Raw genomic sequence first — 70,904 nt, 5'->3', positions numbered from 1 at the left:
TACAAAGCAATCTTGATGTACCCACTCACTTTCTTTTTTCCAGCCAGTGTGACAGATACCCTATATCTCCAACCTGTTGAAAGAAATACAATCATTCGAATAACTCCTCTTGTTGAAAAGAATGACCCCGTGGACGCAGCCTTGTTCCAAGCTCTATGTCCCCCACGGATGAGAGGTAAGGGTGAATGTGAGTAATGATTTCCTTAAGCAAGGTTTGGGGTCCTGGGATTCAGATTCTAAGTGGGGGTGAGGGACTCCAGAGGAAGTAAATCTTATACTTCAGCACAATCTCTTGTCGATACAGCAACGTATGTGCCCTGATGGATGCAGGGCAGCCGGTTACTGCACCTGTGTACCCTGGGTACACATCACTGGCCATCCCCAGAAAGGCCACAGGGAGAGGGATATGCTTGTGGCTATAATGTTTGGATAAATCACCTACTGTTCTTTTAGTTTATTGCTATTTTCACATGCAACGGACATATTCTCAATAGAAAAACAACCCAGATAAATTAAAAAAAGAAACAACCTTCATCAGCACCCCATCTACCTGCCCTGCATCCCAGGTCCTTCCCTGATGTCACCACTTTGGTCTCTATACTTAATCAAGTCCAGTGGTTCCCAATCAGGGGGAGATTTTGCCTCCCTGGGGACATTTGGCAATGTCTGGAGGCTTCTTTGGTTATCACACTGGGGGTGAGGTGGGGTGGGTGTGGAGAGCTACTGGCATCTAATGGGTAGAGACCAAGGATCTGTTAAACAAACTGCAATGCACAGGACAGACGCCTACAACGAATTATCCAGCCCCAAATGTCAGTAGTATGAGGTTGAGATAGGCTGATCTAGGGCTTTCTCTTTCTCTTTCTCTCACACATCTATGTATATAGAAGAATATAGGCTTCTTTTCCCTTCTTTAAGTAGTATGTGCTGTTATTCTCTATCCGTTCCACCCATCCCCACCCCAGAATGATTCCCTTTCTCAGTCCTGCCCTGTGTTCCAGAATGTTTGCCTCCCACCCCAGGATCCTTGCTGCTGGCTTTTAGCTGGGTTTAGCCAATACGAGGTGTATGCAGGAGGTCAGAAGGCCAGAGGAGAGAGGTGCAGGTGTCATCTCCCTGGCCCCCACCTTGCTCCAGAACCATGAGTCTGGCAGAAACTCCCTCCTTCCCTGTATTCTGAGAGCTGCACAGCCACCAGATTCCGGGGGCCTCAGCATCCCTTGCCTTTTTTTTTTTTTTTCTTGTTACAAAGAAAAATATTTTATTATAAAATTTTGGAAAATATGAATATGGGTAAGTAAAAATTTAACATGAAAATCTTGCTTGTTCCTTTAACCCTGCCCACACCTCTAACAGGAGGCCCTTCAGTAAAATCTCTCCATTTGAGCCACTTGGATGAGTTCTGTCTCCTGTTGGGACCCTGACTGATACATGACATGTTGCAGGCTGTTTTGTCGCTTGCCTTTTCACTAAATATGCCTTAGAGATCTCTCCTCAGCACATAGAGCTATCGCCTTCTTTTTAGCGGTTCTGTACAGTATTTGGTGGCTTACCAATTGGCGGGTATCCAGGTTTCTCTCTCCAATCTTCTGGTATTAAAAACAGTGCTGCAGTGAACATCCTTGAGCACTTTCTCACGCAAGTATTTTCCTAAGGTACACTCTGAGAAGTGGAATGACTGGGTTAAAGGAATATACATATAAGACTTTATAGAGAGTGACAAACCGTGATCTTTCATGATAAATATTGTGAAGATCACATGAAATACTGTAAGTGAAGTGCTATATACATTTTTTTTAAATATAAAAATCCCTTGAAAAATAATTGCTCTTCTATTTGGCTACCGTGTGATATTAATTTTAACAAAAGGATCTTGATCAATTCGCTATCTTGTACTTTTTTAATGAGAAGCTGGGCAAAACAACAATAGGAATGCAGCGTGCTTGTGTGTGTGCAGGGGGACTGGTAGAAGAGGTATTTAGCTGAAGACTTTTTGATTTACAGTGACTTTGCCCCGCCTTGCCCTCTTCTGTTAATGGATCCATCCTTCCTGCCACTGGGGTGGGAGGACATGTGACCCAGCCTGGGCCAATCACTGTACTTTATTCCATTGATCAGGATTTTTGGTTAAAGGGGTGAACTTGAGATCCAAGACAAATGCCATTCTACTGCCTTTCCATTATAGCTTAAACTGGTTGGAGGTGAGTTTCTGTCAATTGCTACCAAGGGTCCTAATAAGGCTGATACTCTGAAATTATTTGCAAGAATTTTTAAATGAGTAAAATGGAAACTTACGAGTAAAGTTACCACTGCTTCCTGTGTTCAGGAAAAAGGTTTGTCCCACAGCACTGGTTTTCCCCTGAAACTGGTCAGCATAGTGCCCCATTTTGGGGCATCCTTCAGCAGGACAAGGGAAACAGCCACTCTAGTGAAAGAAAACAGTCTGTCTGTGAGTCGTAGGCCTTTGACTCACCCATTTTCCTTTCCATCCTCCTATCTATCCATCCATACATACATCCATCCCTCATCCATCTTCTCATCTACCTATTCTTCCTTCCATTCATGTATCCATTCTACCCCTTCTCCCCCATCCACTGATCCATGCATGCATGCATCCTTGCACACATTGGGAATTTTCCAGAATGAAAAGTTGGGGATCTAGGGAAGGCCCAGCACAGTTCAAGTCTGCTGTCCCCCTCCTGCCCATCCTATTCCTGGGAGGAAGGCTCTGTAAGCCTCAGCATTTCTAGTGCCTCCTTTCATTAGCCACAGAGTTACATCTCTGCTCTGTTCCAAGCCAAAGGGACAACACCACCATCACCACCAACTTCCCTGGGCCCCTGGTGTGACCTACCTCCTGAAACTCATTGTAGGACGCACAAGGGTAGTCTAGGAAGCCATCGGGGCTGAGGATACTGCTTGAGTAATACTTGTAGCTTCTTAGGTGATTGCAAGCCACAAAGTCTTAGGTTCCTGAGAAGGCAAAGGCCAAGGGCGCTAACAAGATGCGTTAAACTTTTGAAGCCCGAACCATTCTGACCCAGCGAGGAATCATCTCTGCATTTCACAGGTGGGTGTTGGTGCCCCTGAACACCTTGGTCACAATTCACAATTTCTGTCATTGACCTTGACATACTTTGGGGCAAGTAGAAAAGCTGGGGGCTTGTTTAGTAGTGGTGGTTGGCTGGAGTCGTTTTCCTCTCCCCGGCACTGTCCATTTTCTGGGGTGGTCCCCCTCAGGGCTAGGCAAGTGTTAGGGAGTGAGAAGGTCTAACAAGCACCTCTGTCTAATCCTCGGGGGCCAGGCATGTAACGTAAATGAATAACGAAGGCTTGGGGGAGTGGGGGGCGTTGGTTAGAGATATATCATACTTCACCTTTTGTGTGAACCGAGCTTTTCTGTCTATGGTCTCAGGCTGAGAAATTCTTCCTTCTTACTCCTCCAGGCATAAGGTAAAAGCAATGGAGAGCAAGGTCACCATGGCCTCTGGCTACTCTTTCACTGCATTTTATTTACAGTCTTTCTCTTTAAACCAAAGTCCTCTTGTTTGGGAAATTGTTTTTTCCTGTCTCCAGCTACTAGGTACAAACTTCCCGTGGAGTGGAGTGATCCACAGTGACCCTGGCATACCTGGGGACCACTGCTGGGGGGTCTGCTGGGCTTCATCCGCCACCCGTGGGGAAAGGAATGTTGCCCTTTGTGCTTGGGGGATTAGCTCTCCATAGCCCCCCAGTCCCACGCACCCCACACCACACTCATTACCAGACAATAGGACCTGTTTCGAAGTTAACTGTCTCTTTCATCCAAAATTGCTGCCCAGGGATTCCATGTTAGAGAAGCAAGCGGATGTAATTGTTCCTCAGCGGCCAGGGTGACTCGGCACGCACACAACAGAAGCACGTTCCAGCGACCGGTCACCTCTCTAATTAAACCTGGGCTCCTTCCTATTATGTGTGCCCTGCTCATCCCATCTGAGAGGGGGCAGCCCTCACTGTGACTCTGGTGTTCTTTCAGAAATCAGATCAGCCAAGCAGCCCTCCCTCGAGTTACCTGGTGCTGAGCAGAGAGGAGGTGGAAAGCTCCACCGACTGTCGGTGGATGTTGGCTATTGTTTTATCGACTCTGCTCTTTCACATGAAGCACATGCAAGATTAAAATGCCACGGAAGTCCGCTCAGCTCAAGGTAACAAGCTGCACACAGAGCTTGCTTTGCGCCAGGCCCTGCGCAGGGTCCTGAGGAGCCCGGGTCGCCCAGGCCACAGCCCCTGGCCGCGGGGAACTCCCCACTCAGAAAAAATAAAGACTAAAATGAGACGATCACAGACTCAAAGCCTCCACTTTTAGGGAGGAGAGTGACGCCTGTTCTCAGGGGAGGGGCAACAGGAATAGCCCCGGGCCAGAACAAGGGATGGCTAATGGAGATGGTACTTTAGGTCACCTAACATTAGGGGTACTGAGCCTGCTCTCTCAGATAAATGGAGACACGTACAAGGCTCGTCCCCCAGACCTCCAGGCCTCCGCCTCCATGCACGTGCCCCTCAAACCCACAGGGCACGTCCGTCCTCCCCCTTCCCCCCATCGTCTTCTTACCAGCTCAGTCCCTTTCCATCCCTAGCACCTGACAATAGCAAATGGCAAGAAAGTCAAAACCCTCCAAATCTTTGCTTATGCCCTGCAGATCTTCAAGGAGCCTGCACTGAAGGAAGGATGGGGGCCAAAGGCAAAGCTGGGTCCTAACTGATGTGCCAGTGCAGCCCATGTCTCAGCATCCTGCTAAGGGGGAGAAGGCGCAGGCTGGGCATGGGGTCGGACTTTGCAGCCAGAAATTGGGCTTAAATATAAGGTGGCCTTGGGCAAGTTTTATCACTTTTCTGACCCCATTTCCTCGTCTGTAAAATGGGGCTGATCAGAGTAACTATCTCGTGCCACTGCTGTGAAAATGCCCAGCACAGACCACACCACCTGCCTTCTCCCCAGGTGGAGCGGCTGCTGTCTTGCTTCCCTCATTTACATACCTTCCCATATTCCATTTATATCAATGATGGTTGACAGGGTATTTTTCTGACATCCAGGCATTTCCTTTCCTCCATTTGGGTAGAAATCCAGGTGGCCCACCTTTTGGCTCATTCCAAAACCTGAAACATTGGCAGCAGAGACGAGTGGGAGGGAAGTGGTCCCAGAGTCAGGTGGTGGCCACGAAGAGCGTTCAGCTCCTTCCAATGGGAGGAAGAGCCTTCTTGGCAACTTCTCCCCACAGTGCAGCCACCCTGTCTCTGGCTCTGCGGAAGTTCTCAGATGAGCACTTGGCAAGACAAGAAAGGAGGAGAGGGCTTCCCTGGTGGCACAGTGGTTGAGAGTCAGCCTGCCGACGCAGGGGACACGGGTTCGTGCCCCGGTCCAGGAAGATCCCACATGCCGCGGAGCGGCTGGGCCTGTGAGCCATGGCCGCTGAGCCTGCGCGTCTGGAGCCTGTGCTCCGCAACGGGAGAGGCCGCGTACCACAAAAAAAAAAAGAAAGGAGGAGGCCCTGAACAACAACGATACCATCATCGGTGTCCTGTTACCATTATGCACCAGAAGACACATGTCAGGGCAGGGCTGGTGCACTTTTTATTACTTTATTCATTTTAAAATTTTGGTTTCTACATTATAGTGTTAACTGAGACCACATAAACTTTGTTGTTATATTGAGAACCACAGCATAATGGCTAGGTGGTTTGGATTTTGAAGCACATAGACCTGTGATCACATCCTGGTTCTTCTTACACATCTGTGATCTTGACAATTACTTGATCAATTACTTGACCTTGTCGAGCCTCAGTTTCCTCAGCTATGAAGTGGTAAGAACAATACCCACTTTTCAGGGTTGTTACAACGATTGATGAGCTAATGTATGCAAAATGTTCAATGCAGCACATGGTAAACACTCCATAAGTGATAGGATCATCAAAACCATACCTTTTATTGGCACATTTCATGAGTGGTTATACAAGAAAATGTTGAAAAAAGAATGTTAATTTTAGAAGAATTCAGTTAAGGGCTATATTTAATCTCCAACAAAACAAACTGTAAGCAAAGCTTTGACAAAAGAAGAAAAAACTATGCAAAGATTACCTTTGCATTTTGCAAGTACAGGTCAAACATCAATAATAAATCCCACTCTGGATACTGACAGGCTAGGGAAGGATGCAGGGTTTGGAGACTGAGTGAGCCTTCCACAGGTTATAGAAGTCTTTCGTCCTACCTGGGGCCTCAGGCTGATATCACTGGCACTGAACTGACTGTTTGTTTGTGGCTGACACCCGTTTTGACTGGTTGGTGCCCAAACACCCATTTTGACTGGTTGGTTAACCATTTTGAATACCACCCCGTGGTATGTGTGTGCAGGTGGGGGAGGGTGGCAGGGGGCACATGCCTGGACCTGCTCTCATCAGTTACAGCCCTGGTCCCTGAGAGGTGGGGTGAGGAACTTACCCAGGAAAGGGATTATGGGAGCAGAATCCGTGTGAATCACATCCACAAACATGGCATCGGATGGGTCCAGCCGAACCTCCTCTGGCGTGCCCTGGAAGCATGGCTGTGCCGTGTCCAGCCCTAAGAAGGGGGAGGTGGACAGGGAGGCCGCACTCTAAGACCACCCAGGATCTAAACCCTGTACACACAAAATCCATGCGGATTCCTGGGCGAAGGACCCCACGCCCCAGCAGTCATAGTTTGGAGAATTGAGTCTGTAGGTCCTGGTCTGCTTGGGAGAGAGGCTGGGACAGAAAGGCTGCCAGTGGGGTCGTTGCCTGTCACAGGACATCCAGAAATCCCCACTGCCTGGCGTCATGGAAGATCGGGATGGTGCCCTTGCTCCCCTTGTCCCCCTTTTCCTTTCTTCCCTCACACACGTTCTGTTTGGCCACTGCCCTCCAAGACTGAGCTCCTGGGCCCGGCCCAGCTCCTCCACAGTCTCCGAGCCCTGCACGGCCCATTCCCCTGCGTCTGCGGTCATGGCCCCCGGCCTGCTGCTCGCTCCCTCGCACTCTCCCCGAATCTCTCTCCCCTCCAAGACCCCCTCAAACACAACCTCTTCATGGAAAGTGTAGCCTCTCCTTTCTTGGGTCATTCCCTCCTCATTGCATAGGATTCTTTTGCATTCGTTAATTCTGCTTTGGCTTTTATTTGTCTACTTAGCTGTCTGCCTCCTGCACTAGACTGTGGATTTCCTGAGGCAGGGGCTGTGCCCAGTTCATCTTCAAAGACAAGCAGGAGGTGGAAGGAGCAGGGCACTCAGGACTCAGTGACCTACATCTAGTGCTGGCTGCTCAAGGCCAGGAGCCTGTCCTCCTTGCACCTGGAAAGTGGGGATAACAACAGTAACTCCCCTGGCAGGGTTACTGTGAAAATCCCATGGAAAGATCTAAGAGAAAGGACATTGCAAACTGAAAAATACCCTTTATCCTTCACCCGAAGCCTAGCCTGGTGCCCAGAGCAACAGACGCATTCATTAAATGCTGACTTGAAGAGTTTGCCTAAGTTACATACTGATGTGGTGCACCAAATGGTTGTCTGTGTCTACGTCTGTGTATTCATTCTGCCTAGTGTTCCTTCCTTCCTCCATTCATTCTTTACTGAGCACCTCCTATGGCAGGTCCCAGCTAGTCACTTTCATTTTCTGCCTGTCCTGGCACAGTGAAGACATTCAATAAATATTTGTGGAACTGATGAATTGATTTTTTTCAAAAATCAGCTCACTTTTTTAAAAACTTTGCCATACTCTAGCAGTAATAACCCTGAAGTCATGAGTTTAATGTGTTATATTTTTCATTTTTTACAAATGTATTTTTGCTTACAATCGTGTATTTTCGAGTACACATGAAAATATATGAACGATTATTTTTTAAGTCCCCTGCACCAACTAAAACCAGTTCCAGGAGGACCGGAAGGGGCGCCCTTGGCCATGGGAAGTGCGCGGGTCTCTCCTTCTACCGCCTGCTTCCCTGGCTGGGCCGGCGCCCGCCCCCAACCCCGGCCCAGCGCCCCTACCTGTGATCCTGCCCACGCGGCCCCCCAGCCTCCTGCCTGCCTCAGCGGCCGTGTGCGCGCCCAGGCTGTGGCCGATGAGGTGCACGTTCTCGGGGCCATAGCCCAGCTGGGTCTGCGGAGGGAAGGAGCGTCAGGTCCCAGAGCACCGGGTGGGGACGCGCCGGCTCCCGGGGAGCGGGGATCGGGGCAGGACCGAGGCTGGAAACTCGGGAGGAACGACCCCCGGCTCCAGGCCGCCGCCTAGGACAGCGCGACCCGGCCCCTGGCTGGCCACAGTCTGCAGGTCCCGGGGTCCGGCTGGCGCGCGGGGTAACGGTGCTGACCAGCGGCCAGCACGTCACCTGCAGGCTGCCTCGGCCGGGACTGGCAGTGCTCTGCCGGCTCCCACACGCAGCCCACCGCAGACCTCCTTCCCCTCGTCCCCTGCAGGGGCTGGGCCAGTGCAGAACGTGGTAATGGGCCCGGCTCTGGGGTTCTCCTGATTCGACCTTCCTGGAGGCTGTAAGGGACCTTCCCTGAGAGCGAAGACTCATCTGGGCTGAGAACTTCAGGGCAGCCCAGCCTGCTCTACAATTCCCAGAACAGCCTGCAAGGAAGGCTTATTTCAAAAGGGGAAACTGAGGCTTGAAGAGGTTAGTCTGCCTCAGGCCCCACAGCTAGGGATCTTCAGGACAACCCCGGAGGGAGGAAGTTTGCAGCTTCATGTAGCAAAGGCCCTTCTTGGGCTCCTGGCTTTCAGGCTCTGCCTCTACCCATGGGTCCCCAGGCTGCCCCTGGGTGCCACGGAGTGCTGGCCTGCCCCTCTCCCTGCCCCCTACCCACAGGATGTGGCCCAGGCAGGGGTTTACCGACAGCCCTTGTATTAAGTAAGCTATCTCCGCTCCCACGACCCGAGTGTTGTGGACAGCTTGGGTGTATCCTGTCCTGGCCCCACGCTTCCAGTCCACACACATGCAGTTCACCTTCTCCACTTTAAACATTTTCTGGGAAAGACAAACATGAGGGAGAAACCAGTTTATTAACAGCCACGGGTTGCACACTCCACAGATAGGCATTCACAACCGTCAAGCATCTAGCTTGTGTCAGAACTTTAACATTCCTCACACTCGTCCTGATCCATACCACAGTGCTGTGAACTGGGTATACTTACTCCCACTTAGCAGATGTGGAAACTGAGGCCTGGAACAGAGTGACTTGTCTAAGGTTTTACAGATGGTCATTGACACAACCAGGTCAGAAAGATGACTTATGAGGTCAGGGGTTAGCAAACTACTACCCGAGTGCCAAATCCACTCGGGTAGTAGTTTGCTAACTGCTTTTATGAAGTTTTATTGCAAACAGCCACACCCATTTGTTTACATATTGTTCACCTCTGCCTCGTAGCTACAACAGAAGCCATATGAGCTGAAACCATATGACCCACAAATGCTACAATATTTATTACCTGCTCTTCTACAGGAAAGTTTGCAGACCCTTATACTAGATAGTTGAAGCCACAGAGAGGCTGCTTTTATGTTCCCAAAAATGCTTTGATGGGAGATATAAAGTATTGAGGGACAAGTTTAATAAGATGAAATTTAGACCGAGGTAGGAGACAACTCTCTTGGATACTTGCATCTTTTGTATCATGTAGTGTGACCCAAGCACAGATACTGGTCCCTTGGGGGCTGGAGGGAAGAAACATCAGAAAGGGCTACACTATATCCTTTGTTCATTTGGGGAGGTCCTGGACTGCATTTTGAAGTTGGGAGTGGTTGGCTGGGGGGTCAAGACATCATGGTGGACCACATACCCTCGGCTCTCCAGTTTCCAGGTCCGCGTAGCCTCCCTCTGGAACTCAGGGGGCACGTGTGAAACCCCAGACCAAGAGGAACAAAGTGCGCTCCGACAGAAGCTGCTCGAGGTCTTATCCCAGTGCAGCTTAAGCCTCTAAGAGCCGTGCCGTGGGCACCTCCTACAGGCTAAAGCTGTAGACACACGGGATTGTGGTGTCTTGTGGACAGAAGACCTCGTTTCGCATTCCACCTCTGGATTCAACTTTGGGCAAGTACTGAAGTTTTCTTTGCCTCAATTTCTTCATCTATAAAATGAGAACCATAACTGTGCCTGCCTCACAGCGTAGCTGGGAGGGTTAAACGGGACAAGGACTGTGGAATGATTAGCACAATGCCAGACTCACAGTAAGTGCTCAGGAAATGGGTGGTATGAATAATAATTCATTACTAATATTCATGATCACTATAGAGCTGCACTGTCCAATACTGTGGCCACGAGCCACATGTGGCACTTTACAGTTAATTAAAATGAAATAAAATTTAAAATTCAGTTCTTTGGTCACATTGGCCACAAGTCAAGTGGTCAGTAAACACAGGTGGCCAGTGGCTCCTGATCCGGGTAGTGCAGCTATGGAGCATTTCCATCATCACAGCAAATGCTTTTGGATAGTAGTGCTGCGGGGGGTAAAGTATTTTTTATGACATACAAGGGTTTTAGATAAACCATCAGAGACAAACGCCAGGTAATTTGCTGTTGTCTCCACCTCTGGGACTTTCTGATTGGACTCTGGGTCTTTTCAGCCTCATAAGGAGATGTTTGACTAGAGTTTCGTGGGTTGGGAGACCTTGACATTGGGTACCCATGAGAACCCGAGTTTTCCTCAGTGGTTTTAGGATGGACCCGTCTCTCCTGGGAAGTTATCCTTTCCCAGCCTCAGGGGATGCGGCGTTTGCCTCCATGTGCTGGGCGCTGCTCTCACCAGGTGAGGAGGGTGAATGCCTACCTTGCACAGGTCAATTATCCAGTCCTCCTCCCCCTTGTCTAGGAAGCCGTGGATGACGAAGCGCGTCTTGCGGTCCAGCTGGAAGTTTGAAGCCTCGATGGTGGCTAGGTCAGTGACATTGATCCACTGGTTAAATTAGAAAAGATGAATTTGAATGTTGGCCTTTCCAAGCCACAGACCCATTAGAGCCCATTCCCGTAAGACCAAGGTGACAGATTCAACTCCCAAGAAGTTGGCTGAGGCTAGAACAGGAGTTCCTGACTTAGGGTTGGAGGATAGAATTCAGAACGTCCAAGTTTATTGATTTTTCTATACTGAAATGTAGCGTTTTTGTTAATTGTGAAATTGAGCAAAAAACATAGCAGACTTAGCGATACACTGTCACCAGTAGAGGTGGCAGATGTTTTCTGTTTATATTACAGTTGTTACAGGTACTTAAAGATATCATCGGTACCCATTACTATTTAAAGTTACAGAAGTTATTAGAGCGGCCCCAGACCTTGTTATTTAGTGAGATAATAAAGCAGCACACGTATTACTATATCCCATATTTATCTTTGTAAATGTTCTGATAACTGTTTTCCAGTATAATTAGTGTCCTTTTTAATCCAATGTTTTTTATTTTATGCATTTAACCCTTCCTGCTCCGTTGAGGTGCATCTCCCCTCATGCCTGATGCTTCTGGCCCAGGGGTTCCTCAGCTTTTCTGTGCCAGGACCTCTTTGGCCATCTGGGGAAGCCTATGAGTCCCTTCTCAGGACTTTTTTTTTTTTTTTTTTTTGCATAAAATATATTTTATTTTTAAAAATTATTTTTTTAAATGGGGACTCTGGGTGGGTAGTTTGTCACCTAGAATCCGACAGTAGGTGACCTCGGGGACCTTATAGACAGACACCCTGCTCCCTCAAACTTGGTTTGGGGTCAGGGCTGTGAGCTGCTTGAGTTCTGAGCAAGTTCTTCCTGTTCACTTCTGAGCACCTGGAGGAAGCCTGATGGCCTCCACCTGGCAGGCCTTCTGGGAACTGAAGATTGCTCCAAGGGTCCCCAAATTTCTCCTTTGTCATTAAATGTCCCCTGTTCCCCTTCTAGCTCCTGAGGAAGGATTTACATCCCCCGATCCCTACCCTCTTAGGGGCTACGCTCCCTCCACTGCCTGGCTCGGAAAGAAGCCAGACCCTCTCAGGGATACATAGGTCTGGGTTTCTCCATAAGAGCTGCTCACACCCGCTTCCTCCCCAAACAGGGTTCTAATCCTGGGAAGCCCTGCAGTTCTGTGCACAAGTGTGTGAATGTGTCCGTTTCCGGGTTTGGCGCCCATAGATTTCATCAGATACTCGAAGGGATTTATGATCCCGAGAGCTAAGATGACTCTAAGTCTAACACTGGTGAGGGAGCGTCATGTGAAAAGTTCCAAGACAGTGAATTATTCCTCAGACAACCATGTGAAGGCTCCAGTGTGGGCGCCCAAATCCCCCACCATGCGGTCATTCTATGCCCCTCTTACTTGGTAGTTATTTGGATTCTCATTTGTATACAGAAGAAAGTGGGTGTCAATGTCCTTGGGAGACCAGGGAAATAACTTTAAAGGCCGCTGAAAGATCCTGGTCCATGGTTTTTCATCGGAAAAGCAGCTGAAAAGTTTGTAGCAGATCTCCTTTCCTGGGTCAGGAAGAGGAACAAACAGGACACTTGTGAGGTTCTGAGAAGGAGCAATGTCATCTCAGCTACTCGGGAGGACTCTTCAGGGTACAGCTCAGGGCTGGTGAAGGCCAATGCTCATCTTTATCTTTGCTGTCAGTGTTCCTCAGACTTCCGTGGTGATAAGAACCACCTGGGGGCTGAGGGTGAATGAGCATATTCACACTCCCAGGCCCCTCCCTCAGAGATTCTGATTCAGAGGGTCTGGGGTGGGGCCCGAGAAACAGCATATTTAATAAGTGCCCCTGTTCATCAGGCAGGTTGGGGAATCACTGAGAATTCCTGGGAACATTCAGCCTTAAAACTACCTCTTGCAGGAAACTCCCAGATGGCCCTTTACATCCACTCATCAACCATCAGGTATTTATCGAGTGTCTACGAATGTCGTAGCACAGAGATGCTACTCGATGAGTCTTGAGGTCTCTCTTACATCCAGCACAGGCCGTGCACACAGTAGGCATTCCTGGGCATCTGTCCAGTCCACATGTCTTCACGTCATCCTTCTATGCATCTTTGTTTTTTCCAAATTATTCTCTGCCATTTCAGATTTCCCTGTTGTTCTTTGAAAAGGTAAATGTCTTAAGAACAGGGAGAATTTATTTTTGCATCATACTGTGTATAGTAGGGGCTCAGTACATGCAATTGATGACCTAAATAACCCCATCTAAATCTGAGGGTCCTTTCTCTAGTCCATGACATATTTTCACAATTATGTCACCCCCAGTATAACCAGGGGTGACATAATTTCAAATCCAGAGGATTACAATGGATTTCCTCTCTTAGGCTTCCTCAACTGATGGAGCCAATTATTAGTCATTCATTCAAAAACTGGTAATAGTTAATACTTGTTGTTTACTATGTGCCAGATACCACACTAGTGTTTTACCAGTATTGGCCTCCAAACAGCCCATGAGGAAGGAAGGAATATTACCTTTATTTGACAGAAGAAGAGCCCAAGGCACGGAGACAAAAAGTCAGCTACCCAAGGCCACAGCCAGTGGTGGAGCCACGATTTGAACCCTAGAAGCTTAACTGGGAATAAAAGTAGGAACTGGGGAGCCATAGAGACAAATCAGATTGAAACCCGGCCCTGAAAGAGAGGAAATCTAACTGGGAAGGAATAATGACAGCATTGAATTCATTCTGGGAAGAGGGAACCATCCCACAGGAAAGGCCACAGGAGGCTAAAGCAACCTTGGTTTCAGATGGAAAGCGCAGGGGCTTCGATGCCAGGTTAAGATACCTGGGCCTTAGGTGGGTAGTGGGGAGGTGCTGGGGGTGCTGAGCCGGTGACTGGGGTGGGAGCCATGTGTAAGTGGCTCAGAGGTGGGGGAGCCTGGGGGCAGGGCTGTGGTCCTGGAGAGGGGAGAGGCGTTCTGACCTGATGGCAGAGGAAGTTAAGGAAGAGGCGGGGAGATGGGGCGAGGGGGTGCTGTCCAAGCCTGGTGGGGGACAAGTGAGTTTGAGGCATGGTGGGAGGCCCTGGTGGAGCTGCCTGGAACTTGGGAGGACTGGGGCTGTGCTGCTGGGGACTGGACAAGGGGGCAGTCCTGAGGAACAGACACATGAGGAGGGCGCCTGGAGTGACCTTTGGGAACGCCTGTGTCTGGGGCAGGAGGAAGCAGCAGATCAGCGAAGGAGACCAAGAGGGGTTGGAAAGGCCTGAGGAGCAGCCAGACCCCACCCGGGCTCTTCTGTCGGGGGCCGGGTCTGGCGGCAAGGCTGGCTGGAATTCCAGAAAGGCAAGAGGGGGCTGGCGGCAAGCTGAGGAGACAAGGGGAAAGGGTCCGGATGCAGAAGAAAGCCCTTGCAGGGACTGGAGGAGACCACGTCTGTTCTTGGGGAGACTGTGCTCAGCAGGGTTTGGGGGCCCGAGCCAGGCAGTGAGGGGTTCTGACTGATGGGAGAGGAGGTGAGAAGACCCGGCAGTGTGGGAAAGAGAGCACCTGTGAGGTACACCTGCGAGGTACACGTGTGAGGAGGTGGGGGGATGGGCATAAGCAGATTCGGGCTCAAGGGGGCTTTGGTAACAAGGGAGGTTTCAGGACAAGTAGAACGTGGGTGTCTGCATCTCCTCTGGGCAGGAGGCCGGGCAGGACGGGAGTTCACAGAGGGACACGTCCACAAGATTTTAGTCTGCAGACGTGCACTTGTCCATGCCTAGGAACTGAAGGTATTGGGGGCCTGACAAGAACGTCCCACTCTCCACCTGGCCCAGCTGCCTGCCACCTCCGCCGCCTGCTCCAGCCACTGGAGCCTTTGTAGGAGGACGGGAACCAAGCTGGACAATGCTGGGATCATCCTTGTTGAGCACGGTGCCCTGTCTCTACCACAGAGTCATCACTCCCCGACTGGTAGCGATTGCTGTTTCATGCAATAATGATAATGCTATTAACTAGGGAGAAGGGGATGAGGATGCCTCTGTCTGTCTCACCCAAAGGCCAGCCCAGGCACGGTCACCAAAGGGATGGTGACAGCATCCTCACCTCTGACTGTGGCCAGCAGGAGAAGGCTGATTGTCCAAGAGGGCAGCATCTTCGGGGATGAAGACAGAGACACGCACGGACACCAGATGCACAGGCACGAGGCTGGCGGACAGGGCAGGCGGCCCTCAGCACACATGGGGCCCTCCCTCGAGGTGGGGACCCTGAGGCTGAGGCCTCCCTGCACACAGGGAGTTGGGCAGCGCCTCTCTCGGACCCTGCACTCAGGGTCTTTGCACTGCTGTGCTCCCCTGTTCTGGGCCACGTCCCCCTGGCAGCCCTACCCCTACCCGGCTCCCTGCCCGCATGGGGCTGTGACTTACTGTGTGGCCCCAGAGCTTCCACCTGCAGCCCAGCAGGTTGGCCATGGCCTTTTATAACCAGACTTTATCCTTTGGATTCCTCAGAAGAGGACTGGGGTGGGGGATAGATAGGGCTCTGTACATGCCAGGTTTGAACCTAGGTTATCATAAATACATAAAGCCAGCTCAGCTGGGGAGCAGGGCTGTTTATAAAGTGAGATTTGAGGAAAGGGAAACTGACTTTATAGGATGGCAAAGGGCTCTGTTAATCTGAATTTACAGGTACAGTTGCCAAAAGATCGTGTTCCCCAGGTGATAAGAGGGAAGCTCCAAGCTGTAGTGCCACCCACTCAAAATCCTCTTGGAAACAGGAAGCCCAAACTCATCTCATTGCCCTGCAGACACTGGCAGAGCCGTGCAGGAGTGGGCAGTCCGAAGCATCTGTTTATGAAGACAGCCCTTGGTTACTGTGGGGGTGAGGTGGGTGGAGAGCATCCTTCCAAAGATGCTGGACAGAGTTGTAAAAACCCTGCTGGTGGAGGCACTCAAAAGAGTCAAATAAACACTGCTCAGATACAGCTTTGTTGGGAAACAATATAGTTTATGACCCGGGGATAAGAAAGATGGAAGTGTTTGCTTTCCTTCAGGGCTGAGGGGTGAAAGCCAGGTGCTGCCCAGCTGTTTTTAAAATTGACATATGATTTAGATGCTCGAAAGTGTATAAATCTTAAGTTGAAAACTTGAGTACAGTTTAATGAGTTTTGACAAATGTATACTCCTGTGTATACGCCCCAGATCGAAAAGCATTTCTAGCAGCCAGAAGTATCTCTGATGATCCCTGTACCACCACCCGCACAACCATGCTCCGACTTCCATCACCATAGATTAGTCTGGTCTCTTCTGGGATTGCATATAAGTGGAATTATACAGTATGTGCTGGTTAGAGTCTTGCTTCTTTCACACAACACGGTTTTGAGATTCGTCCATGTTGTTCCATGTATCAGTAGTTGGTTCCTCTTTATCGCTGTGTTATATGGTACATTTCTGTGTGAATCTATCACAGTCGGTGTATCCATTCTGCCTTGGTGGACACTCGGGTTCTTTCTAGTTTGGGACTGTTATGGACGATGCTGCTGGGAACTTTCTAGTCTAGTACCTGTCTTTTGTTAGACCTGCACTCGTTTCTCTCAGGTTTGTCCCCAGAGGTAGCATTGCCGGGTCCTGGGGTGTGTGCGTGCTTAACTTTAGGAGCTGCTGCCAAGCACTTTCCCACAGCGACTGCACCTGCATGAACTCCTGTTGGCAGCTGGGTGAGTGTTCCAGTTGCTCCGTATTCTACTCCTGCCCTTCAATCAATCCCAGAAGCACTAAGGTTGCCAGCAATTTCCGGAGGGTTTCAAGTGTAGAAAATGGCTTCTTTTTTGTGTGAACTTCCCTTCTGAGAACTCTGAGGCTGGAGGTGAGCAGGGTGGTGCTGAGGGAAGCCCAGGAATGAACTTCCTTATCTCAAGTGGGCTTAAGAAAAGTCAAGCTTTGTGGAACTGGTAAAGTGATAATGAACCTGAGTGGGGTCACCTATACCTCAATGACCCCAAAGCCCAATGTTGCCACCCCACAGCTCCTGGAGGTGTCCTGCAGCTGAGGAAGGAGGTTAGTCCAAGGCCTGACACTCATGCTCATCAGGACCCTACTGAGGAGCCTGGAATGGTGGTATGAGGCTGAATGGAAGCCCGGGACCCATGACACGGGGCCGGTGGCTGTCCACCACTCCTGGGAAAACATCCAAACTCCTCACCAGGGTGCAGCGTTACCTGAACCATGCCTCTCTCCCCTCCTTCCCCTTGAGTCTCACTCATTGAACTCCAGGCACACGGGCTGTGTGTGGTCTGTTGAAAGTGCCCATCTTGGAGTCTTTGCATACTCTGTTTATTCTTCCTGGAACGCACTGCCCTCAGTCTTTCCCTGCCTAAACTGAAGTTATCGCTCAGGGCTCAGCTTAAATGTGACACCTTCAAAGAAGCCTTCTCCAGTGCCCGTGGAGAAACCAGACCTTCCTTTACATCTCTTATCACGTTCCTTAGTTTTTTCTTCCACGGAATGTATCCCAATCGGTAATTATATTTCAGTGATTATTTGTTTAGACCTTGCTTTGGTGGCAGGGTCAAGGTCTGTACAATCATTTATGTGTCACCAGAGCTTAGGACAGTGCCTGACAGGTACTAGGTGATCACTAAACATTTGCTGGATGAAAGGATGAGACATTGGAAGCTAGTGGTGAGCTGGATAACATCCGGATCTCTGCTGCCTTCTCCTCCCTGCTCCGTGCCCCGTAAGCTGTCTCTATGGACAGCCTCCCTGCACTACTTGCCCTCGGCCTTCTGGTTGGGTTCGGTCAATGGGAAGGAGGTGGGAGGAGGGAGAGGTCGGGGTATTTCTTCCCCAGGCTCCCTCCCTTCCGTGCTGTGGTCGGGTGATGGCTGCATTTCTCTCCTGACAGCTGCAGCCCCTCTCAAGCAGCTCCTCCCCTGGCCCCAGCTCCTTCCAGACTCTCATGACAGCTTCCTCCTTCCAAGCTTCAGATTCCAGGGAAGTTAGAGCTCCCAGCTGCTGCTACATCCCTGGTGATTTAGTACTCCTAGTGGATTCCCTTAACCCTGTCCATAGTTCTGTAAACAGTCCCTTGGATAAGCCCTTGGACTGGGCCATCTTTTGTCACTGGGGCCCCGGCAGGTGCGTCTAGCCACTGGACATCCCCTGAGAGAGGTTGGTCGTGATGGTTCAGAGGCCTGTGGTCCATCTGGTGGGTTAGCTGGGCCTTGGGCACCACCCTTTCCTGGCTCTATATTCCTAATGAGGACATTTCCATCCTCGTTAGGAAAGGGTTTGGATTGTGTAGTTGTCTGGTTTCACCACCCATCCTAATAGCAGCCAAGCCTTTCTGTGACTTGTCTTTTTTTTTTTTTTTTCGGTGGAGTACGCGGGCCTCTCACTGCTGTGGCCTCTCCCGTTGCGGAGCACAGGCTCCGGACGCGCAGGCTCAGCGGCCATGGCTCACGGACCCAGCCGCTCCGTGGCATGTGGGATCTTCCTGGACCAGGGCACGAACCCGTGTCCCCTGCATCGGCCGGTGGACTCTCAACCACTGTGCCACCAGGGAAGCCCTGATTGTCATTTTTGACAAAGATTTAGTGAGACACTTTCAGATAATCTGTGGTTCCCATTGTCTATGCTCTCCTGGCTCCAGCTACAGACTGGTCAAGGAATCTGGGAAAACTTCTCACCTGAGTGGTCAGTGGTGTTTCATCTGGTCAACAGTCACCTGGGAGGGCAGAGCTGGAAAGAAAGGGGAGGGTTATAGTTCATTTAGGCAAGAAGCGATTCTTGTTATTTCCAGGTCACCAGGCTCTGTTCTAAATGCCAAGGGCAGGTCGTGGTCACCCCTGATCTCAAGGGACCCACTGAGGCAGATTTGCTCAATATGAGGAAAAGCTTTCTAAAGGTTAGAATCTCTGGGAAGTAGGATAGGCCGTTGCTGGTGGGGCATGACCCCTGCCTTACTTGGATGACATAGTGACTGAGTAGACATGGACAGAAGCCAAGCATCAGATGAGGGGTGACTTAAGCGATGTACTTCTAAGGTCGTTTTCGAATCTGGGATCCCACAGGAAATTTTGGAAACTGCAACCTAGAGAAAGGACTCACCTTTAATTCAAGCAAGAGTCACCCTGAAGGAGCACAGCATCTAAACCCCTTTTTCAAAGTGGATAAGGAGTCATCCAAGAGGTGACAATATCTAAGATAATGAGAAATAAGCTGAACAAACACCTCTCGGGGGATACAATCTCTGGAAGAGGTGTTGAGGGCGTGAGAGAGCTGAATATCAGAGGAGAAATAGGTGGTGTTGGTTCAAAAGGTGTCTTGAGAGAAAATGGTAACCATCAAATCGTAGCTCCTAGAGCGCCTTTTTTATTCCCATTCTACAGCCGAGGCAACAGAGGCCCTGAAAGTAAGGGGCTTAGTTGGGGTGAATGGAGGAGGAGGCCTTAATTTTAGGCACCACCTCCTACTATGCAACTGCTCTCTCCTTCTGAAGGCCTCAGTTTGCTGCCCTGTAAATGGGGGGAATCTCAGTGGATTTAGGAACACTGTTCCTGCACCAAGCTGACCCCACGGGGCTGGGCACCCCTGCCACAGTCACCAGTGGCTGGGGGCAGACCCACTGGGTGCTCTCAAGCAGTCCCGAGCCTGCCTGGTCTCTGTGACAGGTGACCCAAGGCAGGGCCCCATGCCGCTTCCCAGTTGGCTGCCCATGGCAGGGGCAGCTCAGTTCCTCCTTCCTCTCTGGGGACCTGAGGTTCTGAGGTCCTGCCAGCTGTCTGCCCTGGGAGGGAAGGGAAGGCCAGCACCTGTGGGAAAAGTCATTCACTGCCCACATGTAGGCAAGTGGCAGGGTCAGAGCCTGGGGAGCCCTGCCAGCTGGCGCAGCCGCTGCCCGGGGGAGGGGGGGGGCTTGGGTTCTCCTTTGCCTGCACCCTGAGGCCTACTGAGACCTGTTCATTCCTTACCTTCATCACCTCTTTTATCTGTTCCCTCCCCTCCCCTCTCCCTGCCCTTGCCCTCGAGGGGCTGGCATCACGTCTCTCTAGGGCACCGCATTAGCTTCCCCCAGAGTTTCCTCCCAGTTCTAATCCTGTGGGTGGCTCCTTGACACCCTCAGATGCGTGTTTCACATGTTTGTTCACTCTTTTGTGTTCATTTTTATGCGGCCAGAGCGTGTTGGATGCTCTTCCAGCCTTGAGGGTGTAACAGGGAGGGAACAGAGTATCCTACTGCCCTGCCCTCATGGAATTGATGGTCCCTTGGGGCACAGACACTGATTGCCTAAAAGAAATACAATTTCAACTGATTGAACAAGCTAACAAGGAACAGCACACTGAAGAGGGCTTGTACCAGGGCTACGTAATTTGGGCTTTAACTAAAGAGAATAGTTTGCGGGTATCCGGTGGAGAGGGATCCAGTTTAAGTGGAGTCCAAGCTCCTAAGCCGGACATGCGAGGTTGGCCACTGTTATAGGTTGGGTTGTGTTCTTTGCAAAAAGATATGATGGAGTCCTAAGCTCTAGGACTTCAGAACATGACCTTTTGGAGTTACGGTTTCTACAGAGGTAAAATGAGGCCATTCGAGTGGGTCCTAATCCAGTATGACTGGTATCCTGATAAAAAGGGGAACTTTGGATACAGAGACATGCACAGAGGGAGAAGGCCACGTGAACATGAACGAAGAGATTTGGGTGATACTTCTACAAGCCAAGAAATGGCAAAGATCACCAGCAGCCACCAAAAGGAGGGAGGCACGGACAGGGTCTCCCTCACAGCTGCCGAAAGGACTCGAACCTATGACAGCTTGGTCCTGGGGTCTCCAGCCTCCAAAATTGTGAGATCATAAGTTTCTATTGTTTAAGCCACGCCGTATGTGGTACTCTGTTATGGCAGTCCGAGAAAATTAACATGGCCACCACGTGGCCTCGCCCAGCTTCATTTCTGCTCTTCCCTGATGCCTTCCCACCCTACAAGTGCTTAGGTGGAAGGACACACAGTTCTGGAATATACCTGTTCTTTTCCTCTCCTGAGCTTTTGCACCTGTGGGTTCCGCTGCCAGGGATGTCAGTTGTATCTCCCCACTGAGAAGCCCCCTGGGGTCCCCGCTCCCACCCCGCCAAGGCTCGTTCCTCCCCCACCCCTCCCTGCTCCTCTCTGGCCACATTTGCTCTTCCGTTCCGGGTCCCAAAGCCAACTCTCTGCTCTCAAAGCCTGTGACACTGGACATGTCTTCCATATTTTCAGTCCCAGACCATACTCTCCAAGGTTTCTCAGACCTGAGTAAATAGAAGGACACCATCCTCACTAAAAATTTTCACCCGTCCCCTGGACGTTCCCATTAACATCATTTCATTGCACATCAATTTAGGAAAAAAATTCTTACTGCAAATTACCACAACAAAGAGAAAACCTTGTCTCTGTAACTGACTAAAAAAAAATAGGTTATCATCTAGGTGAAAACACAAAATTAATAAATTCCCTTGGAGAATGAGGAATAAGTTCACTTGGAAGCCTGGGATGAGAAGACTCGCCTTTAGAGGATTCAGGAAATACTGTTTCCTGGGGGAGCTTCACCCAGCTGCATGGGGAGAAGTACCCGAGGGCTTTTTTAAAAGGCCTGTACATGGGATTGTTCTTGAATTGGTCAGGGTGGGGCCTGGGACAAGCCCCCCCCCCCACATCTTTTTTTTAAGCTCCCAGTTGATTCTGGTTTGCAGGCTGGTTGGTGCAACCCTGGCACTCCTGGAGCTGCCTCAGCTAGTCCCGTGAGCCCTTGGATGCCCAGCTTCCTGCACCTTGGGGTGAGCATGCAGGGCCTGAGTTGTGTGGGTCTGAAGCCCATCCTCACAAGCACTGCTTTGCGTGCCTGCTGCCTTCTGGTAGCTTTGAGTCTGGGGTCAGGCTGTGGCCATACTCCCTAAGGAGCCTCCCTCATCTTACAGCTCCCTGACTTAAGGATGGAGCCTTCTGTTCCATTTTACAGATGAGAAAGCTGAGACCCAGAGAGGTGGAAAGTCCTTGCCCAAGGTCACCAGGCTTGACTAGAGCCCTGACTGCTGGCTCAGTGCCTTTTCCTATTGCTTCCAACCAGACTGAATGTCCCCCTGAGCTTTATGTTTACAAACTGACTATGAATGGGGTGAATTTTCATTGTTCCAAAGGCCGTATTCATATGCGTTCTGAAAAATGCACCACCTCTGTTATTTAAAAAACAAAAAAGGACAAAGTCTAATCAAGCTGGCCCCATGAAGCTGCTGAAATCTGGATTTCAGATCTGCCGGGGCCACATAGACACTGCAAGTGTTCCCCAGAGTAACCACGGAGAGCCCTAATCTCCCCATCCATCTCGCAGGCGGTGCGTTAAGGTCAAGGATGTGTGGGGACAGGAAGTGGAGGCTCCGTAGCCACACTGATAAGTAGCCAAGGTGTTATGATGTGATTTCTTCTGTGCTACGATTTCTACTTACCTTGTGTGAAACGTATAGGATTTAAGCTATTTAAATAGTTCAAAATAGAGTCACAGCGGCCAGTGTGATCTTCCATATTAGCTGTCTTGGAAAGTCCGCTGTAGGACTGCCAGTGTCTTAGAGTGATAAACTGAGTGGTACTTTAGATAAGAAATTTGATGGGTAACATACATCACTAGAACTGAAGGAGCAACTGATAGAGACAAGGTACCCTGGGTTAACTGTTACACCTCCTGACCCACTCCTTGAAAAGAGACACTGAGCCCAGCAACTAGAAGGCTCTCTGCTGGAGGACCCGATCCCAAGGTGCTGAGCTGTTGCAGGTGGTCGCTGCCCGAGGCCCTGTCAGAGCAGAGGGCGACTTCCCACTCATGCTTGTCTGGAGACCTGTGGCAGGACCAGGACCTCCGCTCGTGCTGAGATGCCTCCTTCCCTACTTCTTCTTGGGGTGGTTCATTTACCACCTTTCCTATTTTCCCTACTCTGACTAAGCTGTGTTGTGTGCTGTTTATGTGCAATAACCAAGTGATTCATGAATTGAATATTGGCTACGTTTCGTGTATCTCCAGCCCCGTGATTCTTACCTGGTTTTACCGCTGGCCCCTGCGACACACACGAGGTCAATGGTGGTGATCGTGGAGCCAGCTGTTCTCTGTCTTCCTGGGAATTTTCTCAGGCTGTATATCCGATTAAAGGACTTACGCCCGTTCTAGGAAAGGGACTCGGGAGGAGCCAGCAGGAGGCTGGCCCTGTTCCGGCTCGGGTCTCCATCAGCTGCCTTCCCTGTCCCTGGGGCAGGTTACCTGTCCCAGGTTACCGGTGCACCTGCTGTCAAACCCAAGGTCACCCAGGTCACCCGAGGCTCAGGGCAGAGCCTCCGCTGTGTGCTTACGGTGTGGCCAGCAGATTAGGGGGCCTCGGCAACTGGCTTCTTCTGTCTGCAGTCATTTTTCAGCTTCCTCCTTGTTTTAAAATCCTTTTCTCCAAGTTATTGGCCGTATCTGTTAGTCTGGGGAGCAGGTGAGACAGGCCGTCCTTGAAGGACAGGAAGGACCCTCTCACCATGGCCGACTAGTCCCGCCCCCCCCCCCCATTATACCTGGTTCCACCCGCCACCCTCATACATCTCATCACTTCTTGCCTGGATGTCTGTGGGGGCCTCCTCCTCCTTGCTGGCCTCCCAGCCTGCAGTCTCAGTGGGTCGTCTTCCTGCAAGCCTGGGCCTAGTTCCCACGGCTCTTTGGAGCCTTCCCCATCTTAATTCTCCTTCTTCTGGGCCCCCCTGTCCTGGCATATACCTTGCTTTTTGCACCTAGTGGGCAGCATGGTGGTGTTTATTTAGGTGCCGGCCCCCTACCACCGGGCACGCCCCCAGGGGCCAAATGGAAGTCGGCTTCCCTCTCACTCCAGTGCCTGCACAAGAGGTGGTGTTTGGGAGTGTCTGCAGAAGCTCCATTCCGTTGATTGGATGTGCTGCTTGCCCGGGGCGCGGGTTCACGGCCAGCGCTGGGTCTCTCCTGCTCGGTGTGCCCCACCCCCCCTCATCACCACGGTTTGCTGAGCGCCCACCCTGTGCCCTTGACTGTGAAGGCTTTACTACAGTCGCTTGGGGAATCCTCGCCACACCCTCTGCTTTCACGGAACACTCTGGAGCCCACTAGCACTCAGGTTTGAAGCTCAGTGATAGCTTGACATGCCACTGGGGCTTAGGAACTGCCATGGTGGGTGGGTGACCAAGAGGGGAGACACTCAGGGGAAGCAGTGCCCTTCCTGGTCCCTACAACCCCCTGGGGATGATCACGGGACAGGCTGGGCCACCTTGAAGACTCCTCCCAAGGTAGGAACACCTGTGTGGGCGGGGCCACGGTGAGGTCGGCTTGGCTGGGTCTCCCCGCCCCCGCAAAGACAGAAAAGTCCTCCCTCAGCCGGGCCTGCACTGGGCACCCCCTGGACCCCTGCTCAGCGCCCGGCCCTGCCTGGGATGGTGCTTGCCCGGCAGGTGGAGAGAGGGCTCTGAGGCAGCCCCGGCCCAGGGCCAGGGGGCGCGGGAAGTCTGTCTGTGCTCTGCAAATGTGCCCACCACAGTCTCTGGGTGCTGGAGCCCCTTAACCTCACCAAGAGCCAGAGCCCCCAGGTGGTCCCATCACCACACAGTTTACCATCGCAAAGGGGCCACGTCCTAGCACGGCCTTCCATGACCTCAAGGTGATGGCGGAGTCAGGGAGGGGCCCTGGAACCAGAGGCAGGGGCCTGACCCTCAGCCCCGATGGGGCACATCCGCTCCGTGCGCTACAACAGCGAGCCCGCACGCCTGTTTCCTCACCTGCAGGATGAGGGGCAGGGCTAAAGGCTCTGCTGGGGCCCCAGCTCCACTCTCTAGAGCTGCTGTCTGTCGCCGCGCCTCGGGTGAGGAGAAGACAGTGGGCACGAGGACCAGGGAAACTGGGGGGGCGGGGTTGGTAACTGGAGGTCAAGGGCAGGAAACCCCAATATACGGAAATGGGCAGGGCATTTTAAAATAGTCAATTCGCAAATGTCCCTCTGGGGGCAGCTGACACCAGCCACAGATGCTGTGATCAGATAGATGCATGTACGGATTTTATTAGCATTACACGGTGGCTGCATCGCACCCGGAGTTTAACAGGGCATGAGACTGAGCAAGGCGTCTTCTCTCACGGTTTCTTCACTACAGAAACTGTATCTGTGGAGAGAAAGGAATCTTTTTAAGTGCTGGGCGTTCTTACCTGGCAAAGGTAATTGCTGATTTACAATTCAAAACGATGAGGGCTGCACTAGGGTGGTAGCTTCAAAAAGTTCCTGGAGGGCAGATTGCCTGGGGGCTTCCAGGGGGAGGGGCTGGCTGGACCCCAGGACAAGGTCAGGGGTCGCTCAGAAGTGGTCCCTGGTCTCTGGGTCCTCTGGCAGCCAGGACTGTGGGCACCCTGGGGCAGCGACTGGACCTCTCACGGCTCTCCTTCTCCACAGTACATGTGGGCCCCCCACAAACCCAGCAGAGGGGTTTACAGATGGGCTCACTCTTGCCCCAGCCATTCTGGGGACCCGATTCAGCCTACAGCAGCTCAAGAAAACACAGCAGCTACAGTAGATTGAGCTCTCGCTAGCTGTCGGCAACCACACTAGCTGATCCACTCACGCAGTGCGCACTTCGTCCTCACCACACAAGTGTGAGGAGGTATCGTTAAGAGTCCTACATCACAGGAGAGGAAACTGAGGCACAGAGGGCTCTCAGTTGATACGTAGAAGAACCAAGATGCAAACACAGGTCAAGCTGACGTTGTGGCCTATGTTTTCTGTGTGGTCAACTTCAAACCTTTCTTGACCTTGCCTTCTAAACCTGGAGTCAGGGGCCTGGCTCTCCCTGGAGTCAGGGGCCTGGCTCTCCCCTTGGGCTGCCCCCTGCTGCCTTCCAGCCATGATATGGGGCTGGTTACTCGAGTCTCAGCAATGGAGTCTTTATTTGTAGAAGAGGGCTTAGCTCCCTCCCATGATTGGTGAGAATCCCAAGTCAATAATGTAGCATCTCAGGACAATAAATATAAAAAAGCTTTATAATTAATTTAAAAACAATGCAGATGTAAGTGGTGTGGTTACAGCTCTTCTAGGAAACATGGGATTCTCTCACCACCTGTGAACTCTGAAGCTTCATCCTCTCTCCTCACCTTCACTGGCCCCTCCCCACTTTCTCTTTGTACCTCATTTGTCTTTCCTGGAAGCCCTAACCCTAACCTCCAATCGAATTCCTGTCCTCTGCACCGGAGCCCCGCCCTCAGCAGCCTGGCCTCCCCGTTCCCCTCACATACCTCTCCCCGTCCCTCTGCCCGTCTCCCCAGCACCCTCTTTGGGCCCCTCACGGGGAGTTCTTAGCCTGTCATTTGACCTTTCCAATGAACCATAAGTCCATTTTTCTCAACAGCTATACTGTAAACTCCTCAGGAGCAGGCTCTGTCTTTGCATCCCCTCCTATACGCCAGGCATACCTGGTACTTACTAAAGTCAGAGAGGAAGGAAGGAGGATGGTGTGTGGGGAGAGAGAAATAAAGGGGGGAAACTACATTTTTCTTTTGATACCATGTCACTGGAGGAATTCCTGTCAGCAGGTAGGACTTGAAACCCCAATGAGATGACTAAAAAAATTTGAGAGGGATATGAGAGGAGGTTGGACCAAACTCTTAATTTTCTTTAGTCTCCCACTTATTATAATTTTTTTAAATGTTACTTATTAGCTGTTTTCCTAACAGCAAAATATTTGAATAAGTTGACGAATTCAGTATTTTGACTCCCCAAACTATTATAGTTTGTGCCGCTCTGTCTTCCTATATTTAGGAAGAGGTCCACCATCTAGCTTCTCTTAGATCGATTCCCTCCAGAGTCGGCGGGCGGGGAAGCTGCCCTCAGGTCATCGGAGGGTTGAGGTGACAGCTGATGTATCTAGAGGGTGCAACGCCCTGGGTGATTTGGTCTCCTACTTTTTTTCTTTCTTGAATCCACCTGTGAACAGGCATCTCCTTGGGAATGCCTCTCACTTTAAAGATCCCAATGAGACCACCTTCTTCTGACATGATTTTAGCTACATCCCAGGATCCAGGAAACAGGTCCACTTCCTAAAGGGACCTGGGTCACTGACCTTAGAGTCCCAGTGTCCTCCGATGGCTGAGAGGAGGCCTCGGCTGCACCCCCAGCCTGCATAGGGCTCCCCACTGACCTCCTCGACACTGTATTTTCAGTGAGAGGACCTTCTTGTTCCGCGGACGCCCTGCCTGGGCCAGCCCCTCGGTCCTCCCGTCACAGAGACAGGGTGGACCCCACAGGGCTCATCCAGCTGGTGAGACTGCTGTGAGGTCTGCCAACCCACCCCCCTGCCCGCCCCCTGCCCGGAGGTGTGACATTCCCTGGGGCCTGAGTTTAGTGACCCCACCTAACCTCCAAACCTCAATCAGTGACCAAGAGCCCAGGATCTTCTTCTCGCCAAGCGGCACGGGGGTGTCCTGCTGGCCAGACTTGGGGTCTGAGCTTTGGTCATTACCCCCACCTCCCCGCAGACGCCACAGCCAGGGATGCCACGGGTCAGGATGAGGATTCTGCAAGTGTTGCCACCTCAGCCCTCTCGCCTCATCTCAAATTTTATATCTTTTGCTAAAACTGATTTCCTTTTCCTTCTATTATCCTGAACTTTCGTTGATCTTCCCCTCTTTAACTTGTAGCCACTCTCTAACTGATACTTATAGCTTTATACCCTTCCGAAATTATTTCTCATTTCTCTTTCTTATTTTTCCTCCTTAGTTTCCATCGAAGGCAGGGCTGTATCACCTGTGCCTGCCACTGACAGTGCTGAGGACGCTGGCTGAACCTCAGCTGACCTCCTGGGGTGAGTTTCCATGACAAATGCAAGTCTCTACAAACATCCTTAGGCACAAGCCAGCAAAGACACATACTCCGTCTTGTCCTCTCCCTTCTGCACGGTGATCTTGGCCGCACCCACTTTGGGGAGGGTTGGGTTTACCACGTTGTTGTTCCAAAGAAACTTGACTTTCTCAATTGTTCCGACGTCAATATCCGCGTCAAACTCATTGGAGTGGGTGGAGCCTGGTGTGATAATCCCCCTTGAAACAGAGAAGTAGAAACGTTCCCATTCACTGAAACAAGTTCTAATGACCATACAAGTCCCTGCCTCTCTTTTCTACTCTAGATTAAGTAGATGATTTTTTTTCCAAATTAATTCTCAAATAAAGGTTAGAGAAATGAAAAAGTCAGCTATATGCCAGCAGCCTCAAACTACTATTTATTTTATTTTATTTTTGGCCACATCATGCAGCATGTGGATCTTGGTTCCCTGACCAGGGATCGAACCCGTGGCCCCCTGAAGTAGAAGTACAGAGTCCTCACCGCTGGACCACCAGGGAAGTCCCTTAAACTACTATTTAACTATTATTTCCTCAAACGTAAGTTAATTTACCCTCAAAACTTTCCTGTAGAAAACTATATAATTCCTTCATGTTATTTTTTTCTGGTAGAATTATTTGTACAATAACAAGTTATCCACTAGTTTAACACAACAAACACGTGTGACTAGGCTAATCAGGAAATATGATATCTGGGTTAACATCAGATTTATCTTAAAAAATCTGATCTATTGAGAGAGAAAGAATAAAATGCCTGGATTTATAATAGAGAAAAGAACACGTGTTAGCAAAAATCTGAAGTTAACTTCAGTACATAAAGTAAATAATTTAGAATCCATTGATAAAGAGACGACAAGTATGTCAGTGCACGGATGTGAAGGCCGTGTGTATCAAGTGAGAGGTGGTACCGAAAAAGGAAATTTACTTGAAGACATTGTATTGGTGAGTGTTTCCCTTATTTCCAAACAAAGCAACTTTGATTTGACCAGTGGCTCTTCTTCCAGACAGTGTTATAGAAACTCCGTATCTCCAGCCTGCACAGGACATAGAAAAGAGTTTTTATTCATGCACAAAATAATTGACAGAAATCTCAGGTTCTTGTCACATCCCTTACACTGAGGCATCGAAGTAGAAGTTCTACATGTTAACCTACGACTCAAACTAGGCCTTAAGGAGAAACACGTATCTGGCAGTGGACCCCTGTAGACTTGCCCGCCCAGTAAAGGGGTCACTAGCCACATGTGGCTGCTTAAATTTAAACCCAAATTAAATAATACAAAAATCAATTCCTCGCTTTCCCTAGCCACCCTTTAAGTGCTGAATTGCCACATGTGGCTACTGATCACAGCATTGGACAACACAGGGCATTTCCATCATGGCAGAAAGTTCTGTTGGACAGCTCTGTTCTCGAAGGACAGTACTATGAGTTAAGGTGGAAAGAGAAGGAACAAGGGCTGGTCCCCACATTTGGAAAGGTAGTTCAGGGGTGCAGTCCTGGGAGCCTCAAGGGCAGGGTCTGTGTCTTCCCTCTGCCTCTCCAGGGCCCTGGGCAGTCTCCAACACAGTGGTCATCCAGATTTATGTCTGAAGGGCTGTCTTGGCGCCCAGGAGCACACACACATACACAGGAACCTATACACCCTTGACCACACACTCATGCGCACATAAACCCACACACACAAAAACACACATATACACATGCACACACATTCATACACACCACATACTCACATACACATTCACACATATGTATGTAAAGGCACAGACACATCCTTTGCCTGACTCCTACTTGTCCTTTACATCCTCAGAGGTGTTTTCCCTGCCCCTTCTTCCTCTGATCAGGGCCAGGTCCGCTGTCCTACCATGTCACAGCAGCAAGCCGTCGAGCCAACACACTTGTAGCTGCTTGCTCAGTTTCAGTTTTCTCTGCCGGGTTATAAATTTCATGCTAGGGTGTCTTGTTCATCCCTGCACCACCCCACATCTAGCATAGCCTGTGGCCCATAAATAAATGTTAGTTGAGGAATGAATATATGGTTTTGAATGTTTAATTTTAAAATATTGGCAAGTATTTCGTGCATCACTACATCAGAGGAAGGACTGATTAACCAACGCCTTTTAAAAAAATATGTAAACAGTGATGGAAATGTTCTATATCTTGATTTTGGAGATGGTTACATGACTTTTTATTTATCAAAACTCAGAATTATACACTACAAAGGGTGACTTTGGCTGTATATAAATTATACCTCAATAAACCTGACTTAAAAAACTATATGAGACTTGTATATATTTATGTATTTATATAAACACAGTCTCTTTTTTACAATACAATATCTTAGGGAACTGTCATAAGGCAGGTTGGCACAAAGAGGCTGAAACATGCCTGACTCTACCCTATGTCCTAGCCCATTCAGCAGAATTTTGAGAGGAATTACCCCTTTCTGATCCCCTCCAACCCTCCACCAGAGAGGCACCCCCATCAACGGGCATGAGGGACACATGGACAGAAGGCTGGAAATTGAGGACATTGGAGTTGGGCTTCTTAAGTGGGCTAGATAAGCAAAGAGTTGGTACCAAATAAATTTTGAATGGATAGGACAGGTGCGGATGACACGATTTTTAAAATGCATAGGACAAGGAACTGTGGGGTGGTGAAAATTCTGAGAAGATGGCCACAGAGACAGGTAAATTGCTATTATCCCATTAATTATGCTGTTTGTGTCCACTCATTTCATGCCATAGAAATAAAATGAAAGTAAAGCAGACCCTTTCTAAATCCTTGGTTGAGTCTTAAATGGGGTGGTTTGGGTGGATGTGTCCTTTTACTAAGATGAAATGTACCCACAAATATTTCAGGTTAGAGGCCACCCCTTTACGTAAAACAGAAAGGAAACCTCTTTTACTTGGGTGGGAAATCACAGCGCAACTTACGAGCAAATTTGCTGGAATCTCCTGTGTTCAGGAAGAATTTCTGCTGCTCCTCATGTGTCTTGCCAGCAAATCTATCAGCATAGTGGCCCATCTGCGGGCACCCTTCATCTGGACAGGGGAAGCACTTGTTCTAATGAGAAAGATGGATCCGGCTGTAAGGTGTGAATTTGCCTTTTTATGATCCACACGTCTGGGGAGCAATTTTCCTATAGTCTCAGTTTCCTCTTTCATAACTGGAAAGAGATTGGAATAGATGGTCTCTAAACTAACTTCATCCAGGATGTAGTACCCAAGCCTGATGCACATCACATTAGAACTATCTGGGGAGCTTCAGAAAATATTGATGATGCCTGGGCCCCAGGTTAGATCAAATATGCCTTCCATCGAGTGGTATGCTGGTGAATGACTAACAGGCAACTCTGGGACAAAAAGTCCTGCAGAGTTTATCGATTTCTGTGGTATTCTGTGCCTGTGGCCAACTTCAGGCTATCAACACGATGTCATTGAATGTGGGGTCGGGAATAGATGTTCACACCGGCTCTAGTGAGCCCACATAGGCAGGCTCCGGGGTATCGTTTCGTGCATCTCTCTCCTTGTTGCCGGCTGCACACGGCACAAACTCCCAGCCCAGCGTGTAGAACCCCAGCATCCACCTTTCCTTCTCTGGCATGTAGATTCTTCTCTCCCACATTCCATACTTGCTCCGCCCCTGTCAGAAATGTGCACACTTTCCCCTCCTTCTAAACTCTGTGATTTTCCAGCCAGATTCTAACTTTGCCCCTGCAGGAAGCCTTCCTAGATCATTGAATTGACTGCTCGACTCTCCGATTTCCCAGAATCTTCCGCTCCCACATGACTCTTCTAGAATTTTAGCTACCTCCTGCCTAAGGCTTTTTTCCCCCTCCACTCTACAGAACCGTGAACTCTGACATGCGGTGCAAAACAAGTAGGGGATGATCAGACCCTGGTGAGAGAGTACTGCAGATCCCAACGCAGCAGGACAACAGCCCCACCTTGGGACTCAAGGTGGCATAATAGCTTACAGACTCAAAGTCCTTGTAGGAAGCGCAGGGGTACGCAGCGAACCCATCGGGATTGAGGATGCTCTCCGAGTAATACTTGTAGCTTCTCAGGTGATTGCAAGCCACGAAGTCCCGGGTTCCTGGGTAAGCAAAGAGGGAAGTCTGCACAGGTGGTCAGGACCCCATGACAACTTCTCTGCCTCTCTCTCCAAGTGGGATGGTTCCAAAGTGGGACCATATTTTGAGAAATTGAAGATTAGTCCAAAATCCAGCCACAAAATGACAGTTAACATATAAAGGCTGCTTTCTGTGTGCCGGGCAATGTTCTGAGCACTTTACATGTATTGTCCCTGTAAGCTTCACCTTTCCTCAGAGGTGGGTAACATACCATCCCTAATTACAGAAAGACATACAGGCTACAGCCTCAGATTTCAGATTTCAGCTAGGAAGTGGTGGAGCTGGGATTTAAACCCAAGCCCATCTGGTGCTTGAGCCCAGGCCTCTAACCTCTGTTCCATTCTGTGTCCCAGGCACCAGGCTGGAGGTCCTCGAAGACACAACCGGATGTGACTTGACCTCCTAGGCATGACCAAACCCGGGCAGGGACATTGTCATGCCATGTTTAGGTGAACAAAAAGGAAGGTCAAGTAGCTTTAGGTGGCTTTATGTGAGCATGCCTTTCACTCTCATGTCTTGTTCCTTCTTAGAACCTTCCTTGGCTCCTATAAATTCCTGCCGAGTGGCAGATGTCCCAGCACGCATTCCACACCTGGCCTGAACTTGCTTGGCCGTTACTGATGGGGAGTCTAGGCTACTCTATCCGTGCAAAGCCTCCTAAAGCTGTGAAAGACAAACACATAGGTCCTCATCCTTAATAGTTGCTTTGATGGTGTCCATACTTGCCAAGCCATTACGCTCACATTCAATAAAAGTCTTTACTCATTTGAGTTAAACCTGTGTGGTGCCAAATGTTGAGTCTGGCTGAAAATCTCACCTGTTCATTGCCATTTTGACCTTATTAGATACAGAGTCAGAGCTGTATCTGCAAGATGCCCTTTATCCCAGGTGTGCTGATCAATGATAAAGAATAGCCACCTTGAGTAGCACAGTCTCTGCTCTAACCTTCCTTACCCGTGATTGCTTCTTATTCTTTCCCCAACATAGAGGAGTGGTGACTCTCATGTGAATGGATTTGCCATGGACATGATTGGGAATTTTGTCTATGGAGCTGTCTATGGAGTGGAAGCCAGTTACATAAGCTTGAACCATATCACTGACTCCCAAGGGACAATTGGCAGAAAAATTCTCTTAGATTCAGGATATTTACTTTTATGGTATTTCCTTCCTTTATTAGGTAGCTATCAACTGATTGTTGGAGTTACAGCTTTAAGCAATGGTTTTGCAATTCTTTGTTGCTTGTTCACTCCAGGACACCACACAATGTATAAGGAAGTAAATCAGCAGAGCTGAGATATAACAAATGATACGTGGCTACATTTTTAAGAAATAAGATCTAGAAGGGGGGATTGTATATTTTCAAAGAGCAGTGTGTTTTCGTTGTTAAGATTTGCTGTGGGAGTGGCGTTGCTCCCCCAGGGAAGTGATGTCCCCACTCTGCTCTGGCTTTACCTGCCCAGATGCCATCTATGTCCACGATCTGTGACAGGGCATTCTTCTTGCATCCGGGCATTTCCTCTCCTCCGTTTGGGAAGAAATCAAGGTGACCCACCAGTTGTTTCGTTCCAAAGCCTGAAATGTTTAAAACAGCAATGAGCTTTTCATAATTCAGGGCTCTCATTAAAAGCACATGCTCTCACAGTCGCACGTGATTGCAGCTGGAACGTGGAGGGGCTCACCCATGAATGGGATCAGGGGAGCTGCATCCGTGTGGATCACATCAACAAAGTCAGCGTCGGAGGGATCGAGTCGGACCTCTTCAGGAGTACCCTCGAAACTTGCTTCTACAGGATCCAACCCTAAAAGAGATGGCCAGTGTTGCACACAGTAGGCCTGGTTATAGGTGCCAGCAGGATTGAGGTTGTACAGTTGTCCAGGCTGTGCGCTACCTAACTCAAGGGATGCCATACCCTGGAGTTGTGCAGTGCCATGGCCGGGGTATTGAATATGGAGACATTGAATCTCAGTCATGCTCATTACATTCCAGTGGAGTGGATGGAGAAGGGCAGGTGAGCAAAGACATTTAGATTTTGTTTAGGCAAGGGTTTTTCTCCACATCAGATTCTCCCACTTACTTGTATATCTTTCTCCTTCAACATTCTCTTTCTCTTCCCAAGTTTGAAGGAAAAAGGGGCGAAATAGTATGGTATCACAATTCAAAACACAAATTCTGGGACTTGGGTACCTTGCTCCAAATCCCTACTTGGCTATTTTTTGAGCAAGTTGCATGACCTTGGATGAATCACTTGACTTCTTCTACACTTCAGTTTCCCCTTTTATAAAAGGGGGTAATAATAGAGCTATAAGATTAAATGAGATAATATATGTAGCATTTAGCACAGTGCCTGGCACATCATTATGGGTGTATAAGTAAATATTTAGAATTATATCTCTTATATCTCTGTTGTTTCGTTCCAAAGCCTGAAATGTTTAGAACGGCTATGAGCTTTTCGTAATGCAGGGCTCTCATTAAAAGCACGTGTTCTATATTTCCTTCTTGACAGGACTCCTAGATTTAACAATTGTTTTTGAAGGTTTCATCAGAGCAGATGAAAAGGCACGAACATAATTGTCTGTTGAAAATAAAAGGGAACGTTCTTATAAAGGTAGAGACTTGAACCAAGACAGCAGAACCGGGATTGAATGTCAGTCCTACCACTGATTAGTTGTGTGACCTTGGGCAAGTCATTTGCTTCCCTCAGCCTTTTTCTTTAGTCCTGAGGATTAAATGAGAAAACGTAAAGCACTTTGCACAGTATTTGGGATAAGCAGGCACTTAATCTATGCTTACTATAATTATTATATTAGCATTACAATGACTATATTGGTATATTTTGTGGTTATAATTTAAAGGCTTTGCTTGGGTTAAAAGGATGCTTTTGGTGTGACGGTGTCTGGGTTTCTTCTACCAACGAAGGCAGTGGAAGCAACATTTTTGTGTCCTATTCTGCCCTTGATTTCAGAGAAGGGGGAAAGGAGTGACATTATGGACTTGTCTTAATTATGTTTGCTCACGTTCATGCTAGCCTTACTCTGCATTTTCCTGGGTGTTCAGTCCTGCTGAGAGACCCACATCACCAGAAAATGGATGGGGACAGAGGCGGAGGAAGTAAAGAGAACAACGACACCACTTTCCCTGCCACAAAGACAGGCTTCTGGGGGGGCTTCCTAAAATGCTCTGTGCAGACTCTAACCGGCTCTGCCACAGCCAAGGGGATGGACTCTTTGGGCCCAGCTCCAAGCTAGGCTGCAGTCTTGTATACGTTCTGGGGCTACTGGGGACCAAACCTTGGGCCCCAGCCCTCAAGTCTTACCTGTAATCCTGCCCAGGCCTGGAGTCTTTCTCCCTGCCTCTCCTGCCACGTGGGCCCCCAGGCTGTGGCCGATGAGGTGGACTTGGGAAGGTAAGTAACTGTAGTTCGACTGGAGAGGGAAGATTGTCTTTTCAGGACATTTCTGTGCTGTGGTTTTTGCAAACCTAATGCCGGTACTCCTCTGCTGAAAACCTGCCACTGCCCGTAAGATCAAGCCCAGCCCTTTACGAAAGCCTCGGAGCTCTTCTGACTCAACACCTGTTTTTCTAGACTCTTTTCTAGCTAGACCCTTAGTGGAACTTTCAGGCCCTCAGATATGTCGTAGTCTCTCACCTCTGGGTCTGGTTTAGCCTCCTTTTCCTGTTGTCATGTCTCCCCAACCACGAGTCAGTCCAGTTCACATCGACACAGCTCAGCCATTAGCTCTCAACTTAGACGCCTCTTCTTGAGAGACATCCTTAATCACCGACCCCCGCTCCCCAGACTGGATTAGCTGCCCCCTGACCCCCACACACGCTCCTATAAAGCCTGTAGCCACCCTTCCCCCTCCCCACATCAGAACCCTGATCACACTCAGTGGTCCCTGTAAGCTCCCCCAGGGCCTTCTCTTTATTCCCTAGCAGAGCTCCTGACAATGTGCCCCCAAATATTGGATGAACAAACAAATGACACAAATTCAAAGTATTCACACCTGTTGGTCTCAGAGATGTTCACCCAGAAGTACTCATTTATTATAGGTGTACAGTGCCTTGAGCACAAACACCATAGGTTTTGATTTGAGGTGAGTTTTAGAAGTAAGACTCCAATAGAAATACCAATTCTTTCTATTTCCTCTTTAAACATGTAACCCTCAGCTGTGTCTTTACCCAAAAGAGACCGGTGGGTGCTGTGTGTCCCCTCGCAGCCCGGCCACCACTCACCTTGAGCATGGCCAGCATCTGGGCCACCTGGGCGCCCACCACACGCGCGTTGTTGGCAGCCTGCGTGTAGGTGGTCTGGGAGCCTCTTTTCCAGTCCACGCAGATGCAGTTCACCTTCTCCACCTTGAACATGTTCTGGTGTTGGAGAGACACCAGGGGGTTATCGTGGGGGCTCATGAAACCGCTTCCAACCAGAGCTCAGAAATGGTCGCCGAGAGTTACCACTGGCTGTCCTTCTGTCTCTTCCTAGCTGGGGCACTGGGATGAACTCGACTTTGTTAGGAATCCCGTTGCCGATAGGAGTTATCCCTCAGGGCAAAAGCTACAAGAAAGGCAAATCGATTCCCTCTCTAGTTCGTAGACTAATTAAAAGCTGACCACTCTCTGGTTTTCTTCGACCAGATTCAATCAGGTTGATTCAATAAGGTGGCTGAAACCAGGGCATCATTCAAAGAATCCTATTTCGAAAAGAAAAGGTCTCAAGTGCATTCTCTGGCAGCCAGGGTCTAAATGACCTTGTGGATTTGACTGCTAGGGGTCCTTTCAGCCTCTTGGCAAAGGCTGGGCTTGCTTCACCCCAGGCTGCCGGGTATTTACGAAGTTTTAAGGTGGGAGGGAAGTGTCACTATTTTTGCAGTCAGGACAGCACAGTATTTCATGGAGGAAACACACTAAAGATATTTTAAAAATAGAATTGCACTGATTTAAAAGATATTGAAGAATTCTGAAAGGGAAACTTCTTCTTGGATGTCAAAGGAACTGATATATCCTTAGAAGCTCTGCCGGGCAGGACGTATGACCAGCTGGAGTCTAAAATGGTACTATAAATTTAAAATCCACCTAGAATCTTTTCATATATATGATGCTAATATGTGTGATCACACACACACGGATACCAAAAACCGTTTTCTCAGGACTTTTATTTTTAAAGCAGCCCTGAGGAATCTCTTACAAACCTGGAGAATTTGGGATATAAACTATATCTTACAGTTTATACATGAAGATACTTATTAATGATGGGACAGAAGCAATACCAAGAGTTAAATGGCTGGTACAACCAAGGTCAAATGCAGAATGATTTTAATTTTCAGGGTTTGTAACTTTTCCTGTTGACATTTTAAGTCGGAGGGTGGAAGACAGGCCGCTGGGGTAAATTCTTAGGTGTCAGAAAAACGTATTGAATCAGTGAACACAAGACAAGAAGGGATGATGGTACATCATGTGTATTTGTGTGTGCGTGCCTCTGCACGTGTGTTTTTGTGTGTATGTGTATGTGAACGTGTGTTTGTTATTCTGTTGTCTGTCGTTCTGAGCAAAAGATGCTCTATTACAGTGGGTTTGGCATTTTCTATTCTGCCACTTGGGGCACCCAGTCAGTCGAAGCTCTCCGTATCTCAAATAAATGGTCATAGCACACATCTCTGACTCTCAGGGAAGTGGGAAAGACTTGAACAAAAAGAACATAGTCCTGCTTTTATAGGAACACAAAGTAGCCTCACTGAAATGGAAGCAGACAATATTTAGGCTTCATTTAACCAGAAATGAGAGGACAGAAGTGTTTGTTCATGCCTCAGATGCCATTGCTTCAGGCTACAGATGTAGTCTAGAAACTTGGAAGGGGATTCTTATTTTGGTGAAGAGGCATTTTTATTGCATAAAGGTACCTCGAGACGTCAGGATTTCCTGTTCCGAGCTCACTAATTGAGATTGCGTAAAGGGAGGTGGAGACATTAGTGGGAAGCAGTGGCAGCTGCCCGCAGCGCAGGCCACAGGGGTTAGAACCAGGCCCTACCTTGCACATGTCCACCAGCCAGCTCTCATCTCCCTTGCCTATGAAGCCGTGGATGATGAACCGGGTCTTCCTGTCTGTTTGGAAATTGGATGCCTCAATCGTTGATGGATCAGAGGGAATAAGAATCTGTGACAAACACAGAAGGGTTCCGTGTTTTTGCAGCCCAGCCACTTTAGCCTGTCTCTTTCTTCCCCATCTCTGCCTGTTCCAATGCACAACCTTTCAAAGTTTAGCAAAAAGCCACCTCTTTCAGGAAGCCCACCCTGACCTCTCTTGCCCTGCTCTACCTTCCCAAGTCAGGAATCACTGCCTCTACTGGGTCTGGATTGTGGTTCATGGTCTTACACCTTCCATAGGTTCTTCCATAAGCTCTTTGCCCAACACCAGAATCACATAAATAGCTAGAGGTTCTGACAAATGTGAACCATTCACTCATTCAAGCCAGCTTTTTTACCGGAGACCTACTCTGTCCAGGTCTGGCTAGGCCTGGGGGCAGCTGGCGGGACCGGGTAGAGGCAGAGGGTACAGAGGTAAGAACTCCTGGTCCCCCGGTGGGCACAGCCCCTCACCAGTTACAACAATGTTAAAATGGCAGAGGTCTCACTTGAAAGTTGTTTGGGTTCTCGTTGGTGTAGAGCAGGAAGCGAGTCCCGATGTTCTCAGGGCTCCAGGGGAGAACTTTCAGGGGCCTGATGGTGGTCCCAGCCCAGGGCTCAGAGTCAGAGAAGCACCCAATGGAATCATAGCAAATTTCCTTTCCTGTAAGAGAAAAGATGACCCTGCTCAGGGGTTAGCTCCCAAGGCTGGCCTGGTTGCTCCCCTGCTTGGGGACAGGCTGAAGACCATGCAGACACTTGCCTCTGTCCCATCGACTCTCTCCTTGCCCCCTCTCCCCCCGTGCCCACCTTCTGATCAGGGAACAGTCTCACTTAATCCCACAGAGACCTCTCTTCTTCGAACCACCATAAAAACTTAAAAGTCCTGTGTTCCCTGCATAGATCTTCCGATAGTTTTATTTGACTAATGTGATAATGGGCACTGGTAAGTCAATATGGTAACCCAGGCAGGTGTCTAATGCTTTATCTGGAAGAGTCTGGCCTCAGGCCTCCTGGACATGAAGGCAGGTTGGTGGGGAGAGGCTCTGAGATGGACTCGCACAAACTGCAGCCCCACCCGCGTCTCTGTGGAAGCTTGGAGCTGTCTGCAGCCGCTGGAAGCCCTGCCGTGGCTGAAGCTTTCTCTGGCCAGTGCCGAGATGATGGGTTTATGCCCTTCCCAAGGGGCAGGTGGGATGTGTTTTACCTTTGGCTGCTCCCAGCAGGAAAAGAGTGAGTGTCCAGATGCTCACCATCTACAATAAATTCAGATATTTGGCCTCACCAAAAGCATGACCAGAGCAGTGAGCAGACTCCAGAATGCAAGGCTCGGGCTTCCCTGGTGGCGCAGTGGTTGAGAGTCTGCCTGCTAACGCAGGGGACACGGGTTCAAGCCCTGGTCTGGGAGGATCCCACATGCCGCGGAGCAACTAGGCCCGTGAGCCACAGCTACCGAGCCTGCGCGTTTGGAGCCTGTGCTCCACAACAAGAGAGGCCGCGATAGTGAGAGGCCCGCGCACCGCGATGAAGAGTGGCCCCCGCTTGCCACAACTAGAGAAAGCCCTCGCACAGAAACGAAGACCCAACACAGCCAAAAGTAGATAAATAAATAAATAAAAATTTAAAAAAGTAACTGTACCATTAAAAAAAAAAAAAAGGAATCTTAAAAAAAAAAAAAAAGAATGCAAGGCTCTTTGCCCCACCTCCCTCCTTCACAGCTGGCGGGAGACTTACCCTGTTGGATGTTCTAGGGCTTCCTTCCCTCTGGATCAAGTGCCCGGGCTGTTTTCTTATATTCAAGCCTTATCAATTGGACACTGCTTCGAGGAAACAGCAGGTGATTATAGAACATACTGTGTGCACTTAATAGTTTAATCTGCCCAAATACACAAAACAAGGTTAATAATAGAGGCCAAATCTTCCCACAAGTCTGGGAAGATGAAAGAATGCTTGATTAAAAGGAGGTGAAAGGTCTCTAACTTTGCGCCTATGTACATGTGCCTGTAACTATGAGCTGAGTGGGCCCCACTTTCCAATGTTTTATTTTATCACCTAGTACAAGTCCCGCTGAGGACACTGCAGCAAACTCTAATCGTGGAGGGCTGTGTTTCTCACATAGAATGGCTGGAAATGCCCTTGCAAATCACTGACAGTGAAAGGAAGTGTCTAAGAAAACCACCTCTTTCTTTTTGTCTGTCTGTCTGTCTATCTCTGTCTCTGGCAGTCTAGTAATACTTGAGCACATGAGAGTCAACGGCCCCCATAATAGCCTCTGACCACAATCTCCCACTAACTAGTGTTCCAGTTACCTATTGCTATGGGATGAACCAACCCAAAATGTAAGGGTTTAAAGCAATAACAATTATTATATTATCCTGCTATAATTTGGAATAGCTGGGTTCAGGGGCCCATAAAAGCCCATGTCACCAGACCACGTAATGTCTGTCGAGTTTCCTCAGACCGTCCAAAGTTTGCACACCTGTCCTACAAGACTCTTCCCTCTGAGGCTGTCATGAATTACCCACTGACCCAAGCATCTGTGAGCAGCTTGTCTGGTTCACACAACAAGCAGATAAGCCTTCACATGGCAAATGCCATTGGTGCCCTACCCCGCCCCCAAGTTAAATATGCCTCCGTGTCAAAGTTCACTCTGCTCCTGAATAATCAGGACACTGGGGTCCAGGCTGGAGGGCCCTTCTATGAAGAAAATGGAAAAGACTTGCCCTAGAGTCATAAGGAATAGCAGACAACAGTTAGTGAGGCTTAGTATGTGCAGTCAGAGTACTTTCCATGTATTACCTAATTTAAAGTCTTACAACAACCCCAGGAGGTAGGTACCATTATTTGCCTCCCTTTACAGATGTGGAAACAGAGGGACAGGTCTTTCATTGCCTATAAAGTCACACAGCTAATGAGTGATGAGATGGGATTTGAATCCAGAGTGAAATAAGGAGCTGCTGAATATCAGTTGTTCTGAGCAAGTTATCAACAAGGTTTGTTGAGTGTCAATCCACTGCAAAGAATAGGGGAACTACTTACATAGAATAAGTTGAAATAGAAAATAAATTTCCCCCTTCTCCAGACTTCAGCCACCTGGTTGACCTAAGTGATGAGGTATTCAAGCTTTGGAAGTCTGTTCATATGGTCCAGGCAGGTGCTGGAGCACTTGACAAAGACCATGGAGAAGACAAAGGCATTTATGCTTTCCTTTGACGTTGCAGTGCTGACGCAGGACAAGATTTGTGATAATCTAACAGTGGGTAAAATAGGTAATTTGGCTGATAGGAGATGTCAGATGACTCTGTCTGCCTCCTGGACCTCTTCTCTTCCTGCTGTCCACTTGACCTTCCCCACATGACCACAGTGGCCTCCGTCAAACATGCCAAGTTCTTTTCTACTTCAGGGCCTTTGCACTTACCATTCCGGTGGCCTGAAACTCTCTTCCTTAGACCTCCATTGGGTTGGCTCCTTCTTGTCATTCAATGATTAGTTTAAATGTCACCTCTTCAGTGAGACCACCCCTGGCCACCTTTGAAGCCCCTCCACTGCCAGTCTCCCACCCGATCCCTAGCACCTTATTTGTTTCCTTCTCATCACTTTGTCACAAGTTATAATTATCTCTCTTGTTTTTCTGTCTATTTATTTGCAATCTTCCTTTTCCCACCTAGAATGCAATTCCATGTGGACACAGACCTCATTTACTTTGGCCACTGCTGTGCCCTCCACCTTCTAGAACCTGACACTGAAGTGGTTATAAATTAATGAAAGAAAGAATGTACATATGAATAGAGTTCATAGACATTTTATCCTTATTCTCTGAGTGGATTTCAGTCCTGGGAATGGTGAGAGGGCACAGTTCTAAGGAGGAGAAAAGAAGATGCTGTTCTTCAGAGAAGCGAGAATATAAATATCTGATTAGATTTAGGAGAAACAATCATCACGTGATCTGTCACAGGTTCCCCAAAGGTCAGGCGCCCATGCCTACCTCCCCCTCAGCTCACCTCACTGCCAAGTTCATCTGTGGGTTCCACGCTCACCCCTGCAGAGCAGTTCAATGGTTGAAACTGCCTTAAGGTGATCAGAGCTCATGTGACGTCCTCTGGGCAGGAAAGGAAGATTTAATCTCCAACAGCCACTCGTGTGGGGTGGTGAGAGCAAGTGTGGGCTCCAGACACTCAAGGGGAGAGGCATGGGCATTTAGGGCTTAGTTTTTCTTTTTTTTTCTTTTTTTTTATAAATTTATTTATTTATTTTTATTTTTGGCTGTGTTGGGTGTTCGTTTCTGTGCGAGGGCTTTCTCTAGTTGTGGCGAGTGGGGGCCACTCTTCATTGTGGTGTGCAGGCCTCTCACTGTCGTGGCCTCTCTTGTTGTAGAGCACAGGCTGCAGACGTGCAGGCTCAGTAGTTGTGGCCCACGGGCCCAGTTGCTCTATGTGGGATCTTCCCAGACCAGGGCTCGAACCCGTGTCCCCTGCATTGGCAGGCAGATTCTCAACCACTGCGCCACCAGGGAAGCCCAGGGCTTAGTTTTTCTTTCTTAAAAAAAATTCTTTTCACTCATGTTTGTAAATAGGTAATATATGCCCCTCTACATCTGATACAATACAAAGTTAAAAATGATGCTTCACCAGCTCCTTGTGTGTCCTTCCAAGATATTCTATCCACTATGAGTATATATATTATATTTTATTTAAAAATATACAAAATATAAATGATTAACAAATCCTATACATTATTTTGCAAACTGATTTTTAAAAATTAATTATTTTATTTTTGGCTGTGTTGGGTCTTCATTGCTGTGCACGGGCTTTCTCTAGTTGCGACGAGCAGGGGCTACTCTTCATTGCGGTGCGTGGGCTTCTCATTGAGGTGACTTCTCTTGTGGTGGAGCAGGGGCTCTAGGCGCACGGGGATTCAGTAGTTGTGGCACGTGGGCTCAGTAGTTGTGGCTCACGGGCTCTAGAGCACAGGCTCAGTAGTTGTGGCACATGGGCTTAGTTGCTCCGTGGCATGTGGGATCTTCCCAGGCCAGGGATTGAACCCGTGTCCCCTGCATTGGCAGGTGGATTCTTAATCACTGCGCCACCAAGGAAGCACTCGCAGACTGATTTTGAAAATTAATTATATGTCTTGAAAACCATTTATCAGTGCACACAGATGTGTTCGTCTTTTGACCCGCTGCACAGTATTCTGGTATTTGGATATTCACTCTCGGTCCTCTACTGATGACTATTTGGTTGTTTCCAATCTTTTACTATTAAAAAGGATGCCTTACTGAATATTCTTTTTTTTTTTTTTTTTTGCGGTACGCGGGCCTCTCACTGCTGTGGCTTCTCCCGTTGCGGAGCACAGGCTCCAGACGCGCAGGCTCAGCGGCCATGGCTCAGGGGCCCAGCCGCTCCGTGGCATGTGGGATCTTCCCGGACCGGGGCACGAACCCACGTCCCCTGCATCGGCAGGCGGACTCTCAACCACTGCGCCACCAGGGAAGCCCCCTGAATATTCTTATACATTTGTCTTCTGGATGGATGGTGTGTCTGTAGGATAAATTCCTACAAGTGGAATTTAAGGAGCAAAAGATATGTACATTGAACATGTTGATAGTGGTTTCTGCTCCTTGTGTATGTTGGCTACTCTCTCCACCCCACCCGTGAAACAACAGTGAAGGAGAGACCATTAACTATTTAAACAGTAACTTTTTAGAGGTATGTTAGTTATGGGGCTTTTGTTGTAAGCAACAGAAACCAATTCTGGATAGTTAAATTTTTTTTAAAAGGAGAGATTTGTTGGGAGAATATTGGGGCATCTCATGGAATCCATGAAGTTGTTGAACTGTGACACCCAGGGAAACCCAAGAAATGAAACCGCTCTGGACACCTCGGCAGGTCGTCCTCAGATCCCCTCCACCCCTCTGTCCCTGAATTAATTAGCAATGGGATATGGGTCCTATTGGGAAGGCCTGGATGTGCACCAAAAGATGGAGGTGAAGTTGTGAGCTGGGCACCTTCAGCAAGAAGTAAGTGGTTCTGTAGTAGTAAATTTAGCAATCCTAAATCAACTGACTCTACTTAATTTGTACCAAAGTGCACAGTTAGTGGCTCAGTGCCAGTGGGCAGGGGATTTGAAATAATGAAGAGATGATCTTCTTGAGTTATCAAGAGTGACTGGCAACACTGGGGAGTGGATTTGCTGATCAGGACCGTTGCATTATGTTAAGATAAGAAGAAGCAACCCTGTATTCATCAGCATTAGTTGTTCAAGAATAAGTGTGCTGTATCGAAGCACTTTGTTTTCTACAAACATCAAAAGCAAGTGAACCAAAAGGGCACCCTCACTTCTGATGACAGCAGTGAGGAAAAGGCAGTATAAGAAGAACAGAGGGCTTCGCTGGTGGCGCAGTGGTTGAGAGTCCGCCTGCCGATGCAGGGGACATGGGTTCGTGCCCCGGTCTGGGAAGATCCCACATGCCGCGGAGCCGCTGGGCCCGTGAGCCATGGCCACTGAGCCTGCGTGTCTGGAGCCTTTGCTCCGCAATGCAAGAGCACAGCAGTGAGAGGCCCGCATACCGCAAAAAAAAAAATAATAATAATAAATAAAAAAAAAAAAAAAAAAAAAAAAGGCGGCCAGAGTCTGGAGCCTGGGTTGACCCATTGCTGTGAAAAGCCTCCTGACACCTGACCTGTTCCTTCCCCAGCCCCAGGCTTCCCCGGGTGGAGAAACAGGTTAGATGATGACAGATGGATTGTGAAAATGGTCACAGTTCTTTACCCCCTCCCCTTCCTGAAGCTGCCCTTTGCCATGTGATCTTTCAGCTTCTTCCATCAATAACTGGAGTCTATTACCCCACCACCTGAATCTGGGCTAGCTGTGTGACTTGGTTTGGCTATTAAACGTGATGGCAGCAACATCTTGGAGCAGCTCAAAACCAGCCGACCTCTAAGTATGTGAGAGACCCAGACAGGATAAGCTGCACTTCTGACTCAACCCACTCTGACGGCAGACACATGAGTGAATCCAGAAGAAACACCCAGTTAACCTGGAGATTTGTGAGCAAATCTGTCTAAAGCCACCAAGTTTAGTGATGATTTGTTATGCAGCAGCTAACCAATACAGAAACCCAGCTCAGCCAGGCCTGGGATTCAGAGAGAGCAGCTCTCATTGCACTCACTTCACCATTCTTGGGTACACAGAATCAGACGAGCGTCTATTCTTTTCTAAGACAGTGAGAAAACTCCCACATCTGTCAATACACACTGTGCTCTAATGCACTGGCTCTTGATTAAATGTCCTGAGGGATTTAATTGGACAAAGCCCCTAGCAAGACTGGGGTCTAAGCTGCTTCTCCTTTAAAGCCTCTTAGACCAGTTAATTCACTCCACACTAGATGGAAAGATTCCTGGGCGAGGCTTTTAAATAAGAATAACAACTGAAATATGTTGAATGAACTTATATCCTGGTCAGATTCAGGGAATTAAGGCAGGACTCATGTGCCTACAAATCTGTGGATCTCTTCTGAAAATGGGACTTCATTTCCACCAGACAGCTCTCCTGTCTTCAAGATGTCTGACTCCTTGAAAGTCACAAAGGTGAAGAATGAGGTTGCCAGCCATTTTCTGCCATGTCCACACATCCAGATGGAGCTGAGTAGCTGCCTTCCTCTAGCCAGTCAGCTCTGTCCTCGTTTTCTCCTTCAATTTCAAGTTCACAATGTACAGATAACTTGTCATCTTGTAAGAGAACGATCTTGTAAATTTGAGGGGAGGAGTAGGTTGGTTCAAGCTGGGTTCTAGCAGCCCCTTAATTCCAAAGAAGTTTTTGTGCTGAAAAAGCTGTTTTCTAAGTCTTTTTCACAGCCTGGACACTCACCTGCATTCGTTTGAACCACAGCTCTAAATATCCCTTGAACTGGTTGAATGTCTCCCTGTGTTTGTAGTAACAGAAGTGGGGGGTGCAAAACTTTGCCTTATCATCAGTCAACCATTGACTTCTTTCTTTTTCTTTCATCAGAGATGCCCTGTCTGTGGGATGTGAATTCAGGTTCTGAGTGTAGCTCAGACTTCCCAAAGCCCTTGAGGGCACTGGTAGATTCCACCCATTCTTGTGGGCTGGCTAACAAGTGAAAGTCTCAGGGCAGACAGACCCTGGTGCCAGCTGGGGAGAATTAGGCCCAAAAGTCTACACCCTCTATAGGAGCCCTGGTAATTTCCAGAACAGCCCCAGCTTCCAGGATCCCAGAGTACCTGAAAGTTCTGGGCCAAGTAGAGCAGGATTTAGATCAAGAAATGGATCAGAACTTGCATTCCATGCAAGTACCAATTGATTTAAACCCCAAACATGGGTCAAGTCACTGCCCTTCTCAAAGCCCTTTGGGGGTCTCTGCTCATCACTTAGGGAATCTTCCATCATCTGATGGTCATGGACGTTCAGAAGCAGGCACCGGGTCCCCCTTTTGCTCACAGTGTGTTCTTCGTGCCTAGCAGAGTGCCTTACACACATTAGGTGCTCAACATGTGCTTGTCAGAGGAATGAATGGTCAATCAAGCCCAATCTGGTCCCATCTCCTATGACTCTCCTCTCTCAACATGGTCTACAAGATGTAACACACTGCAGTTTGCCAAACACTCCATGCTCAGGTACTATACTTTTGGACAAGCTGTCCCCTCTATTGGAATGCTCACCCCTTGTCTTATTTTAGGCTCCCCTGAATGCAGAGTCTGAGATAAGGGCTTGGGTGCAGAGAGTTTATCTGGGAAGTGACTCTAGGAAGCACGAGTAAGGGGAGTGGAGAGTAGGAGGAAAAGTGTTACTGGGGATTGACTCTGCTGCGCAATCTGAACCACAGAGAGAAAGTGTCAGAATTGTTCACAGGATGGGGACCAGGGGCACAGGCTACCCTACCCTTGGCCCCCTACACTCCTTTGGGAGGATTAACCCCCTTTTCTTTCCCTTTACTTACTTTATATAGCCTTTCTCCATCCTACCCCTGCTCTCAACGTCTCTCCCCAAATCAAATGCCAACACTTCTTTCCTCCCAGGATAGTAACTCGTACTTCCTGACACTGTTTCATAACTGTTTCCTTGTGCAGCTCCCTCATCAGACTACAATCTCCTGGAGGGTGAGAAATGTATTTTATTTATTTTACACCCTTCGTGCCAACAGCAGTGTCTGGAATATAGTAATGGGGGCTCCATAAATGTTTGTTGAATTAAGTAATGTATTTAATTCAGTTCCAATGAGGAAATGACCAAGCTGGTGTCATTTCCAGAGAAATCCAAAAAGGAACAAGGTGGGCCACTGTGGTGTCTGCTCAGATCCCTTCAGGAAAACCTGCTGCAGGACCAGAGATGACTGGCGGTCCAGCTGCCGCCCCTTGGGTCCGCAGGGCACTCACACAGAGGCCACACTGCTGCCAGCTGCCTCAACCCATGGCTGAGCACGGCATGGGTACGAGAGCCTGTCTACTCCTGCCTGAAGTAGGATTCCTGCCAAGGGTCACCTTCCCCTGGGGACTCCCCATCGACCTGGCTAAGACTTTCTCAGACATTTGCTGAGAGCTGGGGCTCTTCCCACCCAATCTTTCCTTCCTTTCCCCTCTCATGGGTGTTAGACCTGCACTGAGGTCTGAAGTTCCTCCTGCCTACTCCTGCTCTCTCCTCTTTCATCCATCACAGACATTTCCCTGGTGTCTGATTCTCAGAGGGCCCAACTGACACAGACACAGAAATAGACATGGCCAAGGATTTGAAAGAGAAAAGTTCAGATTAGAACTGGAGACTCCCTATGTGTCAATCCTCCTGAGATGTCGATTAAAGACGATGGAAAAAGTGGCAAAGGCGGGTACTTATCATGTGTGCCCACCACCATCAAGAGGGTCACTTTGGACCTGGAAGCCTGCCTTAAGTGATCAGAATGACATCAGTAATAGTAATGGGCATGACGTCAGTATCAAGTAAACAATATTCCCAAGTTCAAATGCCAGGTAACATGTAGCAAAATTCAACAGTCATTTGTGGTTTTTCAGACCAGCTCCAAATATTGGAACTTAATCACATTATCCAAACATTTCATTGGAAATAATGGACATGATGGCAAAGAAAGGAATGTAGTGCTTCACCACTAGATTTTATTAGCAGTAAGATTCAGTGTTCACATGTCAGCAGCTCCTAACACGGGGTGAGGGTAAGCAGAGCATCTTCCCTCACAGTTTCTTGGCTACAGAAGTTGAACCTGGGGAGAGAAAACAAAAAGTCAGCTCTTCCTGACACACAGTTGGTGTGTTGAGTTTGATGACAGCCACTTCCTTCCCCTCAGTCTGAGTGAGTGGCACACCCTGTGCCCAAAACTAGACACTGGCCGAGTGAATACCTCTTGGGTATAAAGGACTGCATTTTCCTTTCTAATTTTATCCCATGGCTATGCAATAGCAGAAAGAAGAGGTATCATTGGACACTCCAAAGGACATGGAGGGCCCATCTGTCACATCCCCAAAGCACCTACTAAACATGGTACACTGTCAGTGAATGCACCTGAGGAAGAGTAGGGTCAGCGGCATGACAAGAAATCAGCCAGAGTAAAGATCCCGAGGTCCTGGTGTTACACTGGCTAGGCATTCTTATTTTAATTCAGTATTGAATTGAAATGACTAATTTACTCATTAAGACTGAGCAATACTTAGGAGGCTTTGGAGCTAATTTTCTTTAATAAGATACAGAAGCATATATAAAGTGCCTGGCACATAAAAAATGCTCAGAAAATGCTCTTTTCTCTTCATCTTCATTTTCTTCTCTGTAATCTAATGGCTAGCCGATGTGCAAATAGCAAATTAAAGGTTAGGGGCAGGACAGGAACAAAGATGGAGACGTAGAGAATGGACTTGAGGACATGGGGAGGGGGAAGGGTAAGCTGGGACAAAGAGAGAGTAGCATGGACATATATACACTACCAAACGTAAAATAGATAGCTAGTGGGAAGCAGCTGCATGGCACAGGGAGATCAGCTCGGTGCTTTGTGTCCCCCTAGACGGGTGGGATAGGGAGGGTGGGAGGGAGATGCAAGAGGGAGAGGATATGGGGATATATGTATACGTATAGCTGATTCACTTTGTTACGCAGCAGAAACTAACACAACAAGGTAAAGCAATTATACTCCAATAAAGATGTTAAAATAAATAAATATTTTAAAAAAGAAAAATATTGGACAAGATGAAACTCAGTGCAAATTAGTGAAGGACTTGACTAAAAGCTCCCTCTCATCTGATGGCAATTCATAAGTTAATGTTATTCTTCATTTTTCCCATTAGAATATAATAAATTAAGATATACCATCAGAAAAAAACTAATATTGAAAAGGGTCACAAGAAATGAAGGGCACACAGTATATATAAATAAAGGTGATCTGAATTTCTATTGTGGTAGTTAAGGATTTACTGAAGTCAGATTTCCTGCACATGAATTCTGGCATTGAGCTTTCATTGAATTTCATAACAGTACTTATTTCCCATCACCACAATCAAGAGAGTAAACATATCCATTATTCCAAAATTTTCCTCCTATCCTTTGTAATCTCTCCTTCCCAGCCCTTTCCATCTTCCCTTCCCCCAGGCAACCACTGGCCTACTGTCGTTATAGACTACTTTGAATTGTGTAAAATTTTATATGAATGGAATCAAAGGTGTATGCACTCTTGTTTAGCTTCTTTCATTCAGTATAATTTTGTTCAGTATAATTATTTTGAGATTCGTCTATGTTGCTGCATGTATCACTAGTTTGTTCCTTTTCACTGCTGAGTAATATTACATTGTACAGAAGACCACAATTTGTTTATCCATTCCCTTGTTGGTGGACTTTGGTTTATTTCCAGATTTTGACTATTGCAATAAAAGGTACTATGAATATTTATGTACAAATCTTTGTATAAATAAATGCTTTCTTTTCTCTTGGGTAAACACATAAAAGAGAAATGGCTGAATTGTAGGTAGGTGTATGTTTGGCCTTTTAGGAAACTATTAAAGAGTTTTCCAAAGTGGTTGCATCATTTTACATTCCCATCAACAGTATATGAGAATTCAAGATTCTTCACATCCTCACCAGTGCTTGATATTGTCAATCTTTTAAATGTTAGCCATTTAAATAAGTTTATGTTGGTATCTCATTGTGGTTTTAATTTGCATTTCCCTAATAATTAATAGAATATCATTTTCTGTTCTTTCGCTTTTAATCTTTTTGTGTCTTTATATTTAAAGTACATTTCGTGTAGGTAGCATACGGTTGTGTATTGAGTTTTTAAAATCCAGTTGAACAATCTCTGCCTTCTAATTGTCGTATTTTAATTTAATACATTTATTGATACAGTTATTATCTTGCAGTTTGTTCCCTATGCTGTTTTTCCCCCTTTTTATGCCTTAAAAAATTCCATTTAATCTCCTTTTTTTGGCTTATTAGCTATAGTTCTTTGTTTTACTATTTTAGTGGTTGCTTTAGAATTTATACCATATATTTTTAACATCACATTTTACCTTCAAGTGATAATATTTTAATTTACATATGGTATAAGAACATGATAAGAGTGTGTTTCCATTTCTCCCTCCTACCTAATGCCTGATGGCATTGTTCTCATATATTTTACTTATACACGTTATAACGGCCCCTCCCCCAAATATTGCCATTACTTTTTAAACTGTCAATTATTTTTAAAGACTTAAATAACCATATTTAAAAATCTCATACGTTTCCCAATGTAGTTACTGTCTCCTATGCTCTTAATGCCTTTCTGTAGATTCTTTTACAACCAGTATAACTTTCCTTTCTCTGAAGACGTTCCTTTAACATTTCTCATGATGTTGACGGGTTGGTGATGAATTCTTTCAGCTTTGATATGTCTGAAGAGTCTTTATTTCATCTTTTTCTTTGAAAGATACTTTTGTGGATATAGAATTCTAGGTTAACGGTTTTTTCCTTTCAGTACTTTAAAGATGTTGTTCCACTGTTTTCTCACTTGCATTGTCTTTGATGTGGAATCTGCCTGTAATTGTTATCTTTATTCCTCTGTAGGTAATGTGTGTTTTTTCTCTGGCTGCTTTTAAGTTTTCCTCTTTATAACTGGTTTCGAGCAGTTTGATTTTCATGAGTGTTGGCATAGTTTTCTTCATGTTTTTTGTGGTATCACTTGGATCTATACGTTTACAGTTTTCACTATGTTTGAAATTTTTGAAGCCATTATTTCTTCAAATATATATTTCTCTCCTTCCTCTTTCAGAGTCTTCAATGAGAACTATATTAGACTTCTTGTTATTTCACAGATCACTGATATTCTTTTCATCAAAAAATTTTTTTCTCTCTGTGTTTCATTTTGAATACTTTCTATTACCTCTTCAACTCCACTAATCTTTTCTCTCACAATGTCTAATCTGCTCTTTCATTTCAGATATTGTAGTTCTCATCTCTAGAAACTCAACTTGGGCCTTTTTTCTATATATAGGCCATACCTCTACTGACCTTTTTAAACCAATGGAATACAGGTTTACTAACTGTTTGAATCTATGTCTGCTATTCTAACAGTTGTGCTGGCTCTGGTTTGGTTTCAATTGATTGATTTTCTCATTATAGGTTGTGTTTTCCTGCTTCTTTATATACATGGCAAACTTTCATTTAATGTCATATATTGTGGATTTTAGCCTGTTAACTGCTGGATAATTTTGTATTCCTATAAATTTTCTTGAGCTCTGTTCTGGGGTGCAGTTATTTGATCCTTTCAGGTCTTCCTAATTCTAGGCTAATTTTTTTTCCCGCTACTGAGGGGAAGACCTTCTTAAATACTCTACCCAACATTTCCTGAATTATGAGCTTTTCTGGTCTGGTTGGAGGAAACAAGTACTGTTCCCAGCCCTGCAAGAGTACTGGGTACTATTCTCTCTAATCCTTTCAGGTGGATCCTTCACAGACCTTGGCTAGTTTCTTCATCTATATGTGCTGATCGCTGATCAGTCCTCTGCTGAATGTTTAAGGAAATTGTCCAGCTCCCTGAGATTTCCTCTCTGTAGCTCTCTCCTCTCTGGTCCTCTGTCCCGTGAAATCTAGTTGCCTTGGATTTTTTGGATTCTTAGTTCTGTTTCTTCAACTCAGGTAGTTTACTGGGTTCTGCCTGAATTTTTCCTCTTTGTGTGACATCCTGGCGACTCTTTCAAGGCAGTAAGCCGGGACAATTTGAAGACTCTACCTTATTTCTTATCTCTCGGAGATCACTTTCCTTTGTTGCCTAATGTTCAGAGTCTTGAAAACTGTGGTTTGACATATTTTGTCTGAGTTTTTGTTTGTTTCAGTTGGGAAGGTAAATCTGGGCTCTTGTTACTCCATCTTTGCCAGAAGCAGAAGTCTCCACACTGGACTTACATGAGGACTGAACGATATGACGGCAGAAGCAGCATAGCGCCGTGCCTCAGAATTTGGCTTTATACTCAAAACACTTGGGCTGATATTGGTATTGTTATGATTATCATCATCACCACCTCATTGCTTCTGGTAGTTCACTATGGTAAATATCCGTTGGTGCACACACACTTTAGTCTTGATTAGAACCAAGGGTTGACCTTTGTCTTCACTAAAAGGACTAATGACACAGGAGAATCTATTTGTATTCCTTGATAAGTGCTTTCTCGGTAATTTAAGTGGCAATTTGGTGAACCCAGGAAGCCTGGGGAAGATACACATATTAAGCACACACATAGCACAAGGCACAGCTGCTAAATGAACTCTTTCTTTTCACCTTAGGATTGTGAAGCCAGATTCTCATTCTAACACTTGTATCCGATCGTACAACAGTCATCTACAAATCTATCAAAGTTGTTTTCCTAAAGATGTACACTTTCTTCTAAAGAAACAAAAGGTATTAGGAAGCAGTGGTGACTGAGATATAGGAGAACCACTGTAGGTGACTTAAAGTTGTCTTTCAGTGGGAGTAGAATTATAAACGTGACACAATGATTCAAATCTCTTTGGATTTTTATTACTTACACTTTTCCATCATTGCGTTCCACACTGATCTTGGACGCTCCCACTCTGGGTAGAGTTGGGTTGATCACGTTATTGTACCAAATAAATTTAACCTTCTGCACATCTCCGACTTCCACATCTGAGTCAAACTCATTGGAATGAGTACTGTCTGGTTGGAGAATGCCCCTTGGGAATGAAGAAGTTAATAAAAACATACATGAATATACATAAACATACATATAAATATACACATATATGTTTCTAAAACCAGTTAACAATGTATCTCTAGTAAGATGATTGATAGTACATTTGTGAATCTAATGGTTAAATAAGTGTAGACATGTATGCCAACTCAGTGGTAGTTCATTTGCCATCAATATCTCATATTACTTTGAAGTCATCCTTATTTTCATAAAAACTTCAAACGTTATAGTCACAATCCTCCCACAATTTAATAAATGATGACATCATTATATCATCCTTTTCCAGTTGTTTTGTGGGTAGAATAATTATTTAGTGATTATAAATCATGCATCAAAATAAACATTTGTGGTTTTCTCAGGAAATAGCAGAGAAAAAATTTAGAAACAGAGTTCTAAAATGTATTAAGGTACAAGGGTGAAATAGTCTCTTCCTTTTAATGACACATGGCAGTACTGTACTTCTGAAGGGTTTCAGAACAAGTCTCCCCAGAATGTGCCACTTTGGCAGGTGGACTATTTTGAGCTGAAGGAAATCGAGACCCAGCAGACTCAAGGATAACTTTTACCTCTCCCTTAACTGCCTAAAAGAATTTAGATAGAAGGCCTGGTTCAGGAAGGGAACTATCACCTGAGATAGCTGCAAGGAATATGGGTTAGGTGTGCTAGGCTGGCGGGGAGCTCAGCTGGGCCTGGAGATGAAATTCCTCTCCGTGTCCTGTTGTCTCTGCCTGTCATGGCAAACCTTTGTGCACCAAACCTTTGTTCTTCCCATCTTACTGTGGATTGTCTTTCTCCCCTTTGAAGTCCCAGACCCCTGTCCCTTCTCCTTAGCTCAGAATGACATATAAGCCTCAATTGTCTCACTGCCTGTGGGTCTCATATTCTTCTGGGACCCCCATATGTACATAATTAAATTAGTTTTTTCCCCTGTTAATCTGTCCTATGTTAATTTGATTACCAGACCAGCCAAAGAGCCAAGAAAGGTAAAGGGAAAAAACCTTTCCTTCCCTATATTCCCATATAGTAATGAATAAACTCTTATGTCCATGACACACATTGTATGTGTGAAGTATTCCAACATTGAAGGAGCTTAGAGTAGTAGTTTACTCACTTGAAAATTTCATACTGCTTAGAGTTTCCTCTGTCTCCAAACAAAGAAACTAGTATGTGTCCTCTAACCTTCTTTCCAGACAGTGTGACAGCCGCCTTATACCTCCAACCTGCAAGGGGGAAATATTTGCAAACTATCAGCTTTTAGGAAAATTATTCTGGAAACAGGCTAACTTGGATTCCACTACTGCTGAATTCTGAATAATTTTTGTATGGTTTTGGTAGTTCTTCTAATCAAATAGTGATGGATATTCCTTTAACTAAATGTTCAGAGGGCAGACATTGGGGGAGGGGAGGAACACAGACCCTTTCCAAAGTCAAAAGATTTCAAGCCAAGGGACTAAGTTATATATTTTGTTTTCAATTTTTTTAACCTAACAATTTATTCTTGAACATTATAAGAACTTTATGTTAAAAGATAATGGAAAAATAATAGTGTGGTATTTTCATCAGTTTATTTCATTTTTATAGATCACAAAATTTTAGAGTACTGTCATCTTTTTGTCTAAATAATCTATATTTATCTTTAACATTCTATAATTCAACTTTTCGTCACCATTGGAATTGTATTAATTTATGGTAACCATTTTATGGTACTAGTCAATAGTGAACTACAATTTTTTGCCATTTAGAGCTAGCCTGGGCCAAACTGGGAAGGGGATAAAATTTAGCTTTAGTTTTTACAATGCAGCTAATAACCCTATTGACTCCCATCCAAATAGTTTTCCTCCTCTATTACCCAGAAAAGAAACCCAGGGTCTGTCCCCAAGTCTCACCATTCCTGCATTCTCTGATTCCCATCACACATGGAGTCTACAATCCTAATATCTCTTGAATCTGTCACCTCCTTTCCACTCCCACAACCTCTGCCATCTCTCTCCTGGGTTGCTTTTCTGCTTGTAAAAACCTCAGAATTTTGCACAGTGAAACTTTTAATAGAGTATGAAGAGGCTGGAGCAGAAGAAGCCTGCTGAATTCGGTACCAGAATCAACTGTGAAGAAATTTATTTTTGCATCATTGATAATTCAGGCCCTAAACTCTGTTCTGCCACCCAAATTAGCATGTTCACACTGAGCATGGCATTGATGTGTTTTTCCATTTTGGGGAGGAGTGTTTAAAACTTTTGTACGGAAAAGCAATTTCACACATTTCCACTGGACGTGATAAGATACATAGTATTGAGAATTTAAGACAAATAAAATAGGGACTTACGGGCAAAATTGCTGGCATCACCGGTGTTTAGATAAAATGTCTGGCCCACTTCTTTGGTTTTCCCAGGAAATCTATCAGCATAATGACCCATCTGCGGGCAGCCTTCACTTGGACAGGGGAAGCACTTGTTCTAAGGAGAATAAACAAATGATGAATGAGGAGGCTCTTTTTTAAAAAGTGTACCATCTTATTCCACGTGTTGTTGAATTTTCAAATATTTTAAAGCCAATCGTCTTCTGACAGTAAAAGAAGACTTTAACAGTATCTCAACAAAGGTTAAAAATGTCTCATTATTTACAATGATGTCAGCAATTTCACTATTAAATAACATGACACTAACATAAATATTATAAAAATTAACTAAGAGAATTTATTTATTTATTTACATTTTAATCCTTTCTCTTTTGCCTCTCTAAGTTGTTCTGGTTGCCCCAAGACACCCATCTGCCTTTAGGTGGTTAGAATTTATTTTAGAAAAATTGCAAAAGAAAGAGCAGGAGGTGATAATCAGCTTCTGGTTCACAAAACAGGACTCACTGGGAGGACAATAAACTTAAAAGTCAAGCTTTTCTCAATTTTCTCTAGCTCCCACTTAGCATATCAAGTCTGGAAGATTCAGATCTCAGAATTCTCCCAGTGTGAAGGGAAGATGCTCTAGTTGGTCAGTCAGGCTTAGCCATGAGGTCTGGAGAAGATGGATATCATATAGGAAAATGTCCTTTTTTCGTGGGCCAAGAAACTGCGAGGAGAAGAGAAGGAGGGGGATGAACAGAGGCTGAGGCAGACGGACATAAAAAATCCTGCTATGAAAGGGCAAGGCTGCCCCACAGTAGAGGAAAGTGGTGAACTCCTGAATCAGTGGACCAGATGGGGAATGGGCTGAATCTCAGGGTCCGCATTCAGCAAAAGCTAAGGGAAACTGAGCCAGCCAGGAAGAAATGGCCAAAGCTCTCTGAGAGCATTGCCCAAGCCAGTAGCTTGGACATGCCCAGACATCACCTGCAGATGACAGCTATGAGCCCGTCAAGAAGGCGGACCCCGAAGCCTCCTCTCTGCGCTCCACACACACACTGACCACCACCACCATGATCACCTTGCCCAATACCAGCTTGGAGAGAGGTGGTCCAAAGGCTGAGAAATCTGCAAAACTGAGAATTGTTTTCCTATAAAAGTGTGTGAGCATCACTTAAAAGGACTGTTTATATTATTGAATCAGATTAAATTTTAACTGGATGAAACCTAAAGCTTCTGTGTTTGTTTGTTTTCCCCATTACCTAGAAAATAGGGATTTGGGAAGAAAATAAAAATAAAGTTAGACCAAAGAAGAGGGGGCATTCTCGTTGCATATGCAAGCTACATTGTGAATAAAATATGCACCCAGCCCCTCTCCCCTACACATAATAGCTAACATTTGTTGAACGCTAATTATTATATTTTAGGTTCTGGGCTAAGCAATTAAAACATGTTATCTTATTAAATCCTCCCACCAAATCTATGGAATCTACCATTTTATTTACATTTTGAAATGAAGGAAGTGCCTTAGAGAAGTTAAGTATTTTGCCCCGAATCATTCAACTATTTAATGGTAGAACTAGGAATCAGATCCTGTCTCTTCATTGCTAAAGTATATCTACTTGATAATTATAATTTCACCTAGCACGTTACCTGAAAATTTACATATTAAATAACATAGGGTATACATTTTTATTTGAAAAAAAATTGTTGTGAAAGGAAAAGCAATAGTAAAAAAAACCCAGGCAATTGATATGTCATATTCAAGATCAGATTTAAGGATCCCAACTTAGATATTTAGAGAATACCAAAAAAAAGATGGACACTCTAAAAAAAATCTTGGCAATTATGAGACTGCACAGAAATGTCCACATGCCCATAATCATATACCTTTATAAGGTTAACATTTAAAACAAGTTGTTCATGTTCATCAGCATCCTGCAACCATAGATCAGATTTCCATAGACAATTTTTGCACTTAGAATTATTTCCAAACCAAGTGTGAACATTTAGCTGACACATACAGAAGTGGTAGAGAGCAAGGTAGATTTGGGATATTTCAGTTTACAAGCGCATTTCTCCAAAGTTCTCCAATGCTTTATCACTATTAAAATAAATATGTATTATTGAAAGTATAAATCATGTGGCAGTCATATAGTAACATTCACTGAACGCATGTCACGTATAGTGAACCACACTGGTCATGAGAAGCGATGGTCACAAAATTCTTTAGGTGCAAGATAGAATCTACTTACTGCACTGAAAACACTGTAAGAGGCACAAGGAAATCCAGCAAAGCCATCAGGGCTGAGGATGCTATCAGCATAATACTTGTAGCTTCTTAAGTGATTACAGGCCGCAAAGTTGCGAGTTCCTTTAAAATCACACATGATTACACATCAGTGACAGATTTTATTTTTCCAAGTTAATGTCATGGTCAGAATACAGTTGTTGAATAGATTTTTCTAATTAGTGTGAACTCATGGTAGTCACAGAACAAAATCATTTATGAAGGGTAGTTATGATTTGAGATGCAATCAGAATTTAATATAATCTGTTTAAGATTATAATAGTAATGCCATAGCTAAATGAAATGGAAAAATAACTCTAGGAGGAAAAGATTGGTCTGTAAGGGATAGGTATGACTGAGTAGTGAATTCCCTGAATTAGATCCTTGAAAAGTTGACTACAAATACACTCTCTTTCCTATAGTCTTCTCATGTCCACCTCCGCCAGTGAAAACCTGTATCTTGGGGATACAACTAAAAGTTCTTTGTTATAGAAAATGTGAGACCTGTACAATACCAAAATATTTAGCAAGTTTATCAAAAGGAAACACAGATTCACACCCCCTCCCAAGAAAATCTCTTCATATACATAATCGTTGTACCTTCCCAGATCCCATCTATGTCAACAATTTGAGAGAGAGCATTCTTCTTACATCCGGGCATTTCCTTTCCTCCATTTGGAAAGAAATCTAGGTGGCCCACAACTTGGCTCATTCCAAAACCTGAGGAATTTTAAAATATGGGAAAGTTGATGTTAATGTAAAGACTCAAAACACTCTAAAACACTCTTATGTATAGACTCAAAAAACACTCCAGGGGGACAAATTGAGGAACTCACCCAGGTTGGGGATTATGGGGGCAGCGTCTGTGTGAATTACATCCACAAATTGGGCATCGCTGGGGTCCAATCGGACTAATTCAGGTGTGCCCTCAAAGCACGGTTCTGCTGGATCCAACCCTAAAATAGATAGGATGAGTCATGTCAGTGTCTATCAGTGGACATGCATGTTCACCTTTCTCTTTAGAGACATGAGTGCAGCTTTGCTGGTAATCATGAGTAATGCGTGCAATGAAATAAGCTGGTTCTTCCCTATCTTACCAATTTCTAAGGGAAATCTGTGTCTAATTTACTATTTGCATTAAAGTGAATTTTCCTCAAACCATGGAACTTGGCCCTACTTACGGTTGCTTAGTCATTGGGACAATCCCTGTCAATAGCACAGCTACAACAGAGGAGCCAGACTCTGCGAAACACTGGACTCTTAAGAGATTTTCAAGCTAAAAGAGTTCCACCTATACTCTAAACTACTGTGAGGGCAAGGGTCTCGGCTTTCACAGTCCCTGCGACCACAGCTTGGCAAGGGCCTGACTGAGCAGGCTCTCATAAGCATTTATGGACTATGAGAAAGAATGTTCTCTCCAGCAAGTTAAAGAGATATCCCAGACACCCCCACCAATGCAAATGTAACCAACTTATCCAAAGTATCAAACAAGAGAATCAGGGGGTCGGAGACAGGGGATTTGGGAAGAACGTAAAGAAGGGAAGATGCAAGAATAAAGTAATCATTTCCTGAAATAGTCACTTCTCAGATCCAGGATAGCAAAGTCTTTCTTATAAAGTTACAAGGTTGTTGTAGGACCTGGGTATCCAACATATGACTCCATTGGCTAAAGGCAACCAGTCTGAGATTTGTAAAATCATATTTTTTATCTAATTAGCAGCATGTAGCCCAGGCAGCCCAGGGCACCCAGGCTATCTGTCCCCACCACTCCCGGGTCGTGGTTCATGAGGACTGGGCTCATTATCAATTGCTATGAAGCAGAATATAAGTAATGATACATTTTTGAGCTCTTTGGGTTTAATTCTATTTGCTTCTATTATTTATGCCATTTCTTCTATTCACCAAACTCATCCTTTGTGAATACCCGACAAAGAGAAAATAGATATGAATAAGACTTCCAGATGGTCTTAATTCACATTTTAGTCACATGCAGTATTTATATGTTAAACAGGGCTCTGTAGACTAAAGATTGGTATTAATAACAAATTCATAAGGTCTCAGAACACACCGATTTCTCTGATCATGTGATCTAATTCGGAAAATGTGAAAACTTGTCTCCTCAGGTAAAAGCAGGTCTGTGCCAAATTTCTGTCCTTTCAGACCCCGTATAGGCTTCATTTAGTCCAACTTTGCAGCTTTGACCAACCTGTGATTCGTCCAATGGTCCCATTTGTCCTCCTTCCTGACTCCCCAGCAGCGTGGGCACCTAGACTGTGGCCAATGACATGGACCCTGGAAGGTGAGTATCCAAATGACGACTGTTGGAAAGAAAGCTTCTTCAGAATGTTTTCAAACTAGCAAAATTCACGATGGGCAGAAAAAAGAACGCTCTGAAAACTCAATTTTTAAGAAGGGAAGCTTCTCCTTTAAAGCAGTCAATTTTCATGGATTTTTCTTTTCATTTATCATGAGAAATGGCGATGGTGTAATGTTTAAACTGGTGGAAGTAGTGTTCTCTTTTATTCTTCTACTACGTAGAGGGGACTCTTGATGGATATTAAGACTTGTTACTCAGAGGTGGTGAAGCAAGTATTTGGATTAGAAAGTAATGATTATTCTTCAATAAATGGTGTTGTGAAAACTTGACAGCTACATGCAAAAGAATAAAACTGGACCACTTTCTTACACCATATACAAAAATAAACTCAAAATGGATTCAAGACTTAAATGTAAGACCCGAAACCATAAAACTCCAGGAAGAAGCATCGACAGTATATTCTTTGACATCCATCTTAGCCATATTTTTTGGATCTGTCTCCTCACGCAAAGGAAACAAAAGCAAAAATAAACAAATGGAACTACCTCAAACCAAAAAGCTTTCGCACAGTGAGGGAAACCATCAGCAAAACAAAAAGGCAACCTACTAAACGGGAGAAGGTATTTGCAAATTATATATTTGGTAAGAGGTTAATATTCAGAGTGGACAAGGAACTCACGTAACTCAATATAAAAAAACATAATCTGATTTAAAAAATGAGGAGAGAACCTGAATAGACATTTTTCCAAGTCAGACATACAGATGGCCAACAGACATATGAAAAGATGCTCAACATCACTAATCACCAAGGAAGCGCAAATCAAAACCACGATGAGGTACCACCTCCCACTTGTCAGAATGGCCATCATCAAAAAGACAACAGATAATAAGCATTGGCGAGGATGTGGAGAAAAGTGAACCCTCATGTACTGTTGGTAAGAATGTGACTTGGTAGAGCTACTGTGGAAAACAGTATGGAGGTTCTTCAAAAAATTAGAAATAGAACTTCCATATGGTCCAGCAATTCCACTACTGGTTATTTTTCTGAAGAAAATGAAAACATGAATTCCAAAGGATATATGCACCCTTATGTTTATTGCAGAATTGTTTACAATAGCCAAGTAATGGAAAAAACCTAAGTGTCTGTCAATAGATGAGTAGATAAAGAAGATGTGGTACAGACATACCATGTTTTATTATGCTTTGCTTTACTGTGCTTCACAGATATTATGTTTTTTGCACACTGAAGGTTTGTGGCAACCCTGCATTGAGCAAGTCTATCGGCACCATTTTTCCAACAGTATTTGTCCACTTTGGGTCTCTGTGTTACATTTTGGTAATTCTCACAATATTTTAAACTTTTTCATTATTATAATATTTCTCATGGTGATCAGTGACTTTTTTTTTTTTTTTTTTTTGGGGGGGGTGTATGTGGCCTCTCACTGTTGTGGCCTCTCCTGTTGCAGAGCACAGGCTCCGGACGCTTAGGCTCAGCGGCCATGGCTCACGGGCCCAGCCGCTCCACGACATGTGGGATCTTCACGAACCCATGTCCCCTGCATTGGCAGGCAGACTCTCAACCACTGCGCCACCAGGGAAGCCCAGTGACCTTTGATATTACTGTTGTAATTGTTTTGGGGCATCACAAACTGCACTCAAGTAAGATGGTGAACTTGATCAATAACTGATCTGCCGCTCCACCAACCAGACATTGCAATATATATTTTGGCACCTGAAACTAATAGAATATTGTGTGTCAACTATACTTCAATTTAAAAAAAAAAAGAAAAAGAAAAAAATTAAAAAAGAATAAAAGAAAAGAATAATGAGAGCAATTACTTAAGCACTTTCAGGTTTAAGATTTTCTAAGTTTTTAGTTACCAGCTCAGGTTAGCTTGTTATCATTGTGCTTCTCTTAAAAAGATAAAAACAAACAAACAACAAAACCTCTACTTTAATCTTCAGGTTGACATTATCATATCAACTCGGCTTAATAACTGGTAAAATTAAAAGAACTAATGATGGAATTCAGTAGAAACAATCTACCTGGTTGCTTGAATAATAGCACTTAAAAATCAGTTTATTCACCTTAATAGGCATATTGATGAAGCCCAAATCTAGATTTTTTTTGCATTTTTCTTTTTAATCAAGGAGAACGCCAACTCTAAGTAGGAAAATACTTTACCAATTATCATACATACAGCAATTTTTCTGGAAGAGAATCCAGAGAGCAATGTGCATGGGCTTTTGTATAACCCAGAGGTAGTTACCTCAAGAACGTCAATGAAATACGCCACTTCTGCTCCCACAATCCGGATGTTCTGTGAGGCTTGTGTGTATCCAGTTCGTGAGCCACTTCTCCAGTCCACACAGATGCAGTTCACACTTTCCACTTTAAACAGGTTCTGATGGAAGAGACACAATAAATAAGTAAATAATTCAACATCTTTCCTAGTTACTAATTAACATTCTTGAAGACCAGGATAAATTCCCTCCTTGACCTACACAATATCATGCTCGCTTTTTAACCCCAAACCAATAAACAAAACTTTTAATCTGTTATGGTTATGGAATCCTTTTTAAAGCTTAACATTGGCTCCAAACTAGAGATTTGGCCATAATGGGAACTGGATTCTTGGGATTTCTACAGCAACAGATGCATAGACATTTGCTGCAGGGAAAAGGGTATAAAATATGGTACAATGGGTTATCTCATTAGAGCATCATAAACATCACAAGACATTGTCCCTTACTAGATTGCACCTCAGGGCATTGCCTGTCTTGTTCACTTCTGTATCCTCAGTGCCTGGAAAAGTTCCTGGCACATAGTAGGCACTCAGTAAATATCTACTAAATAATAGAATAAATGAAAGACTATGTTAGGACCCTTTAAATATAGGTATTGAAGGCAATTGAAGGCAAATGAATAAGCTTCTCCATGATGGAAATACTAATCAAAATTTTTGTGCGAACACGTTTTATTGTACATGACTGAAGTTATTTCACATAAAAATATAAACTTTCAGATATCTGCTGGCAGCCTTTTTGGATGGGGGTCAATGATAGTTTCATGAATGCTAGATCTGGCAGGAATTTTATTTATTTGAGTATTTATTTATGCATATCCCCACCTGTTTTCCAAGAAGAATTTGAGAATGCAGCAATATTAGAAACCATCTCCAATTGTTTCATTTTACAGATAGAAAAATCCAAAGAGGGGAAACGATTTGCTAGTGTCCTGGTTAGCTAAAGATAGAATCAGAACTTGAATCTACTGCATTTAACCTTCTAACTTAATGTACTCATTCCTCCATTATAATGCCCAAAGCCAAGTCAAATGCAAGAAAAACACATCTGCTTTCGGATCTCAGAAATAAATTGTATACGCATATCTGAAAATCTACATACCTTTTGAGCTGAGAATCATATTTCTTTTTTCTTCACTGTAGTATAGAAATCTATTACTACCCTCCCTTCTACCCCAGCCCAATAATCATCATCTATAAATTATTTTCGAAGACAAGTTGTGGTTTTACTGATTATTTTTAAACTTGTGTAGTTAATTAGCCCCTTCATTTTAACTGTCTTCAAGATCAGTCGAAACTCTCTGGAGTTAACTCAGATCAGCCTTTGGCTTGAGTCACAGGCAGGCCTGAAATAAGACCTCTAAAGAAATGATTGCATCTTTGCGCCACAGCTGGCCACAAAATCTTGATGAAGAAATGAATCAATGACAATGTTCCTTAAGCACTAGCAGTTACTGGAAAATTTATTCTGTTTGATTTTCTGTCTTTTAATTCTTCATTATCACAGGGCACATAGCCAAAGGCAAATTTAAGAAAATAGGATCACTAGTGCTGAAACAACAGAAGCCAGAAATGAAAATCTACACAGTTTTCTTAGCTATTGCTACCATAGGAGATAAAAGAGTAGCAAGGGAAAATAATTAGTTTGGGCAAAATGAGTTATCTTAGTTCTTCACACAGAAATCAAAGCCTATTGAAGAGACTAAAAGCTATTGAAAATGCAACAAATGTTGCATCAGTATGGCAACATCTGTTGCTAAAATTTAGAAATATCTCTGTATTAGTTATTAAATAATCGCTACCCAGAGCCACCAAATGCCTGCCAGCCTTGCTGCTCTGACTGTCCCAGGTCCCCTCCACCCCGTGTCACCTCCTGGACCTCCTCTGGGAACCCCAGGCCCAGTGGGGTCAGAGGATCCTCCAGCCTCATGGTGGCAGGCATCTGTCCTGCCTGGGTAGGGCCTTGCCTTCTCTGTTGTTAATTATCACTCTGGAAACAAACTTCCCTTAAGAGATTTACAGTCTCACCTTGCAAATGTTGTGCAGCCAGCTTTCTTCTCCCTTGTCTATGAATCCATGAATAATAAAGACAGTTTTTCTATTTGTTTTGAAATTGGAGTCTGTGATAGTAGATGGATCTGCAACGAGTTTCTATTTGGGGGAGAAAAATGTTTAATGTCAAGTTTCTGAAAATATCAAATAGAACTGTTACGAGGAGGGAAGTGGCAGATGGGAGAAGACTCCTGGGACTTGGGATCCTTGTGAGTAAGGATTCTCTCATTACAACCAAGCTATTCGCAATCATCACCAAGTCGATACTTTCCAGATGTCATGACATTTTTGCATTTGCTCTACTTGGGGTAATATGTCTGCTATAATATTGGTGGTAGGGTCTTGTCTCCACCCAAAGGAAGGCTATGTACGTGTCTGTGCGTGTTTTATAGATACAAAGTATGTTGGGAGGTTATACATAATACTTAGAGATTATATATATGTAATATCCATATTTAGAATATTGTATTAAATGGTACCATAGAGGTAGAATAAAAATAATATCAAGTAATGGATACTTTAAACAAATTATCAAACAAACCTTTTATAAACAAGTTATATAAAATAATATGGTCACTGGGCTAACAGTCTACAGAGGTGCAAATTCCACTGTCTGATTTGTTCTCTTTAGAAGACAAAATTCAGTATCCTTATTACATAAAACAGATGAAACTTAGTTCTGAAAACCATGAGTGTTCTTACTTGAAAGTTGTCTGGGTTCTCGTTAGTGTATAGGAGGAAACGAGTGTTGACATCTTTTGGAGACCAGGGCAAGATTTTGAGGGGTCTTTCTACAATTCCTGCCCAAGGGGAATCATCACTGAAGCAACCAAGTCTTTCATAGCAGACTTCTTTTCCTGCAATCACCCAGAAGTGTTAGTTTCACCAGGATGTTCGTTTTGATGGTCACTCTGACAATACATGAGTTAAACTACCTTTTGTGGCATATTTTCTTCCTCCACATCTTCAAACACCTTCCTTTATACACACTCACAAAACAGCTTCAACAGAAAACATCCCAGCTAAAGACAGGCTGCTGCTTCTCATTTCCACTATGTAGGACCACCTCACTCCCCTTCTGTCTCTGTCCAGTCCCATGCTAGGACTCATTTGAGCCTCTCAACTCAGATGTCTTCTCTGGGCCCTTGGTGCCCAAGAAGGGAGCAGTCTGGTGTCCCCAGGTCTTGGTAGTAGGGGGTGAGGCGCTTACCTCCTCGTAAACATTGGGCTTTGGGTTGAGAGCTTAAGTTTCGTGCAAATGCCAAAACTTTACGTCTGTCCCTGGGTGAGTATTTAGGTCTCTGACCTATATCTGAGGGGCATCCTGGATTCTTGTGATGAAGAAGCTGCTCACAAATAATCAAACAGAAAGCCCATGGCTTGACACAACTCTGTGCTTGAACGTTAACCCATAAAAGAACAACACAAAGGAAGGGTTCTCCAGGGGGATAAAGTCTCCATTAATAGTGGGAGCAGGAATAGGAGTAGTAGTCGTCGTGGGCGCTGCATTCTCGATATGTGCCACGTGCCGGGCAAGATGATCTACGTGACTTATCACACCTAAGCCTCACAGTTACCCTACAACAGGGGTGGCATTATATGCCCAGTTCACAGATGAAGACAGTGAAGCACAGAGAGGTTAAGAATTTTACTCAGGGAAATACAGTTGTGGCTGATGGAACCAGGGTTCAAAGCTTACGCTTGACTCCGAGCTAGGGTTGCTAAATTTAGCAAATGAAAATACAAGTTAAGTTTGAGTTTCAGATAAACAATAAATTTTTTATTATAACAATAACAATAAATTTAAATTTTCTTAACTTTAAATTTTATTTATTATAATGATAAATTTTATCATTTATATAACTATGTCACATATTCTTCGTTTTACCTGAAATTCAACTTTAACTGGGCGTCTTAGCTTTTATCTGGCAGCCCTACTCCCAGTGCTGCGCTCCTAATCATGGATCTGTCCCCCTTGCTCTACTTCTCATCCTCATAGTAGCTGGAATTCAGGTGTTGTAGCCCTTCTTCCAAGTATTGAGCAGCAAGTCTCTTCCAGCATGACATAAATATTTTTTCTTACCTACTACTGCTCCCAGCAACAGTGAAAGTGTCCAGATTAGCAGCATCTAAATAAAATTTTAAAATATAATTAAGTCTGGCTAAGTAAGTTCTTAAAAGATTGGGATAATTCAAGTTCAGTTAGACCTCTGAGGGAAAATGGGTAAATTCGACTAAATTAGACCTGGTAAACATGTTCCAGACTCACCATGGCCGTTCTGTCAAGTTCTGCCCACAAGATAGCACCTAGAGGTCCTTTTATAGGCAAACCTTATCTTTTTGAGCAGTTCCATGGAAAAGTGGCATGAATAAAGAGGAGGTTCCAAGGATGTATTTCTAATTTTAACCATAAATAAACCAAGATTGATAGAGTAGGTAAAATTTTCCACAGTACTTTTGGAAAGATGAGAAAAGGGTAGATAAGCACAGTTCTCTTTCAATGTGATTATACAATGCTTAGAATCACCATAATTTCATTGTAGTGAAGGTTCTAGCCTGCCCGTTTTTTAGTTTACAGTTCTCTGTGCAGGTCTGTGGGTATGGGTGAAACTAAATTGTTTTCATAGATTTGATAGCAGCAGTCTTGACCACAAATACTAAAAGCTTACCAGCTCATGCAGTTTTTGTACAACCTTGCCTTACCTTCCAAAACAGTGAAATAGAGGCATTTCTACAAGAGAGTTCATTTCTTTTAGGAAAGCTGTTGACAGTTTATTTTGATAGTCCATAGGACTAGTTTATTTCTCAACAATAACATGGAGGAAAGAATAAATGAACTGATGAAAGGAACTGGGGGTACTTCTAAGAACATAGAGGTGAAATCAGTGACCCCATCACCAAATGAAATTGTGCATAAGAGAAAAACAAAATTCAACTTGGAAAAAAATGGTCTGGGAAATAAAATATGGAAGAGAAGTATTTGATAGAAAAGAACTGGTATGTTTTCAGTTGGTGATCGCATTGCTTAAAATTAATTTTAAAAAGACTGGGATAGGCTACTATATTTAAGAGACTGGAGCATTTGGCCTGACAGCATCACAGCTATAGGTCGAATCGTATGAAATTGTCACGTTTGTAGGTCAAAAATGGTCAAAGGATTCAGTTCCCTGACAAAGTTTACAGGTACAGAAAAAAAGCAAGAAAATTATTTGTGTATGAAGAAAATTCAGGAATGTTGGGCAAGGGAAATGTTAAAATCAGGACAGAAGTTGCAAGGAAGGAATCCCATGGATGGGAGCAGTGGCAAAGTCCCACTGAATCCTTCATGTCTCAGCATTTAATCCTATCCTTAGGGACTCTTCTCCAGCGCTGATTGGGTTGGTTTCCCTCTCTCCTCTAGAAACACCTCCCTTCAGAACTAGCCTCATTTGACACCCATCACAATCAGTTGTGGATCATAAACTCTGAGAAAGCTGGAATTCTCCAGGCCTTGTCTTACGTCAGCATCTAGACATGTTGGCATGCAGCAGGCCCTGAACACATCCCCCATGAATGAAGGAACAAACAAATGAGGAAATGAATATAAAAAGCAATATAGTTTGAATAATTTCTATAGGAACAACCGCCTACACAATCTCACAGTAAAGAACTGTGATTTTTAACTGAAAACAAGCAAAGTAAACAAACCAAAAAAAAAAAAAAAAAGGAGCCAATGTTCACTCTGGAGTTGACTATAAAATAAAATACCTTCTGTGTGAATTACCAACTAATTCACACAAGATTTCTAAGTTGGCATTTTAGATAGTACAAAATTTAATCCATAGTTAAGGAGACCTTTGTTCAACATAGGTTGTAGAATTAGGACCAAAAGTCACTAAGTTCTGAAACAGAGACTAGAGTTCATGGAGAATTTTTTTTTTTAAAAAACTAAAATAAGTTCAAATTTTATAGTGTTTTGGGAAGAGTCAATTTCCCAAACTGTTATAAAAGCTAAGAAAGGAATTGTATGTAATCAACAGTCTATCATGTCAATTCTGGATGAATGACTTCCCCTAAACTCAATCTTGCTGAACCCTTTAGTTCGGTTGTAAAATTTTATGAACTATATTGTTCCATTCACATCACTAACATGCTATCTATGTCTGTTTATAGTGTGTATAGGAGAGATTGCTGGCCTCTTCCTACAGGGAATAGAACTAAACTCTGTTACCCAACCTGTCTTGCAGTATGATGTGCCACATGATCAACTGGCCAATGAGATGTGAGTGCACACATGCACATCAGTTCTAGTCTTGTTCATAAAAAACCCACACGTGATCTGCCGTATGCCTTCCTTTCTGTGGCTTGATGCAGACAAGAACAGTGACTTTGAAGGCCATGTGTTGAAGCTGGTGGAACCACAAGCTGGAAGGAGCCTGGGTTCCCTGCTTAGATGAAAGCCACCCATCAATCACTAACACCCATTTTGAACTTTACCTAAGCAAGAAATAAATTCCTATTATGTTAAGTCACTGATATTTCAGGGTTACATCAACTAGCATTACCTCAACCAACAAAGATTATTTTATTGTGCAATGACTTCTCCTACTTCCAAGAACAGTTCAGGTACCAAACACTGAATCCTGGGTTGCAAATTTTACCATGAGATTTGGATGCAAACATTAATACTTTGCCAGGTTACTTTCCAATTCTTGGCTTAAAAAATCCCCTTTCCTGCCACTTCCCAAATTATAAAAAGCAGTTGCCCAATTCTTCACTCTATTTTTGTAGAATTTTAATTTTACTGGGTATTTTTCAGTTCAGACCCTGATAGTGACCATTGTTTCACAAGGAACCTGAGGCCATATGATACTTCAAGGCTTGGTGAGAATTCACCCAGTGTTGCCTGGGCCCCCAGATGCAACTTACTTGTAGATAGAGCAGTTCAGTGTGCTGGGTACCTAGGAAACTCTCAGGCACCACAGGCAGGTGGATTGGAGCTACCACCAAAATTCTGCTCTCCACTAGCTTTTGTTACTCCTCACATCTCAGGATTGTGGGCTAGAGGGTGGGCCCTGTGAAGGCTGATAGAGCCACGGCAGTCCTTCTCCAGCTATTGCATGGCATTGAAAGTGGGCTTTCATTGAAAAATAATTCTATGTCTCCTGGATTCAGCAGAGCCCTACATAACACTGATTCAGTTTTGACTCTGAAACCTTGGACGTTTAAAAATAAAAAGATAAACTTAGATGTTTCTAATCCAGTAGCCATGTTTGCAGAGGAGTTAAATATTGACATATGTTTAGGCTCTGATTCTGGCAGCCTTGTGATAACAAACTCCAGGTGAGAGAAAGAAAGACCCTGGGACACCTGTGCAGACAGATAACTGACATGTTAGCCAAACGGGGTCTCATTTACTTAACCTTCACAGAGCCTGTCATGTCCTCCCTTATCCTGCTCAGCCCACAGCCAGGGCCTTCAATGGGAGGGAGAGTGTGCCTACATGAGAATGCCAGACTTCCCTGAGCAGAAGGAGACTGCAATAATCTGAGGGTTATTGTGGCCTCACACCTTCCAGAGCAACCGTCCTGCCAAGTGTGAGGTGTTTCTGGGACTTCCCTGGTGGCGCAGTGGTTAAGAATCCGCCTGCCAATGCAGGGGACAGAGGTTTGAGCCATGGTCCGGGAAGATCCCACATGCCACGGAGCAACTGAGCCCGTGCACCTCAACTACTGAACCTGCGAGCCACAGCTAATGAGCCCATGTGCCACAACTACTGAAGCCCATGCACCTAGAGCCCATGCCCTGCAACAAGAGAAGCCACTGCAATGAGAAGCCTGCGCACCGCAGCGAAGAGTAGCCCCTGCTTGCTGCAACTAGAGAAAGCCCTCACGCAGCAGTGAAGACCCAATGCAGCCAAAAATAAATAAATTAATTAATTAAAAAAAAAACCACCAAAACACTTTATAGCTGAGTGTGCTTATTAAAAAAAAAACAAAACAAACGTGAGGGATTTCGGTTCCCCCAGACTCAGGGACTGAAATTATAGTCAACCCTCCTCTGTTATGTATGAAGATGGTTTACTTTGTGAAAAAGAAGAACAAGCATACTTAGAATTTTATAGCATTAATTATTCAGTTTTACATACTTATAAAGTATGCGTTTAATGTCCTGCAGAACCTGTGGAAGCTTTAGCTGTTTTTCTTATGAGGATAGTGAGACTCAGAGAGTTTAAGCAACATTTCCAGGGTCACACTGTTGGTAAGCAGGAGAGCTAAGTCTTGGGGACGAATTCTTTCCTCCAGCTCCAGATGACTTGCGTAAATCCACAAAAGGCCATGTTCTCCAAGGCTGTGTTACAGTTGATCTAAAAATGGTCAAGAATGGGTACCGTAGAAGA

The 70,904-nt window shown here is 45.5% G+C and overlaps 3 protein-coding genes and 1 non-coding gene across 4 annotated transcripts in view; all 4 read right to left on the bottom strand.

The window, feature by feature from the left end:
- The window catches only part of LOC111172607 (pancreatic lipase-related protein 2), a 17,345-nt gene extending 2,274 nt beyond the window's left edge, over positions 1-15,071 (bottom strand). Inside the window, 10 exon segments of the mRNA XM_022569516.3 lie at positions 1-73; positions 2,296-2,425; positions 2,855-2,973; positions 5,017-5,136; positions 6,476-6,595; positions 8,033-8,144; positions 8,881-9,015; positions 10,812-10,937; positions 12,316-12,470; positions 14,996-15,071. The exon segment at positions 1-73 is cut by the window's left edge and continues 39 nt beyond it. Of these exon segments, the coding sequence (XP_022425224.3) occupies positions 1-73; positions 2,296-2,425; positions 2,855-2,973; positions 5,017-5,136; positions 6,476-6,595; positions 8,033-8,144; positions 8,881-9,015; positions 10,812-10,937; positions 12,316-12,470; positions 14,996-15,044 (1,139 nt within the window). The 5' untranslated portion in view covers positions 15,045-15,071.
- A 9,926-nt stretch (positions 15,072-24,997) lies between these two features.
- PNLIPRP1 (pancreatic lipase related protein 1) lies at positions 24,998-39,596 on the bottom strand. Its single transcript, XM_022569517.2, has 12 exons — positions 39,242-39,596; positions 38,544-38,698; positions 37,940-38,065; positions 36,148-36,282; positions 35,228-35,336; positions 33,593-33,712; positions 33,366-33,485; positions 31,758-31,876; positions 30,715-30,844; positions 28,706-28,814; positions 27,814-27,981; positions 24,998-25,061 (listed from the first exon to the last, which is right to left on the bottom strand). Exons 1-12 carry the CDS (start codon positions 39,288-39,290, stop codon positions 24,998-25,000), a joined length of 1,404 nt encoding a protein of 467 aa, XP_022425225.1. The 5' UTR covers positions 39,291-39,596.
- Positions 28,208-28,281, bottom strand: TRNAR-UCU (transfer RNA arginine (anticodon UCU)). The gene has a single exon. It is a non-coding gene; the product is annotated as a tRNA-Arg (tRNA).
- Positions 39,597-47,986: 8,390 nt separating the features above from the next.
- PNLIP (pancreatic lipase) lies at positions 47,987-66,754 on the bottom strand. Its single transcript, XM_022569518.3, has 12 exons — positions 66,609-66,754; positions 65,228-65,382; positions 64,502-64,624; positions 62,438-62,572; positions 60,057-60,168; positions 58,687-58,806; positions 58,451-58,570; positions 57,816-57,934; positions 55,549-55,678; positions 54,337-54,445; positions 53,044-53,208; positions 47,987-48,262 (listed from the first exon to the last, which is right to left on the bottom strand). Exons 1-12 carry the CDS (start codon positions 66,652-66,654, stop codon positions 48,199-48,201), a joined length of 1,398 nt encoding a protein of 465 aa, XP_022425226.2. The 5' UTR covers positions 66,655-66,754; the 3' UTR covers positions 47,987-48,198.
- Between the last annotated feature and the right edge of the window lie 4,150 nt (positions 66,755-70,904).

Source organism: Delphinapterus leucas, chromosome 16, assembly GCF_059928025.1.
Source record: "Delphinapterus leucas isolate spDelLeu-1000000601 "Yukka" chromosome 16, BTC_Dleu_Yukka2, whole genome shotgun sequence".
Taxonomy (NCBI): Eukaryota; Metazoa; Chordata; class Mammalia; order Artiodactyla; family Monodontidae; genus Delphinapterus; species Delphinapterus leucas.
This window is presented reverse-complemented; position numbering and strand designations above follow the sequence as displayed.

Coding starts and splice junctions, on each gene's coding strand:
- PNLIPRP1 (XM_022569517.2), bottom strand. CDS start 39,290: ATGGTGAGCATCTGGACACTCACTCTTTTCCTGCTGGGAGCAGCCAAA. Junction 38,066..38,543: donor AGAACCCAAACAACTTTCAA/GTGAGACCTCTG, acceptor TGTTTGTCACAG/ATTCTTATTCCCTCTGATCC. Junction 30,845..31,757: donor CCTACAAGGACTTTGAGTCT/GTAAGCTATTAT, acceptor CTTTCTCATTAG/AACAAGTGCTTCCCCTGTCC.
- PNLIP (XM_022569518.3), bottom strand. CDS start 66,654: ATGCTGCTAATCTGGACACTTTCACTGTTGCTGGGAGCAGTAGTAG. Junction 65,383..66,608: donor GTTGCTGGGAGCAGTAGTAG/GTAAGAAAAAAT, acceptor GGGTGATTGCAG/GAAAAGAAGTCTGCTATGAA. Junction 53,209..54,336: donor AAGCAGTATGAAATTTTCAA/GTGAGTAAACTA, acceptor TTCATTCCCAAG/GGGCATTCTCCAACCAGACA.